We start from the raw sequence: 72,089 nt of genomic DNA, 5'->3' as shown, positions 1-72,089 counted from the left end.
TACCCGTCCTGGCTAATAGCCATTAATGGACTTAACCACCATGAATTTATCCAGTTCTCTTTTAAACTCTGTTATAGTCCTAGCCTTCACAACCTCCTCAGGTAAGGAGTTCCACAAGTTGACTGCGCTGCGTGAAGAAGAACTTCCTTTTATTTGTTTTAAACCTGCTGCCTATTAATTTCATTTGATGGCCCCTAGTTCTTGTATTATGGGAATAAGTAAATAACTTTTCCTTATCCACTTTCTCCACATCACTCATGATTTTATATACCTCTATCATATCCCCCCTTAGTCTCCTCTTTTCCAAGCTGAAGAGTCCTAGCCTCTTTAATCTCTCCTCATATGGGACCCATTCCAAACCCTTAATCATTTTAGTTGCCCTTTTCTGAACCTTTTCTAGTGCCAGTATATCTTTTTTGAGATGAGGAGACCACATCTGTACGCAGTATTCGAGATGAGGGCGTACCATCGATTTATATAAGGGCAATAATATATTCTGTCTTATTCTCTATCCCCTTTTTAATGATTCCTAACATCCTGTTTGCTTTTTTGACCGCCTCTGCACACTGGATGGACATTTTCAGAGAACTATCCACGATGATTCCAAGATCTTTTTCCTGACTTGTTGTAGCTAAATTAGCCCCCATCATATTGTATGTATAGTTGGGGTTATTTTTTCCAATGTGCATTACTTTACATTTCTCCACATTAAATTTCATTTGCCATTTTGTTGCCCAATCACTTAGTTTTGTGAGATCTTTTTGAAGTTCTTCACAATCTGCTTTGGACTTAACTATCTTGAGCAGTTTAGTATCATCTGCAAACTTTGCCACCTCATCTGAAGCACATGCCCAATCCAGTTAATTATGGAAATAGCACATGACCCTTAACTAGAGTGGCACTGAATAGCACTCTACTAAGGAAGGAGCTGGAAGGCAAAAGGGAAGAATATCCTGCTGTGTTTCCACTATGTGTTGGAGAGATAATGAATGAATTTTACATTTTCTTTTTGGAAGGAAGCTCTTTGGTTAATTTTATACCCTGGGAAGCTTATGGGATATGCTGGTTGATAAATGATAAGAACAGCTGTGAAATAAGGCCTGATCCTGCCGACACTTGTACACATGAATAACTCTATACACAAGAGTAATTCCATTGAAATCAGTGGGACTACTCACACAAGCAAAGTTATTTACTAGCGTTAAGTGCTTGCAGGATCAGGGCCTACACATTTGCACACCAAACAAGAACACATGTTTGGGCTGTATACTCTCATGGTGATGCATTCGGAGTTACAATCTTCATGCAGTGGGATGAGAGAATCACAACCCTTTATTAACTTTGTCATCCTAAGAAATGCTGGATTTCTTTTTTGTCTTCAAGAAGAAAGTAAAGAACAGCTGTCCAAATATTGGTTATAACTCAACATACAATTGGCACTTCCATTGGTGGATATATTGAGTCTCTGAAAAGTAAAGAGAGAAGTTAGCAGGGCCGATGTCAGATCTTTTGGTTCCTCGGCCAAGACTACATTACAATGCTCAAGCATGAGGTCAGAGAGGGGGGGAGTTTTGAATGGGGATTTTCACTCTGAATAGAAGCTTCAGGATTTCATTTCAAAGTTAAGGTGCTCACAGAAACACATTCTCTCCTTGTTGCATTGGCAGGTAAAAACACAGGCCAGATCCTGGGCCATACATGCTGACCCATTTATGTGTGCTGATAGCATGTTGGGAGGAGGGACACGAGACTAGAGCATGCTGCATTCCAACAATCCTGCTTGGTGCTACTGCAGTTGGGTGTAATTTAGAACAGTGCTAAAGGCTGCTCTATGTGACATTGGGTCCACACTGGTCCCCAGAAGAACCAGGGGATCAGGGGAATGCAAAGGTGGCTTTGTGCAGTAAAGGTCCGGGCCATAACAGGAAAGCTGAAGATTCAGAATACCGTAGTGTTGATTGGTATAAGCATTTACAACGGTGGCACTTAAAATCCTTTCAGTTGACTGAATAACTACCTCAATGTTATGTTACTTCGATATTTGCAGTATTCCCTCATAATGAAAACTGCAAATAGTGAGGTAATAATATTAAGTTACCTAAAGTAAAAATAGAAATTTTTTAAATAGAATCTGCTCAGTGTGTCTCCCAAGATCCTAGCATGGAGAGAGAAGTTCTTGCCAGTAGGAATTTTAAAGGGGCCACCCAGCCTGAGCTACATGACTGAGCTGACTCAGGGAGAAGAGATGGGCCACAAATGGCTGCTGAGGAAAGAAAGGGAACACCTCACCAACAATGATTGAGGGCAAGAGCCCAATGTGAATCCCCACCAATGACCATCTCCAATGGTCAGTGATGGCTCTGGACCCCACAGCACATGAAGGTTGGTGTTTATATAATGTTATTTTAAAAAGAGGTTACCAGGACCCATCTCCTTCCTCATTCCTCTAGTGGGGAATGATCCAGCTCTCAAATTAATTCCCACATGCTGTGTGACCCCACCTCGGGGGAGACTGATGGAGCTAGGATATCAGGCTGTGGTGAGCGGAGTGGGCCTGAGAATGACAAGTGACCACTTTCGAGGTTTCAACATTTGTTTTTGGTCTGCATTGGAGAGTCCACCCTAAACCAAAGAAACCTTCCAGTTGAAAACTTTGTCAGAAAGAATACCGTATATTTCCATGAAACGTTTTGGCTTTGACAAAATAGCATATTCTGTCATAAATTCTCTGATCAGTTCTAGGGAGCTCACTTACATGAATTCTTATTCCCCACAGGGGATGTCTGCACAGCAATTGGGAGGTGTAACTGAAGTGCATGTAGACATACCTGAGCTAGTTTGATCTAGCTAGACCAAAGCTAGCTCGAGGAACAATAACAGTGAAGCTGCAGCAGCACAAGTACCTGCATGGGCTAGCCCTGTCCACCCAAGACGCTAGGTACATATTCAAGTGGCCGTGGATTCACTGGTATCGTTACTTGAGCTAGGTTTGATCTAGCTACACATGTTGCAATCACACCTCTGAAATGTAGATTAGACATACCCCCAGTGTCTTACTGTTGCGCTTATGTGAACTTTTCTCTCATAGCTCACTGCTATGTGTGGTTTCTTCCCACATGGCCTTGTGTAGTGGTACAATATTTCTCTTGAATGGTTTATCCCCCTGAGCAGCTACCATATCATCATCATCATCATCATGATGTCATCATGTTCCCATTACACCTCTGGCATTTAGGGCAGTGACGGAGCTCCTCCACTCCTGTCTGTTTCTGGCAAGTCTTTCAGTGGTTCCCCAGCTCTGCCCCAGGTTTTTCAGCTCAGCTTCCACAGCTCTTCACCATGTTGTTTTCAGGTGGCCTCATTTTCACTTGCCTTCAGGTGTCCACCTTAATGATATTCTGGTGATGGACTCAGTTTCCATCTGAAGCACATGCCCAATCCATCTCCAGCACCTCCTGGTAATGATGGTGCTCATATCTTCTTGGCTGCACTGTGTGACTAGGTCTTGATTTAAGATTGTTCTGAGCCAAAAGATACAGAGGATTTTTCTGAGGCAGGTTGTATGGAATGAAGACAGTTTGGACATGTCATACTTTCTCATTCCCTAGCATTCTGCACTATAAAGTAATGTTGAAAGTATGTAGTTCTGATAAATCTTGAGTTTGGTTTTGGTGTTGTATTTTGATGATTTCCAGACTGTATTTAAGCTCCTGAAGGTGTTCCTGGCTTTACTGATTTTGTTCTGGATGTCCTGGCTTGTTCCACCGTCCTGGCTGATAGTACTGCCCAAGTATGTGAATGTTTCTACATTGGTGAGAACATGATCATCTATCTGTACTGGTGCTGGTGAAGCAATATTACAGGTCATGATATCTGTCTTACTGCTGTTGATTTTCAGTCCAATTTGCTGGCTGAATGTGTTGAGTCGAATTGTTTTTTCCTGCATATGGTGTTGGGTATGTAGATAGGAGAGTGAGATTATCTGCGAAGTCCAGGTCTTCAAAGGATGAGAAGAGTGTCCATTTAATGCCTCTTGGCATGTCTTCTGTTGTTCAACACATTACCCAGTCGATGGCAATGTTGAAGGGGATTGCAGACATGACACACCCCTGACGTACTCCTATTCTGACTTCAAATCTGAGCTCACTGTGATCAACACTGCATGTAAAGTTGGAATAGAAGCTTTCGATGTTGTTAATTATACAGAGAGGTATTCCATATGCCCGCAAGATGTGCCATAGGCTGGTCCTGTGAATGCTATCAAAAGCCTTCTCAAAGTCTATGAAGTTTATGTAGAGATGCCATTGCCTTTCTAAGCATTGTTCTATTATGTTTCATAGAGTGAAGATCTGGTCTGTGCATCCACGCCCTTTCTGAAAACTGGCTTGCTCTTTTCTGAGAATGCTACCAACTGCCTCTGATATACGCTGGACTATGATCTTACACAATACCTTGCTTGGCACAGATAAAAGTGTCATACCACACCAGTTATTAGAATCACTGAGAGTTTCTTTCTTTGGTATCTTCACTATAGCCCTGTTAGTCCACTCATCTGGCACTTTTTCCCTTTCCCAGACTGATGTAAATAGAGGGGCCAGGATAGATGCTGCTAACTCAGGATTTATCTTGAACAATTCCGCATTCAAATTATTCTTGCCAGGAGCTTTCCTGTTTTTTAAGGATTTGATGGCTTGGATGATCTCTTCCTTAGTTGGGGTGTCTCTGTTGATATCAAGATCTTCTTCTGCCTCCTGGATGTTTGCTTCCTCTTTAGGTGGCACCCTGTTCAGCAATTCTTTGAAATGCCCTGCCCAGCACATTTCTTGTTCTTTTTCTGTTGTCAGTAGGTGGCCTGGTTTGTCCCTGATGAGAGTGTTTGTTGGTGTCTGCCGTTTACCATAGATATGCCGCATCGTTTTGTAGATGGTTCCTTGTTCATCACGAGCAGTTGCATCCTCTGTCTGTGTTGCCAGATTATCAATATAATGTCATTTGTCTGCTCTCAAAAGGCATTTGACCTCCCAGTGTGCCTTAATATACTGCTCATGGTATTTGTCCTTTAGCTTCTGGGATTTGTGTCTAAAACTTTTTTCTTCAGGGCTTGTCTGGTTTCTATGGCTTTCCATGTGCTGGGTGTAATCCACTCCTTGCTTCTCTTCTGCCTGTGGCCTATACAGGCTTCACTGCTCTGCTTATACATTGTTGTTATTTTGTCCCACTTATCTCATCTGCATTCCCCTCCTCTTCATCAAAGTTTGCAAGTGCCTGAAACATGTTCTTTAACTGCAGAACGAAGGCTTTCTGTATTTCAGGGGACTTTAGCTTGTCAACGTCATAACGTCTATTTCCATTGTTTGGTGGACCCACAATTCTCAGTTTTAGCTTGATGGAGGCTGTCACGAGGTGGTGGTCACTGCCAACATCTGCTCCCCTTCTCACTTTCACATCTGTCAGTGAGCATCACCATTTGCCATTGATCATCATATGGTCAATCTGGTTCTTATCTCTGCCATTTGGAGAACACCATGTCAGCTTATGAATTTCACAATGTTGAAATAGGGTTCCGCCGATGACTAGATCATTCATATTGCAGAAATCAACAGGCCTATCTCCATTTTCATTCATGGTGTCACACCCAAGTCTACCCATTGCTCTGTCGTTGTGTCTGTGCCTTGTCGTGGCAGGACAGCTTGTGTGCTCTAAGCTATCATATGGCCCATCTGGTATTTCCCCTTCCTAGAGGCAAGGCCATCCCTAGGGAGGTGCGGGGCCTGGGACAACCCCCCCCCCCCACTCCGGTCCAGGCCCTGCCCCCACTCCACCCCTTCCTCCAAGCTCCCGCCCCATCTCTTTCTGGCTTCTGCCCCCTCCCACGAGTGACACCAGGAGCTGGTGGGGTGGGCTGGGGCCGGGTCGCTCGCTGCTGCCAGTGCCAGGCCCCCTGCCAACCTGCCCAGGTCACCCTGGAGCCCGCGTCCCAAAGCTCTAGTTAGAATCTGTGGGTAGTGCTAGTGGGCAGCGGCTTTTTTAAATTTTAAGAAGACTGAAATAAGCACATATGAACCTTGATCTTACAAAAGTCTTGGGGACTTTTGATGAGGTTCAACAAAGACAAGTGCAGAGTCCTGCACTTAGGACAGAAGAATCCCATGCACAGCTACAGACTAGGGACCGAATGGCTAGGCAGCAGTTCTGCAGAAAAGGACCTAGGGGTTACAGTGGACGAGAAGCTGGATATAAGTCAACAGTGTGCTCTTGTTGCCAAGAAGGCTAACGGCATTTTGGGCTATATAAGTAGGGGCATTGCCAGCAGCTCGAGGGATGTGATCATTCCCCTATATTTGACATTGGCAAGGCCTCATCTGGAGTACTGTGTCCAGTTTTGGGCCCCACACTACAAGAAGGATGTGGAAAAATTGGAAAGAGTGCAGCGGAGGGCAACACAAATGATTAGGGGGTTGGAGCACATGACTTATGAGGAGAGGCTGAGGGAACTGGGATTGTTTAGTCTGCAGAAAAGAAGAGTGAGGGGGGATTTGATAGCTGTTTTCAACTACCTGAAAGAGGGTTCCAAAGAGGATGGATCTAGACTGTTCTCAGTGGTAGCAGATGACAGAACAAGGAGTAATGGCCTCAAGTTGCAGTGGGGGAGGTTTAGGTTGGATATTAGGAAAAACTTTTTCACTAGGAGGGTGGTGAAGCACTGGAATGGGTTACCTAGGAATCTCCTTCCTTATTGGTTTTTAAGGTCAGGCTTGACAAAGCCTTGGCTGGGATGATTTAGTTGGGGATTGGTCCTGCTTTGAGCAAGGGGTTGGACTAGATGGCGTCCTGAGGTCCCGTCCAACCCTGATATTCTATGATTCTGTGACACCAAAATCTACATAAAAATTAGGGGTTCATAAAACAGCCCACTTTTAGATGCGAGACACAAGTGTTAATCAGATTAAAGAGAATTTTGTAAAATCAGAGGTCATAAAATTGGGCTTTAGCTGTAGTAACATCCTCATGAGGGAAACCCCCCAAAGATCTTGTCTTTTCCATCTCAAACATCTAGGATTCTATTGGCAAGTCCAGTGCATACTGTTTTTTTCATTTCAGTGTCCCATGTGGTTTCTTGTTTCAAGTGGCCCTAATGGAAGCCTCGGATGTTAAAAGGAAATAAAATGACAATCATATACTATTGTACTTTGAATTTCATTCCTGAATGAAGATGATGAAATGACCTTTCTAATTTTTTGAATTCAGTATTTCTGTTTAGATTAAGGAGACTGATTTATGCTCTCCTCTGTCATTTGTACCTTTCATGTGAGGCTGCAATGCTATGGACTCCAGTTGTTGGTACCATAAGAAGTCATTTCAGTGCGGTTCACAGAGTTGCTTCAGAAGTTCATTTTACAAGATGCTGGACTAATTGTTCACAACATCAGTAAATGAAGGCCTAGGGAAAAAGCAACTTCGAGAAAGAAATATATTTTGTAGGGCAGTAAAAAGTGAAAAGTAATTTGTTAACATTATCATGCTAGATATAGTCCCTCTGATACTTAGAATTCAGTTACAATATAAAATGAAACAAATACTCCCCATGAAAAAATTAATACTGTTTTCTATTACCAAGTAGGTCATATTTCCAGCAACTTTTTCTCAATATGTAAATATGAGCAGTGATTGCTTTAGAATAATTATAATTGCATATTCAAGGGAATGCATAATTTTTCCCAATGAACCATAGTTAATTTTATCTGAAAATTAGTGATTACCATTTCTGAGTTAATTACAGAGTGCTAAATACATATTCACTATTCAATGGCATGCTCTTATCACTCCAGCGTGTACTCCAAATCATCTGTCATGTAACCAAAACAGTGTTTTTGTGATTTAAAAATGCTTTAAAATACCGTAAAAAACAAATGAAGAACCAATGGTTGGATTATGACCTTGACAATTAAAGAGTAACTTTCCCCTCAGCTTTGCATGCTGGTTCTTGCTGTAGATATTTTGCTGTCACTGTGTGTCTGGCTCTTCCCCTGATGTCACTGAATGCGGTCTGGGCCCATGGGGAGTGTGGAGCTGAGATTCACCATGAAGACCTGAGAGAACTTCACTCTTGGAACAGTAGTAATAGCAACCTTCTTGTCCATTGTGGATCCTCAAATTTGTCTCAGTTTCTGTGATCATCTGCCTGTAATGCACCACATCCATGAGGCAATAATATGTCTGACAGAGGATTGCTATCTGAGCCGCAGGAAAGGACTGTATGAATGGTGAAACGTTTGGTACTACTTCTCCTTTACCTCTGTTTTTCAGTTGGAATCAATGCTGGCAAAGACCAGACAGACATCTCTGGAGATTGAAGCTGCAGACCAGGTACAGCTGTACAAGCTTATCCCACTGATGTGTCTCCACACCTGTCTGGATTGATCTGTCAGCTGTGGAGGAGGACACCACAACCTTTCCTGTGGATGTGACAGAGGCAAATCTTGCCTCCTGGCAGGATGATGAGAAGTGATCCCCAGGGAGATTTTCTTCCACAGAGCCTCCTCTGTGACATTCCAGCCCTAAGTCAGCAAAACACTTAAGTCTCATTGAAGCCAATGGGGATAAGTCCAACAGGGAAAGACTTAAGCAGTTGCTTAACTGCTTTATTGAATTGGGACCAGGAAGTTGGAGGGGATGATCTGGGCTGTCGAGTCCAATCTGCTTCTTGTAGCGGGGTGAGCACCCACTCCAGCCCTGAAGGAGTTGGAAAAGCCCTGCAGAGGGCTGGGGAAGGGAGCAAAACCCCGGCTGATTGGGGGAAGTGGCTGCAGCTGGGGCCACGCCCCAAAGAGACTGACTGGGCCTTATAAGAAGGCCAGGGCAGCCAGATGCAGCAGCAGTCTCTCTCTAGTGGTAGAGAGAGAAGGGCCTGGCTGCCTGGAAGCTGAGAGGGTACCTAAAGTAGAGTAGGGCTCGGGGAAGGTTAGAGGAGCTGGGGAGCTCCGGCCTGGAAACCCCCGAAGCTGCAGGCCTTGTTAAAGGCCAGAAAAAGGTACTGTGGAGCAGGTCTGAGGAAAGGCCAAGGGAGCCGGGGAGCTCCGGCCTAGGAAAGCCCCAGGCTGCAGGCCTGGTAAGGCCTATTAGGTACTGGGTTGCAGGGGGCAGCCCATGGGTAGGCAGAGGCAGCAGGTCCGAACCTCTTCGCCTATAATGAGTGGCTGATACTGCAGTCTGCCCCAGTGAACGGGAGCTAGATAGAGACTAGGCAGTAGCCAAGACTGAGGCGACGTGGGGATAGTGGGTGGGGGTTCCCCTGGGAGGGGGAGATCCAGAACTGTGGGAGTACTGCCAAGTGGCAGCACCCAGAGAAAGGGGCACTGGGGTCCTGGGAGGGACACGGGGCCAGGGGCAAGGTGGATCACCATCATCATCATGTTGAGTTGCAAATTAAGAGAATAATCTTTATTTATGCCCAAATAAATCTGTTAGTCTTTAAGGTGCCACCGGACTCCTTGTTGTTTTTGTGGATTCAGACTAACACGGCTACCCCCTGAATCTTTATTTTGGGAATGTTGAACATGTGGCTGCCATCCAGTAACTCCAACATGGTACGCACCCAAATAATGGCAGCCAACTCAGGAGACATTTTGGCAAGATATAAGACTTGAGACAAGGCTCTCATGCCTCCTTTTTTTAATACAGAAAATTCCTTTGATGACAACTGCAGACAGCATTTGAATATATTTCAGAGTGTGCTTTTCACAGCACCTTTAACCAAACTGAAACGGCTGGGGAGGAAAGTATAAGCCTAGTCGTTTTAACAGTTTTCCCTGTTCCAGCTGGAAACTGGAGGCTGAGTTACAGCCAGCTGATTTCATTTTCCTTCTCATTTTTTCACCTCTGTCAGACGACAAAAGCACTTAGACATATAGAAGTTTTTAATTTTACTCTTTAAATGTGAATGGTGCTCAAGATTTAAAGTGAAGCATAATTTACAATGTTGAATTAAACTCCCTCATAGTATGCTGTCTTGCTTTGGTTCTTTACTAATGTACTTTTTAAAATGTTTAGCTTTTCATTATGTTTCTCCCTGTTATCTGTCATTGCTTCTCTAGCACTCTGGACACTGCATGCATGCACCACTACAGCTCTAGCAAGTGGTTATATGCACCTCAGAGTTGTACTGTTAAGGAGAAATGTAATGTGTTGAAAAATAGATAGGAATGACCAGGTGGCTCAGCAGTAATATAAACCACTCAGTACGCACAAGAGTATGGTGATGTAGTGCAGACAAACTGTAGAGTCAGAGATGATACGTCTCCTGAGCTCTAACCTGAATGGACAGATAAAGCAATGGCTATTACACTTTAACAGGCCCTTTACTTGGACAGATACTTGGAGCAGAAACAACATTTGTCTCCAGCACTGGAGGTAGTTTAGGAAGCATGGGCCTGGAAAGGTGGCTGGATGAGAAAAAGGAGAGAAGGTATAGATTAAGACATTTTTAGTAGTCCCAAATGTAAAAAAGCCAGTTTCTTCCCCCCCCACTGACTTCACAGGGATCCAAGAATCAGATCCAAAATGTGGAATTCAAAGGAATGCATGAGGTTTTCTGGGCAGCTGAGGAAGAGCATGTGGAAAGTCAGAGAGCAAAATCAGGATAAAACTGCATTAGAAGAACTTAGAATCTTAGCCCAGGTCTACACTAGCGGGGGGGGGAGGGGTCGACCTAAGATACGCAACTTCAGCTACGCAAATAGCGTAGCTGAAGTCGGCGTATCTTAGGTTGACTTACCTGGCTGTGAGGACGGCGGCGAGTCAACCGCTGCCGCTCCCCCGTCGACTCCGCTTCCGCCTCTCGTGAGCTGGAGTTCCAGAGTCGATGGGGAGCGTGTTCGGGGATCGATTTTATCGCGTCTACACTGATCTGACAGGTAATGAAGACCTGCCCTTAGAGAGACAAGGTGCGTGAGGTAATATCTTTTATTGGACCAACTTCTGTTGGTGAAAGAGACAAGCTTTTGAGCTTACACAGAGCTTTTCTTCAGAATCTGTCAGATAAAATTTGGCTCCAAATTTTGTTTGGTAAAAATCAGTTTTTAAAAAACCTAAAACCAATAAAAACGTTTCCATGATTTTTTAAAAATGATCATACAAATATTGTTTTAAAACATATAATTATTTTATACTGTTTCCAACCCAAACGTGGCATGATTTTGCTAGTGCATGGTTGAAACTGACTATTAACAAAAGTGGAACAGACAAGTCACTAGTGTATTTTCATTCTCCATGGAATGAAAGATATGAAAATATATGAAGAAAGTAAACAAACAGTGCAGTTAAAAGTAAATTAGATTTTTTTTTAAATCTTACATTTGTAATAATTTAGTGTCTTGTCTGCAACATTGGTAAGGATATACTTTAAAAAAAAAAATTGGACCTTTAATCTGTCTCTCCTTTAAGATAATAAGAAATAACTATTTACTGAATATAATGACAAAAATAGTACTATCCAAAAGTGAAACTGTAATGAGACTTTTTATGTAAGATATATTAATTGTAATCAATTATAATTGGTCTTTAGTGAAGATGGACTATTTCTGGCATGTCTTTTAAAAATTAATTTCGTTGTTTTAAAAAAACGTATCTGCAGAAAGTTCAGCCAAAACAGAACATATCCCAGCTATTAGATGGCCTAAAGTGCTTGTTACAATCAAATGATTCCTCCCATATACAAAGGAAAGACGTGACTCTATTTGTGGAAGATGATAAGAACATAAGAACGGCCGTACCGGGTCAGACAAAAGGTCCATCTAGCCCAGTATCCTGTCTACCGACAGTGGTCAATGCCAGGTGCCCCAGAGGGAGTGGACCAACAGGCAATGATCAAGTGATCTCTCTCCTGCCATCCATCTCCATCCTCTGACAAACAGAGACTAGGGACACCATTCCTTACCCATCCTGGCTAATAGCCATTAATGGACTTAACCACCATGAATTTATCCAGTTCTCTTTTAAATGCTGTTATAGTCCTAGTCTTCACAACCTCCTCAGGTAAGGAGTTCCACAAGTTGACTGTGCGCTGCGTGAAGAACTTCCTTGTATTTGTTTTAAACCTGCTGCCTATTAATTTCATTTGGTGACCCCTAGTTCTTGTATTATGGGAATAAGTAAATAACTTTTCCTTATCCACTTTCTCCACATCACTCATGATTTTATATATCTCTATCATATCTTCCCTTAGTCTCCTCTTTTCCAAGCTGAAGAGTCCTAGCCTCTTTAATCTCTCCTCATATGGGACCCGTTCCAAACCCCTAATCATTTTAGTTGCCCTTTTCTGAACCTTTTCTAGTGACAGTATATCTTTTTTTAGATGAGGAGACCACATCTGTACGCAGTATTCGAGATGTGGGCGTACCATCGATTTATATAAGGGCAATAATATATTCTCAATCTTATTCTCTATCCCCTTTTTAATGATCCCTAACATCCTGTTTGCTTTTTTGACCGCCTCTGCACACTGCGTGGACATCTTCAGAGAACTATCCACGATGACTCCAAGATCTTTTTCCTGACTTGTTGTAGCTAAATTAGTCCCCATCATATTGTATGTATGGTTGGGGTTATTTTTTCCAATGTGCATTACTTTACATTTATCCACATTAAATTTCATTTGCCATTTTGTTGCCCAATCACTTAGTTTTGTGAGATCTTTTTGAAGTTCATCACAGTCTGCTTTGGTCTTAACTATCTTGAGCAGTTTAGTATCATCTGCAAACTTTGCCACCTCACTGTTTACCCCTTTCTCCAGATCGTTTATAAATAAGTTGAATAGGATTGGTCCGAGCACTGACCCTTGGGGAACACCACTAGTTACCCCTCTCCATTCTGAGAATTTACCATTAATTCCTACCCTTTATTCCCGGTCTTTTAACCAGTTCTCAATCCATGAAAGGACCTTCCCTTTTATCCCATGACAACTTAATTTACCTAAGAGCCTTTGGTGAGGGACCTTGTCAAAGGCTTTCTGGAAATCTAAGTACACTATGTCCACCGGATCCCCCTTGTCCACATGTTTGTTGACCCCTTCAAAGAACTCTAATAGTTTAGTAAGACACGATTTCCCTTTACAGAAACCATGTTGACTGTTGCTCAACAGTTTGTTTTTCTATGTGTCTGACAATTTTATTCTTAACTATTGTTTCGACTAATTTGCCCGGTACCGACGTTAGACTTACTGGTCTGTAATTGCCGGGATCACCTCTAGAGCCCTTTTTAAATATTGGCGTTACATTAGCTAACTTCCAGTCATTGGGTACAGAAGTAGATTTAAAGGACAGGTTACAAACCTTAGTTAATAGTTCCGCAACTTCACATTTGAGTTCTTTCAGAACTCTTGGGTGAATGCCATCTGGTCCCGGTGACTTGTTAATGTTAAGTTTATCAATTAATTCCAAAACCTCCTCTAGTGACACTTCAATCTGTGACACATGATAAGCCCACAGACAAAAAATCCAACACAGAAATCTGGCAAATACAATTAGCTGGAACTGCTAAGCGGGCTATTGAAACTACAACTTTGGAAAACCATTCAGCAAAAGAGACTGCACTTTAAAAGGACCTCAGTACTAAGGACAAGATGGTGTCCTAGACTATCACATATGCATTTCTTCCACTGAATCCAATTGGTATGAGCAAGAGATGCATCACTGGATTTCAGGCCATGTCTACACTACAGTAGCTACAGTGGCACAACTATGGCACTGCAGCTTTGCCACTATAGTGTAGATACTTCCTACATCAAAGGAAGGTTGTTTATTTTTGTCGAAGTAGATAATCCATTTCTCTGAGAGGCAGTAGCTAGGTCAATGGAAACATCTACACTGGGGGTTAGGTCAACCTAACTACATCACACAGGATACAACATTTTTCACAGCCCTGAGCGGTGTAGTTAGGGTGATCTAATTTTTAAGTGTAGATCAGGCCTCAGCCTTTGTTAGTTGGCACTGACTTTGAAAAGGGTTGGCAGATGTGTGGCCTGCATCTGAATGCATAAGTATAAAGTTACTAGTATGTGAGTAACTAGGCAAATGATGTAATGTCAGGAAGGGTGTGACTCTCTGTTAAGCCTCTTAGCATGACCAGCATGAATTGATCAGCAATTCCCTAACAGTGAACCTTGGACCACTGGTGGTCTGCAATGTACTTCCTGAAGGTTCTTGGGAGCTGGATGGTCACATGGTGCTGGATTCTCTTAATTTCCAGCTCACTCTACAATTGTCCAAGCTCTTCCTTGCAAAGAAGTATCTAGATGCCTGTAAAAAGCAGCTAGAAACAAGGAAGAACCACCATCCTAGCTGCTTCCATTAGGAACCACTACTATACAGGAGGAGGAGACAAAACAGAAATTACCCTCGGGACAGCAAGGCACCGACTGGCACTGGAGCTGTTAGCCACCGCAGGAGAGGAATGTCCACAGCAAAAGGGAATGAGACAGCCAGGCAGGGAAGCAGACCGAGAAAGGAGCCAAGAGGCAGGGAAGCATGTGGAAGTGGAGATGAGGACCAGGAAGCATGTGCTTGGGAAGAGGAGGGAGAGTGAGGAGCAGAATAAGAAAGAAGACGAAATGATGCACAAAACAAGAAAGAGTGAATAACTATTTTTCAACGTTTTTCAAGGAGCCGTAGCAGCATGTCTGCAGTGGGTGGGTAGTACTGGGTCTTGGATTGTGAAGCTTTCCCCACCCCCACTCCTTTTTTCCAGTGGTTCCCTCTGAGCCCCACGGCCTTATAAGATTTTCAATCTTAAAAATTCCAATAGTAAAGTTAGCAACTTGTAGCCATCAGAATAATGCAAGATCTCCAGGGAGAACAAACACACAGCTATGTATCGACAGCAACAATGGAAACTTTTCTTTCAGATATGTCAGTGAGTTTGTTAATGATGAAGTTTCAGTACTGCTGACTGAATTAACTTTGTAAGACAAAAATGCAGCAGCAAACTGAACTGCATATGTGACAAAAGAGAAATGACTAGGCAGTCCTGATCACCTATAGTTACCATATATAGACAGTATAATTTACCCCTCATTAATATTTTGGTGCTTTTATATGCAGATAAAATTATTTTCTACTCCTCTGTGTAATCACTTAGTAGACTTTATTTCTTTCAGATTGTGTATGCAAGAGATTTTTTTTCTCAGTATTTCAACCATGGCTTAATGCTAAATCCTAATCTCACTTAAGTCAGTGGGAGTTTGCCATTGTCTCCAATAGAAACAGGATAGATATGACCCGGTTAAAAGTACATTGGACTTTGGTGGGCAATATTAGAGTATCCTGTGTCTATGAGAGAATTGTTTTGTGATGTCGGCCCTTATAGTATCATACAGATGTCATGCATAATTATTTTTTTTAAAAACTATTTTTTCAGTACTAGTCTAGTGTTACTTCCAACTCACAACATTCTGCACTGTACAGGAACTCCTCACTTAAAGTTGTCCCGTTTAACGTTGTTTCGATGTTAAGTTGCTGAGCAATTAGGGAACATGCTCGTTTAAAGTTGTGCAATGCTCCCTTCTAAGGTCGTTTGGCAGCCGCCTGTTTTGTCCACTGCTTGCAGGAAGAGCAGCCCGTTGCAGCTAGCTGGTGGGTGATGGAACCAGGGTGGACCAGCAGCCCCCTTATCAGCTCCCCGCTCCCCTATGTTCCCTGTGCAGCAGCTGTCCCTCCCCCCCTGCCATGTGCTGCTCCTTCCCTCTGCCTTGGAGCTACTGCCAGAGACTCCTGCTTGCTGTACGGGGGGAGGGAAGAAGTGAGGGGCTAATGTCAGGGTGTCTCCCCCTCCCCCCTGCTCCTGCACCCCACTTACCCCATCTTCCATAGAGCAGGGGGGACACACGACAGAGGGAGCTTCTAGGCAGTAGCTGCGGTCTCAGGTCTCAGTAAGCTGATTTAATTAACAAGGCAGTGTAATTAAGCCTGGGGTCAGCTACTTAAAGGGGAAATGCGCATTTTTTCTCTCACACACAGGGTGTGTGTCTCTGTCTCTGTCTGCCCTCCCTCCTTTCCTGCTGCCTTGTAGAGTGTGAGAGTTAACCCTTGAGGGCTCAGTCAATTGCTAGTTCATTTAGCAGTAAGGCATTCCCTGGAAAATATCCCACCCTCTGACTCCTCCATCTCAACCAAGCTTCACAATCATCATCACTGTGTACCAGTATTAAATTGTTTGTTTAAAACTTATAGAGTGTGTGTGTGTGTGTGTGTGTAAATTGGATTCGCTTAACATTGTTTTGCTTAAAGTCGCATTTGTCAGGCACATAACTACAATGTTAAGTGAGGAGTTCCTGTACTCATTTATTTTGGTTCCCTGTCAGTTATGGCAGGAAACTGAACAGACTGACTGGATGGAGTTTGGTAATAAAATGGTTAAAAGATTGGTTTTTGTTTATAAACTTGCATTAGTTGTGGTCCCACCACATTCAGATCTCTGGTCCAGGAGCGCAGCATGCAGGAGTACATCCCCTGCCCTCTGCTCTCATAAAAGCTTGTGGGGATTCCCCCCTCCATTTATTTGCCCCATTTCATTCCTTGGAAGTTTATACATTTTTATAGGAACCTTGATATTCCACCCTCTTTTCCCCATTTTGCTTCTAGCTTTCCAGCTAAGAGGCTGGGTGGGTCTTCCTCTGAAGTCAGTCTGTGTAACTGCATAAGCATTTAGCTGATTATTATGGGGGAGAAAGTATCATGCATTGATAGAGTATGCATATTGCCTCCACAGTGCTTCAGTACAGCCCAAGGAATGAGACACAGAGTTGAAACAAGGGCTTATAATTCAGAGCAGAGCACTACAGCATCAAACATCCACTTGCCCAGGCTGAGTAAGAAAAAATGTAAACCAATGCAAGGATGCCTGCCTGGGTCTGCAGTCAGACAGCTCCAGTGCCACAACTGTTAGTTCAGAGCGTTGGCAAGATGCATTATTGCAAAAACTGATCATAAACTTGTCAGATTTTACTGCAGCTGTTCAGAACACTGCATGCAGCAGCAAAACTGACACGAAGTCGATCAGTTTCACTCTGCTGTTGCTTGGGCAGTTTTGACCAGCAGCTGAAGTATAGGGTGACCAGATGTCCTGATTTTACTTTGGGAGGAGCAGGACTGGATTAACCAATGTGCACTTGCATAGGGCCTGCATCTCAGTCCCTCCCCCCACTTGAAAAATGAGTGGTGCTGCAACATCGCAATGCCAGTCACTGAAGTTTGGCCTGTCACCCCTCCTTCCTGAGTGGTGCAGGGCCATGGTGGGAGCAAGCAGAGCTTGGCATCCAGGATCAGGAAGAACCACCCAAGCCTGGGACAGGAGCGGAGTGCTGAGCTGAGCTGGTGGGGGTGCTGGTGAATGGACAGGAAGGTTCGAGGGGCTGCGGGGTCATTTGTTGGTGAGTTATGGGATGAATGGGGAGTGTTGTGGGGAAGGAATTCGGGGCAAGTGAGGGATGTTGGCAGGGTGGTGGGTTGAGTTGCGGGAGTCTATGGGGAGAATGGGGGGAAATGGGGAACGGTGGGGTAAGAGACTGGTGTGACAATATAGTCCTGTGTTCACACCCTACACACTATTGTAATAATTTTTGTACAAGGAATATCTTGTGAGGTATCATATAAAACACATAACTTGCTGATCGATAACATCATGGCAAAATGCACGTAGCTGCCTTATATGTGCAGCTATAAACATAAGCTGAGATCATGACTCTACATATGTTTTCCATAGAAGTCTGGGGAGTGGCCAAACCAGTTCCTCAGAGACACAGGGTAAACTGATGCTCCAGCCAGGTGTAAACAAGGCTGACGGAGCATTATCTGTTAAGTGACCATTCTTTGGCAGGAAAGGGGGCAGGGACAAAAAAATGACATCTTAGCAAAGAAACAGCATGGAGTTTCCATCCACACAGTCTACTTGTCGCCTTGCTCCCAGCTGGAAATGTTTCACTAAGGTTGACAGGACTATAAAAAGAAGGGACATATACCCCAAGAGACTCCTCTCTTTTCCCTTCCCCATCACATTCACTGCACCTGAAGCAACAACAGAAGCCTTCACTGGACTCTGGGAGAAGAGGTCCTGACCTAAGAAGTTTGGTCAGTAAGACTACTGAAAGAATGCGGTGAGAATTTAACATAGTTTGTGAAGTTAGGCACCATTAGTATTTTATCTTTATTTTTCTTGTAACCACTTCTGACTTTTATGCCTCATTACTTGTACTCACTTAAAATCTCTCTCTGTAGTTAATAAACGTTATTGTTTTATCTAATCCAGTGTGTTTAAATTGAAGTGTCTAGAAAACTTCATTGGGGGTGCCTAGTTGTGTGCATATTATTTTGATTAAAGAAATAACAGACCTAATATAACTTGTATTGTCCAATACAGGGCTGGGCAGTACAGGACATACATTTCTGGGGGGAAATCTGGGACTGAGGTTGTGTTGGGGTCTCCTTGCAGTATAACCAAGGCTGGTGAGGGCCAGGGTGTGACCATCAAGCTGCAGTTATACAGAGACACTCAGGGTGTGGCTTGCATGCTGGATGACTGTGAGTGGCCCAAGTGGAGCTACTTTCGCAAGGCATTGTAAGGCACCCAAGGTGCAGGGCAGGGGTGACACAGTGTCTGGACTGTACACTGGTATGTCACACCAGGATGCTGGGGATGGGTGTTGGGGGCTGTGGTGAGTGGAATGTACGTCAGGCTGCTGGGATGTGTGTGTGGGTTCTCAGAATAAGTGTGGGACTGGTGGAGGGTTGTCGGGGCATATGTGGAGTGGGAGGGGCATTTGGGGATCTGTGTGGGGGTGGGGAGAGAGGGCCATATGGGAGTCTGTATGGGGTAGGAGCACTTTGCTACCTAGTTTACAGAAGGTAGAGGGCTCCAATTTCCATAGGGCACAGGGCCCCACCATTATTTTATCCAGGCCTAGAGAGGAGGAGGTATAGAAGACAATACATGAGGATGGAGGGGGAGAGAAAGGACGAAACGGATACTGAAAATAACAGAAAAAAGATACACTGAGAATTTTTTTTTTAAAAGTAGGGTGAAGTCAGGAAGGGAAAGAAGGAATATAACGAAAGCATTGGAGATCATTTCAAAAAAATATTAGACAGCTGATTAAAATATATTGCATAACTGTTTAATTCCTTTACATTGCAGGGCACGTAGCTTTGTGGTGGCAGAGGAGGCTGCATTGTTTTTTTCCTTCAGGCTAATAAACGTTCAGTAGTTTTTCAAGCTCTGCAACGAGCTATCACTAAGCCATCCAACATTTTATACATGTTGACAAAGAAACAGACATTTTCCAAAAATGATAGTTAGTGACAAAAAATCCTGCTACCTTTTCATCCATTGCTCTTCACTGATAACATGGACAGTTTTTCAATTAAACTACGTAAACCAAAAGTGAAAGTAATATTGGATCTGAAATGTTGAGAAATCAGGGCAAAATTGAGTTTTTTGCCATTTTGATTTTGAAAAGTGTTTGTTTTAGCATCTCACTCGAACATCCTAGAAAAGTTTTTCCAAGAATTTGATTGCATCTCTGACTCTTGAACTGATTCCCCAGGAGAATGCACTGTGTCATATTGTGTAATAGTACCATGGCATCTGTTCTGTGTCATCTTAAACTTTAAAAGCTTGGTAGGAAAACAGTTCATTATCGAAGGGAAAACTGTGTGCTCAATTACTGCTTTATTATTATTTTAAAGCTCTGTATTTCAACAATACTAAATTACCACGTACTCCTGTGGGATGGGATACCGTCTAGGATCAAATCCAGCTTGCTCTTCTACTTTCATGAGTGGTTTCATTAAGTAAGTGTAAGTAAAGCAAGCCAGATTAGACCCAGAATGCCAATTTGCACAACACAATGCAATATTCTAGCTTTACGAACTGCTATCAATGCGGGATTGTGAAAAAGTTTTAACAATGGTTATTCTGGGGAAACAGATCTCATTTTGCGAGATTTGAATAATACAAACTACACAGGCAGCCTAAAAAAGCAATAGGAGGGCACAGAGTATAGTAACGCAGTTCTAGCACTCTCTTTCTAAACAGAATTTAACTGGTTTTGACAAGGAAACTAGAGAACATTTTTTAGAGCAGGTCCTTTGTAGTGAAACACATTAGCAAAAGGCAAACCATTAATCCTTCCAAGTGCTCTGCAATGACACTTCTGTAGTCAAGAGATGCCTGTTTATGCTGCAGTAACAGAAGTGCAAGCATCACAATAGAGAACAAATGAAGAGAGTATTTATGCCATTTATTTTGTCAGTAATTATCTGCATTTGCTTCGCCGTTGTGGGAGATCAGTATTGGACTAAGAGTTCTCCGTTACAATGCAGCTGTTCCCCTGTCTTGTTCCTGCAATGAATTCATAATCCAGTGTTTATGATATCACATTCTGTTGCCATGGAACTTAATGTCACAAATTCAGCACCATTCTTTTCAGTGCAAGATCAAATCTGAAGAGGAGCTGTGCAAGAGAGCATGCTTCAAAAGTCTAAAGTCTGACAGCAAGCAAAAGGGATAAGGGCTAATGTGAAAAACACAGGGAAGTTCCCAGGAGACAGATATATATATATAATTGGTTGTTGTAGACGAATGATAATGGGACATTGTAGAAAAGCTGGCAATGCTATTGTCCATAGTGATCCTATTCTGTGGATCGACAACAGAAGCACACGATAGGGAACAATATTGTATTGGTCCCAGAGACTGAATAAGATGAATTAGTAGGACTTTCTGGTCTCCATTGTATACGGTTCCATGACCTTCTGCCTCCAGAGCTGCTGTTAACAAAAGCTACATTCATTAATACATACACAGAAAATAAACAGATTTTTAAAGATTTAATTGTAATGTTTTCCCTAATGTGATAATCGTTTAAATCCCCTATTATTCTCCTAGTTCACTTTGGCCCCTGATTCTGCAGTCGTGTAGTGTTGCCTCATTTGTGAGTAGGTCCAGTGGGATCAGCTCCATTGTCACATTGTCAGGGTGTTTATGACCCAGTGTTGTGATGTCATTTCTGCTTGTTGCAACATAACATGATAACACCTTGGCTCAGCGTCATCACTTTGATATGAAAATATCATCACAACATCAGACTACCAGGATGGGAGGCTACATTCAATAACTCCTCAGTCCTAGTTAACCACATTGCAATGAATGTACATTCAACAGAATGCAACGTTATCGGTGATGCATACTGTACAAGAATAGTTATAGAACAAACATAGTCAAGAACAAACATACATATATTTCCTACTGGGTATAGTGCTACCATTTTCTTGGTTACTGCAATGATCTTCTACTATTCACAGGTACTGACACAAATTTACTTTATTTCAAAAGCTTTTCATTTCCAGTAAGTACCTGATGCAAATCAGACTTCTTTTGTTCACCTTTAGAAAAATACATTACCATTTATATTTTCACTATCATAGTCACATTCGCCGAACAGTGGAACCCTGTTTAGGAAAGAAGCAGATTTGGTCCAGGGAACTGCTAACTGGAACAACGAACTAAGAAAATATGGCTTTAAAATGAATAAAGAAAATACTGAAGTCATGTGGGTGACATGTATAGAACCAAGACACATGAATATCAGCATCAAGAGCCAGTACCTACATCAGGTTTCTGAATTTAAGAACCTTGGAGGCTGCTTAGCCGCAAATGGAAAAATTGACAGAACTGCAAGCAAGGCTGCTGAGTGTGAGGGAAGCCTGGTGCACGATGAGTGATTTGTGATAAATGGATGCTGAACTACTTCAGGGACAACTATACAAAACCATGGTAAGACCAGCTCCTCTGTATGGATCAGAGACGTGGGTAACCAAAGAGAGGTGCTTGAGAAGACTTGAAGCCATTGAAATGAGATGTTTAATGGCAGTGAGAAGGATGGCTTTACTGGATCTCAGGCGGAATGATGTCATCAGGAGTGAGACCAAGGTCTGTGGCATCAGAGAGAGGCTGCAGGAGAGAAGGCTGAGATGAGTATGGGCATATACGAATGATGGATGAAGGGAATCGCATTAGGGAGACATTTGAGACTAGAGTTAGCGGACAAAGAACAAGAGGACGGCCAAGAAAACAATGGATAACCTGTATATGGGAGGATGGAATGAAAATGGAGTGGCAAGCCTGGAAAAGACTGATCTGGCAACCTGAACCCAGCTAGCTGGGAAAAGGAGAAGATGATGATTATTTATATTTCCACCACAAGAGTATTTCCATCCTCTGCCACACATGGAAGGGACAGTACATCATAATCAATACATCATAACTAAGACAAGAAATACCAAGGTGTGTCTGCTATAGAATAAAAATTGCACTAGGACTTTAGTAATTCTATCAACCCTTGTAAGTAAAAGGAGGGAGAGTACAGTAGAACCTCAGAGTTACAAACTAACCAGTCTACCACACACCTCATTTAGAACTGGAAGTACGCAATCAGGCAGCAGCAGAAACAACCACCAAAATAAATAAATAAATACATAGAGTACAGTACTGTGTTAAATGTAAACTACTAAAAAAAATAAAGGGAAAGTTAAAAAAAAAGATTTGACAAAGTAAGGAAACTGTTTCAGTGCTTGTTTAATTTCAATTAAGATAGTTAAAAGCAGCATTTTTCTTCCGCATAGTAAAGTTTCAAAGCTGTATTAAGTCAGTGTTCAGTTGTAAACTTTTGAAAGAAAACCCATAATGTTTTGTTCAGAGTTACGAACAAGCTCCATTCCCGAGGCATTTGTAACTCTGAGGTTCTACTGCATTCACAATACTGCTGACAAGTATATGCAAAACAACTAACCCAATGTATTAATATTTAAAAATATATAATCATGCAGAATTTATTCAATTATACAGTATAAATATAGACTATATATGACATTTCTGTGAAGGGAATTTTGGGCATGGACTGCTTTTCACTGTATGTTTGTACAATGGTGCTCTGATCGCAGCTGGGGCTTCTAAGGATTACTACAGTACAAATAAAACACAATATAAACATTTACAATATTCTTATCACCCCAGTGTTTATGTGCCCATCAACATTACTCCTCAGAGCTCAACAAATTTTTTTAAAAGTAATTAAAATTGTTACCAGAAATCCTCTGACTTCAACAGAAGTGCACCTGGTTATATCAAGAACAAATCTGGCCCATTATGGTCAGAGTGATATGCTTCTCAACTGCAAAAAAAGAAAGCTCCTGAGAGTGCTGTTAAAAAATTGAGGATCGTGTAAAATGTCCGTGGAAAGGAATGTGAGTGGTTTACTTTTCTCACATGAAGCAGCAAAAATCAGGTAAACAATGAGTATCAAGTAAGAAGGAACTTTGTAAGAAGAGTGTGCCCTCAAGATAAGACTATGAATCAGGGACCATGTTGCTCTCCAAAGTGCAGTCTAATGGAAACCTCAGGTGAAATCTTGGCCTCACTGAAGTCAATGGCAAACTACATTGACCTTACTGGTTCATTCCTGATTCAAGATTTCATTCCTGATCTTTAGTGTAACAGAAATAAAAGATACAAGATTAAAATAAAAATTAAAAACCCAGAACCAACATTCTCACTTCTGCTTGGAAAAGGGGAGATATGGTTGCTAAACTATTTCTCCTGAGAAGAGCTTATTTCTTTGGGGAAGATACAAACCAGGAGGATGGGGGTAGCATTTTTTAAAAATTATTTTGGATCTGCAGAAGATTTTTAGGCAACAAGTCTCAATGTAGTTCAGGAAATCAGATGCGACACCAGATAGGAAATGACTAATAGGGGAAAATTAGCCATTATTGGGCTGAATAGTATTTTCCATCAAACATGTGGGGTGCTTAACATTTCACCTAGTGTTCAGTTACTTTCTTTAAACAAATGGATTCAGGAGTGTTGTAAGAATACTCAGCTGCAATGCAATATGATCCTTTCATATCGGTCACTAAGATGGACTCTAGAGAATTGTGGCTGTTACATCACTATGTTGGGTAACATTTTCCCAAACAGCCTTGGACTTTCAGAGGAACAGAAAGAAAAATAAGTTTCTGATCTCAGAGATCATATTTCACACAATGGGCAGTAACCACTTGCCAATTTATTCAGGGCAAAATTTTTAATCTAGGTGCCTAAAGTTATGCCTCTAAGTCCATGTTTAAGAACCTAAATAAAAGCAGTTCCGTTTTCAGAGAATGCTGAGCAGTGAGTTACGACTTTGATGGAACGTGGGAGTGCTCAGCACTTCTGAAAATCAGGCCACTAATTTAGGTGTCTACCTATAGGCACCCACATTTGACCAATGTAGCTTTAGTTTTTAAGACTGAACTGAATCTTTTAGCAAAGGGAACAAAACAAGATACAAACACCAGAAACTGATGCCTTATAGGCCATATCTGTGCATGTCTTTCACAGAGGTTATGATAGGATTTTGTTGCAACTTGCTCAGGAATGGTATATACTAAAAATGCCTTCTGAGTGAGTCATCTGAATACGGTCTATAGAATCTGTAGCCAATCACCATGCAAGAGGTTTCTGGACCTTCACCACATGGAGAGAAAAAACACAAAAGAGGGAGCGCATCGGTACAAATGAGCAAGCTATAAAGGTAAAAATGTATCATGCCAATTAGAATAGCCACTAATAAGCCCACACACATACAGGCCGCAGCAACCGTGAGAAGATGAAACATAATCAGCTGCTTTATGGAGAAATACTTTCACAAGGACAAACAGATCTTTGACAATGTTTCCACTGTGCGAGCACAAACCGGTTATTTTTGGGTATCAGATGTGGAGGTCATCACTTTGTATGTTAAACTTATATTGTGTCCAGTCATGATCATTTTTAATGCATTTATAAATAAAAAGTCTTTTACCATTTCCCCCCCCCAATCTTCAAAGCATTTTTCAAACATTAACAAATCAATCTTTAGAACATCTTTATGTTGTTTTGCATTGTTCCCATTTTACTGACGGGAAAGCTGAATTACTGAGATTAAGACCAAAATTTTCCATGAGGTCCATTTTCCTTACAACCCAGGGCATGAGGTTGCCACCTGTTCGGTTTCCACCCAGACAGTCTGGGTTTCAGCTTATGTGTTCCAGCTTATGTGTTCAGGTGCCATTTGACAAGCTCTGATGTGCGGTGTTTTCGATCTGTGGAAAGTTTGCAATCCTAAGTGGAAGGAAGGAGGCAGTGCAGCAACAGCAGCTGCCGCCTCCAGAGCCAGACTGCTTGTGCGGCTCGTGGCTCTGAGCAGCCCGCAAGTGGCGGGCAAAGCGGCCTCAGCTATGCTGGTGCAGACCCTGCAAGTGATGGAGGGGAGGGGGCTTGGGAACAGGCAGAGCAGGGGCGGGGCTTCGGGGGAACAGGCAGGGCAAGGAGTGGGGCGTCAGGGGTCCGGTTACCAGCCATTAGAACGGTGGCACCCTAGGCGTGATTCTTCCTTGTAGAGTCAAATTTACACTTGTGAAAAGTGAATGCAAATAGGGTGTCAAATGCTACCACCAGTGAAAGAAGAATTCTGACTTGGTGGTATTTTACTTCCACTTTGCACAGGTGTAAATGACTGCACAAGGTGTAAGGCAGGGGAGAATCAGGTCTACAAGGTTCCATTTGTGCTCCTCAACTCAAGAGGCTGCAGTGACAGAACATGGTATTATTTGAGAAATATTACGAAGGCATGTAATTAAGGACTGCAGCGTAATACATAAGTGCAAGGGGTCAGAATTAGTGTTGCCCATGTAATCTCAACATTGGTATTTTCTCACATCTAAGTCCTTAACTGTGAAGCTTCCACAATCTGGTTTTTGGAATGTCCCAGATTCTTTTACAAACAAAAAAGATGGAACAACAAGAATTATTGTAATAAAAGACTTCAAAACTCCACTGAATTGCCTGCGTGTGGAGTTAGTTGGCTAAACGTGATGCAACAGCCTGTCCCATGAAAGCTGGGAGACCTGTAGGAGGGAGCCTCTTTCCTGCACACCTCGTAAGTCTGCAAATGAGAGCTCCCCTCCTCCAAACTCGAGATGCATCACTCCTGCGGGACATCACGTGTGGAGCTCCCTCCTGCAAAACCCATGAGGAGTCAGATCAACCCCTCCCATAAAAACCTGAGAGAGAAATTAAGGGAGATGAAATCTTCTCCCCGATTTCCCCACATTATTTCATCTGGAGATGGGGGGGAACAGAGAAGAAGGTAGGGTTGGTCCCCCTTGGAACAGGTCATGAAACCTGCCTTTAAACTCCACAGATCCACTGTAACTTCACTTTAACTGTCCCCGGGCAGCCTACCCTCTCACTCCCAGGCATTTCAGATCTATTTCCCCTGGGACTACTTCTCCTGTATAGAAGATCCCCTTAACAGAGGGGGCTCCACAAAAATATATACATCCCAAGAGTGTATTCCCTGGCAAGCTCTTCAGGAGCAGAGAAGTGTGAGGGGGTGTACCTTCCACCCCAGCCCCAAAATAGCCGCTGATGTTGCCAGGGCAGCAGAGTCCCCCATTCATATGGGAAGAGAGAGATCTGTACATGGATCTGGAAGGGAAGATGCCCTTCCCTCAAAAAGCACAGCAGCCTTCCTCACCCACTTTGCACCTTACCAGATAGGCCGTGAGTGGGCCAAGGGTTCCGGTGAAACCCTCATCTGCACCCATATGCGCTTTTCACAACATAACTAAGTTAAAGCTGCACCAGGGCAAGGTGCAGCCTTCCCTAACAAACAGAGAGAGCAAGAGAAGGTTTACCACCCCTGGGCATTGAATAAAGCGTTATATAGCTGGGGCAGGATGTAAAAACAAATAATTTTTATCACAGAGTTTTTATGAGAAGATAAAAGTTTATTCTGTCAACCAAGAGAGATCCTAACAAAAACACTATTTCCTGACATTTCATAGTCGATCGCTAACATACATACCATGACAAAATTAAAGTACACCAAATGCAGGATTACATTTCACAACCCCAACTTATTTTTTTCCCTGTGCACAAGCTTGTTAGTTCAATTACATCAGTAATGAGTCTTGGAGTCTGGAAGCTTTTAATTTTAAGGAGTTCAATCTTACCACTTCATGTTATGCATGTTATGTTCAGTTAGAATAAAAAAAGAAGTACTTTTGAAGCTGTAACACCAAGTGATAAGAACAAGGACATTCAAAGTTAAATCTGAAATTTGCTCTAGTCTACCAGTATATAGCAAAGGGCAGAGAGATTAATGTGGTTTATTATATGCCACACATGCTACAACAGCTAGACCGTATAGGCAAGTACAGGACATAGCTAGAGCAAATTAAACGGTTGGAACTTCAGCCTCAGCCTTCTCTACCGCAAAAACGGGTCACCCATGTTTATGACAGTTAAGTCACTAATACGTTTCTTTGGAACCACTTATAATGTAGCATGGAAATACTGCATATTACACAGAGAGGCCATTTAATCATCATTTTCTTTACACAACTCTTTCTACAGAAAAATGTCTGAAGTCTGTGTTACTTTGACTGGGTGAAAACTTGTTTTGGTGAAAACTAAGTATACAATAGTGACACATAGCTGCTTTTCAGAAGGATTTTCATGATTACATATCCAGAGTACTCACTTTTCAACATTAAGGGCTCAATTCTGCCTCCTTTATTCATATTGAGTATTGCTTACTCAGTGAGTTCACAAATCAATGGAATTATTAGTTGAGTAAGACACTACTCAATGTGAGTCAAGGGTGACAGAACTGGAACCTAATCCTCTCCGTTGGTTTAATTTTTCTTTTTTTTATGTATCAAATCAATTAGACATTTTTGCTACCATGCCAAACAGTTGTATAATAAAAATGGCCAAAATTTCTTTTTTAACGTTTTCATATAAGTTTGCTTCTGGATTGAAATTCTGCCTGCCAAGTTTCAGACTGGAATAAAAAATTCCTGCCTTATTATAAAGCTTTCAAAGAGCATTCAAATGGCTGTGCTACAGTAATTTAGTATTTTGTACCTTGGCCAATTGACTGCAGGATCCCCAAATCAAGGATGAGGGTTCAGAATTCACAACACTTCAAGCTGTACTGTGTTAAAATGGATCTCAAGGCTACTACATTAAAAATAATAAATAAGTGGATCATTTGTAGAGATTTTTGTGTTGCTAAACAGTCTTCCCAGCTCACTAAGTGCAAACAAATGCTACTGCATTTCCTGCAAGCATGGTCCAGGCAGACCAACATTAAATTAGTGAAATATATATTTTAAAAGAAGTAAAATTTCACTATCCCTACAGTACAAATCAATAATTTAGGACTTCCCTGTGGAGATGCTATAGGTTCTGAAAACTCTGGTAGACAGATTAAAAAGAAGAGGGGGAGTGTGTTTGGCAGGAGGGGAAAGGAGAACAAGTGATGACCCCTGATTCATTCATTGAGCTATGTAGCCTGATTGGGCACCCACAGCTGCAGCGCTGGACTGCTAGTACAGAAGATGATACAGCTCACAGTTTCAGGGGGATAACAGGCCAGTACTTGGGCTGCTTTTTATCACAGTTCCTATCAAAGGCAAGTTGCATGGCAGTCTCCATGGCTTGGATTTTGGCCGCACCCACACCATAGAGTTTCTTCATTTCAGCCATACGTCTCTCCCCGGGTCTTTCTGCAGGGGGTTGTACCGAACGTCGTGTTGTCAGGTGCAGGTCATGATCAGCTTCGACATACATGTCCTGGTGCTCGGCTTCAAGCTGCTGCTGCTTCCCTAGGCAAAAAAGAACCTCAGGAGACTTAATATTTGATTAGGATACCACCCAGTCATGCTTTAGCTCTGCTGAAATCTCATCAGTTTGTTATTTTGTAAGCGAATACAGAGTCAAATGCACGCGGGGCCCACGGTTAGACCTGAAGCACACAGTCACTCAAAGTGTGGCTTATTGTTATATTCACAAAGCAAATTTCACATTACAATACATGCTGCGTGATATAAGAACACCACCGAATCGCATAACTAAAAATTAAAAAGAGAACAAAGTAGTCTGACTTGAATCTTGAAGTTGTTGAGAATCTTGCATTTATAAAAAACAAAACTGAATCAGCTTTGTCTCATCTCTCCCTTACACACTCACCGTCCCGTCAAGGTGGAAGACCCAACTCTGGAAGTCATTACTTTGCAGCTGTGATGAGATGATACACAAAATAGCGTAACTTTAGTTGAACCATAGCCAATTGTATCCAGTTACATTTTCTACATGAAAAGAAGGAACAAGCCAATATGTCATGCAAGTGCCAGCCATCAAACGTATTGTAGGAAATACAGCTGTCAGTGCCATGTTTACACTCTTGCACCAAGTTCATTCCTTACTTGAGTTTTACAAAGCACACATTATTTTCTGTTTTAAAAACCCAGCAGCATATCAAAGTATTAAAGTGAAGTTACAGTAATTCAGACAGGTAAAACCGTTCTATTTGTCCTTGGAAATAAATTAAAACTCATCTGGAAGTAATATCTGGATGATTCCCCGTCCCCAGCTCAGCTCCATGCAGTCAACTATAGGCTAATTGAAAAACCATCACTCTGGCAAGAAGATTAATTAAGTTGTTAAAACAACAGGTCCAACATTGTGGGACAACTCCTAGAAGATATACTCTGCTAGGTGCTGAATATTTCCAACAACCATTGCAAACAACAACAGACAGGGGTGCTGGAACAATTTTTATAGTGGGAGTACCGACAGCCATTGAACCAAACTGTAAACCCTGTATATAATGGAAACCACTTCAAGCCAGAGGGTGCTGCAGCACCCCCAGCAAAACTAGTTCCAACACCTATGATGAGAGATGAGTACTCAACATCTTCCACAACAGGGGTCCTAGTTAATAACTTATTTTGGTTTACTTATTATGGGAAGAAAAGACAAGAAATGTGTTTTTGTTCTGGTACACCTCTACCCCGATATAACGCAGTCGTGGGGAGCCAAAAATCCCTACCGCCTTATAGGTGAAACGCCGTTATATTGGGGTAGGGGCGGCAGGGCTGCTGCGGGGAGCCCCAGGCCCTTTAAAGCGCCGGCGAGCCCCGCTGCCACAGCCCTGGGGTAGCAGCAGCAGGGCTCCGGTGGTGATTTAAAGGGCCCAGGGCTCCCTGCAGCAGCCGGAGCCCTGGACCCTTTAAAGCGCTGCCGGAGCCCCGCTGCTACCGCGCTATATGCGAACCCGTGTTATATCTGGTCGCGTTATAGCGGGGTAGAGGTGTATTTAAAACAACAAAAGTGCTTACAGGTCAAAATGTATTAAACACACACACAAGACTCAGTCTGTGGAGTTATGGAGAATGCATTTTTATCAACACTAACCCTGAGATTTATTTCTAGTGAAACACAGAACATCTGCAAACCCGAAACCAAAGTTAAGTATCTTGATATATCTGTCTTGGAACATCTGCAGTTTATTTTTATGCTGGAAAGTAGTTTGTAGAGCAGCCAACTGACAGTCTGTCAGCCTCACTAAACACATCATTCCTCATACACAGAAAATAGATATTTTAAACAGTATAATATGAAACTTCAACTCTGGCGTCTGTTTCTTTGCTGGAGAGACAGAAAGCTTTGCCTTGCCATTTTAAAGGTTACTGTATTTGTCCATATTTCTGTGGCAGAAGTAGAGGGGGAGTTTGCGGGACTATGAGCACACCCGTTCTATCTAGATGCTCCCCTTACTATTATTTTGTTTTAAAAGGCATGTCTCCAAAGGGAAGAACATTCTTCTGTCAATACCCCTGAGGAAACACATAGATGAGGGTCCATATGGAAACGTATAAGGCAGGGGTCAGCAACCTTCGGCACGCAGCCCATCAGGATAATTCGCTGGCGGGCCGCGAGACATTTTGTTTATGTTGTGTCAAGTATCAGGAGGTAGCCGTGTTAGTCTGTATCCACAAAAACAACAAGGAGTCCGGTGGCAGATTTATTTGGGCAAAAGCTTTCGTGGGTAAAAAACCTCACTTCTTCAGAAAGCTTCTGCCCAAATAAATCTGTTAGTCTTTAAGGTGCCACCGGACTCCTGGTTGTTTTTGTTTACATTGACTGTCCACAGGCTGCAGCCCACGCCGCTTCCCGCAACTTCCATTGGCCGGGAATGGCGAACAGCGGTCACTGGGAGCTGCGGGGGGTCATGCCTCCGGACGGTCAACATAAACAAAATGTCTTGCAGCCACCAGCAGATTACCCTGATGGGCTGCGTGCCGAAGGTTGCCGACCCCTGCTATAAGGAATAATCTTTGATCCTAATCCCAAAATAAATCAAGGTACTGCTACAGTATATGTTTTATTTTGTATTTATAAATGTATTTCCCTTGATTTTTGAACCTAGGTTTACCAACCTATTTATCATCCCATAGCTCTGGTGAAGAGATTCCCAAAATCACTACATCATATAGTCTCAGATATTTAAAGCCCAGAGCTAATGCTGTTTAATACTTGGCAGAAGGAAGTCGGACTCAGAGGACATGCAAAGGGGGACACAGCTTTTCACTTCTACGACACTTGTTCAACTTCAGCCCAAGACACTAGTGCTAAAAGGTATTACTAGCAGAGGTGTTTTGGGGCCTATGTGAAGTGTGTTTGTGGTCTGAAACCAGTTATTTGTGGTCACAAAAGCTACCATCATAATGGGCACTAATTACTACAGTTGTTGGAAATCTTGGGAAAAAGGCCAAGGAAGGAATGGATATATAAACTGAAGCATCTATAGCAGTAGTCTCTCCAGCACAGTGGGGAAGTTTGACTTGCATTGCTCAGACTGCACTTGCTCTGTGGAAAAATGGCAGACTTTGGTCTCAATGAGTATCAATCTGGCTCTTTTCACAGGCACAAAAATAAAAAGAACCTGTGCAAGAAATGTGCAATTATCCTTGGATCAAAAGATTTGAAAATAAATAACTAGCAATGTACTGAATTTAAGAAAATGTTATAATGTATACAGGGCAAAGCAAAGAATCCAGCGCTCATCTGAAGCAAACACCAAAGTTAATCTATACATAAACTAGCAGGACTCACTAGGAAAGTTATCCTCAACCTAGAGTACTAGAATCCCCTCGCACTCCCAAATGAGAGCCTCATGGCAAAGGAACTGGAGCAAGGAATACCTTTGAAAAAACTATTTACATAATTCTGAGTGGACCCTCTTTCCACTCCCCATAGACTAAAATAAATATATCAAAGCTTCCTTTTAAAGCATTCAATTACTGGAAAGATTTTACTTTCTAATACAATTGTGGAACAATATTTTGCAAATGTTATAAGCCAGGCAACCACCTGTGGTGTCATCTGGTTATGCTACAAAGAATAAACACTGCTGACATTTTTATAATTGCAGTTTCCTGGAATTCCCCCTCCCCCACCCCTAAAGTTACTTTTGTCTTAAAACCCATCTCTAGAATCAATATATCACTACTGAATACATTTCTGCTGTGAGATGATCCTCATTTGGAAAAAAAACAAACAAACCTGTCAGACCATTTTCCAGACATAGTGAAGAGGAGATTCCTTTCCAACTTCCAGGGTCCCAAATACACTTATTTAACTCACTTTCATCTGTACTGGGACACTACCAAGGTTTTCAGGCCTTCATTAATGTTCCACTAAAGCTTGATTTTGATTAGGAACACAGAGTGCAAAAATAATAATAAAAAACCCCCTATAATGATAAGTCACCCTGGTAATCAGGCGCCAAAGCAATCCCTTTTTGCCTACACTGCCCGCTATAAATAATCATCTTTAATTTGGTAATGCATTAGATGAGACAAAATCTGCACAAATAAAGACAACTGCAATTCTACTGACTGTCACTGACAGGATCAGAATAAGCTGCTGTTAGTTCAATAAGGATTAAGCCCTCCCCCTCCCCCCGGCCTGCAATTGTGGCTCCATGTGGACACAACAACCCTGCATGTGCTGGCCCTCCTCAAGACTTAAGCAATTTTCCCCAGAGGCCCTTAGTAGCCCAGATGACTCTATTTATCCTCATTTTAAAAGAACAAATACTTTCTGTAATTTTGATCCATTTTGCCCCTCATTATTTGTAATATCTTCTAAGAAGCCTGAAGAGTAATCACAGAAGTTTACACTTTTCCCTCTTTTTAAAAAATATACATTTTTATTAGGAGAAAGATCTGTAAGGAGAGACTTGTATCTACTGAGCCTATGCAAAATGACAACTCTTCTTATAAAGACTTCTCCATAACTCTTTGGGTGGAAACATTTTGCACTCTGCCATGTTTCTGGGTTGTGGCCCATTCAAATGATATTCTGGCAACAGACCACGGTCCTGCTCTTCAGAAGTGGCAAACGGCTCTTCCTTTACTGTCTTCCAGATAACAGACTATTCTTTACAAAAACATTTCACTTTCCTCAGTGTTTTTCTTTTGTGATGTCTGACCAGTATTCTTGTTCAGTGTATATGTCTGTTTATTACAAAGATAAATAATAGTCTCATTTCTGAGCTTCCCGATCCACTTCTAAATATAACCTGGACATGAGCAGCATGTCACAAATCTATCTGAAGAATTTAGGCATTCACCTTTTCCACTGAGGTTTTTAGTTCCTAGTTCTGTCTCTGAAGGCCGTGTTAGAAGCAGTCCTCTGGTGTGCTAATCTTCTACCCATATGCTGATCCTCAGTTTGAGAGGCTGATTCTTCCACAGGTTTTGCTAGGGAGCTGTAAAAAAACTACAGCAATGTTCCATGTGATCTTTCCTGAGCTGGCAGAAACAGGCTATTTTATCATAAAAAATATTAATCACTAACACCAGCTAAACCTTTGGGTACAATTAATAAATACATTTGTATAAAAACCACAAAACAAACTTTAAAAACTGAGGGTTCTGTAACTGGGATCTCCAAGGTATTTAGCTTTAGCTCTTTAGAAATCCCAAGGAGCTTAGGAGTTCCACACAAGGCTGAAGCCTCAAGCTCTGCTCCTGCAGCAATGCAGAGCTTTGCAAGAATGGCACATCAGTCAGTGGGAGCCTGGGTGATGCAACCAATTTTTGGGTAAACCCAAATTCAAACAAATTGGGATTATGCAAAAATACAGTCTTATTTACGGGATATGGTTTCTTTGACACAGGTGAGCACAAAACAACGAAAAGTCCTGCACACATGTACTAAATCAGAAAATATGATGCAGCGTGAGCAAGCCAGTTCTAGCTGTGAATTACCTTAGGTAGGCTGCATCCATGCTTAAAATTGCCATTAAATTTAGGGTTACCATATTTCCACAATCAAAAAAGAGGACACTGGGGGGGAGGAGCCCTGCTCTAGCCCCGCCCCGCCCCCATCCACTCCCTCCCACTTCCCACCCCCTGACTGCCCCCCTCAGAACCCCCAACCCCCCCCCCGCTCCTTGTCCCCTGACTGCCCCCTCCTGGGACCCTGCCACTAACTGCCCCCTAGGATCCCACCCCCTATCTAAGCCTCCCTGCTTCTTGTCCTCTGACTGCCCCCTCCTGAGAACCCCCCACCCTAACTGCCCCCCTAGGACCCTACCTGTCCCCTGACTGCCCCGACCCTTATCCACACCCCCACCCCATATTCATACCCCCAGGACTTCCATGCCCTATCCAACTGCTCCCCGCCCCCTGACAGGACCCCCAGAACTCCCGCCCCATCCAACCCCCTCTGCTCCCTGCCTGCCTCGACCCCTCTCCACACCCCCGCCCCATATCCACACTCCCTCCCTCAGACAGACCCCCGGGACTCCCACGCCCTATCCAACCACTCCCCGCCCCCTGACAGGACCCCCAGAACACCTGACCCATCCAATCCCCTCTGCTCCCTGCCTGCCTCGACCCCTCTCCACACTCCTGCCCCACTGACAGCCCCCCCAGAACTCCCGACCCATCCAACCCCCCCTCCCTGTCCCCTGACCAGGGCCGGCTTTAGCAAGAGCCCAGGAATCGGGCTGCGCTCCGGCCGGGGTCGCGGGGCTTGAGGCCGGGCCGGAGGTGCTCGGGCGGGGCCGGGCCGGTGCGCTCGGCCGGAACCGGGGCCGCCGCCCTGGGACCCGAGCCGGGCCGGAGCCACTGGGGCCAGGGTCGGCGCACTCGGCCGGAACCGGGGCCAGCGCCCGAGCTGAGCCGGGCCGGAGCCGCTGGGGCCGGAGCCAGGGGTGCTCGGCCGGCGCCGCTCGGCCTGAACCGGGGCCGGAGCCGCTGGGGTCAGGGCTGGAGCCGCTGGGGTCAGGGCCGGGCAGCACTTGGCCGGAACCGGGGCTAGTGCCCGAGCCGAGCCAGGCCAGAGACGCTGGGGCCGGCCGGGGCCGGATCCGCTTGGCCGGGGCCGGACTGGGCTGCGCCGCGCCTCCCCGGAGCCCTCCTCCTCGCGTCCCCCCCGTCCCAGCTTACCTGCTGCTGCCCGCCTGCCCCTGCTTGTTTTCAGACTTCCCGCAAACATCTGATTCGCGGGAAGCAGGGGAGGGGGAGGAGCAGGGGGGCGGAGCGTTCAGGGGAGGGGAGGAGGGGGAAGTGAGCTGGGGGAGGGGTGGACAGCTGCGGTGCCGGGCAGCGTGCTAAGGCTGCAGGGGATGGGGGTAGCTGGGAAAGGGCTTTGGCTGCCGAGCGGCGCTTGGCCGCCGCTTTTCGGTCTATAAATAGCCGACCGGGGGGAAATCCCGGACATTTTTAGATTTTTAGAAATCCCCCCTGGATGGCTATTTAAAGAACGAAAAGGTGGACATGTCCGGGGAAATCCGGACGTATGGTAGCCCTAATTAAATTCAAACTGGCTTCTGCTTGCAGAATGACAATATTAGGGCTACAACTGAAAACTTAATGAACCCTTCCCCCACTGAAACATGATCTCCGAGGGAGATCACATGACTCCTCAAACAGAAGGATTAGGACTTGTCTACACAGGGAAATTGACTGGCATAGCTATAGCAGAGTAACTATTCTGCTACAGCTCTGCTGGTATAACTCCCATGTGTGGACACTATTCTGGAATAAAAATTACTTTATTCTGGAATAATTCCCCATGTAGGCAAGCGCTCAGTCACTGCCATGGCAGCCAACCACAAACTGGAACTAACAAAAAGATTATAAATCCAGGCACCTTCATGCAGAATAGTTCTAACTCACCTTCATCCCTACTAATCATCAGAATAAATATCCAACATTTTACCATGAGCTCGTCTTAAATCTATGAACAACACAACTCTTAAGAAAAAACAGTTTCACTGTGGATTTCAACATAAGAAATAGGAGCAGATGTATTTCATTGTCAGTCTTGCTGTCATCTGAAATCTCACTGGACAAACAAGTAGGAAAGAGTCCAAAGAGTGCACTCCTCAGAATGGACATGGTTGTAATAGGCAATCTGTTCCAGCAGACACAAAACAGATTTCCCAAATCAAATGTATTCAATTCAGCTCATTTCCTTTTGTTATAACAGACACTTTCTCAGCTTTTCTAGAGCTTTAGGAGAGGGAAGCTGACAATTGTAGAAATAAGATGAAATCGCTACCAAGACACTGAGTGAATGTAAATTTAAAAATTTAAATATATAATAGCTAGAAACAAGGAACTGAAGTCAGAACTCTTGGGTTCTGTCAAGGCTGTATCCCCACTTTGAACTTTAGGGTACAACTGTGGGGGCCTGCATGAAGACTTCTAAGCTTAACTACCAGCTTAGATCTGGTCCGCTGCCACCATTCCCAAAGACTATTTCCCTTCCCTGGGAAGCCTTGAGAAACCCTGCACCAATTCCCTGGTGAATACAGATCCAAACCCCTTGGATTTTAAGACAAGGAGAAATTAACCATCCCCCTCCTTTCTCCCACCAACTCCTGGTGAATACAGATCCAAACCCCTTGGATCTTAAAACAAGGAGAAATTGACCATCCCCCTCCTTTCTCCCACCAACTCCTGGTGAATACAGATCCAACCCCCTTGGATCTAAAACAAGGAAAGATCAATCAGGTTCTTAAAAAGAAGGCTTTTAATTAAAGAAAAAGGTAAAAATCATCTCTGTAAAATCAGTATGGAAAATAACTTTACAGGGTAATCAAACTTAAAGAACTCAGAGGACTCCCCTCTAGTCTTAGGTTCAAAGTACAGCAAACAAAGATAAACACTCTAGTAAAAGGTACATTTACAAGTTGAGAAAACAAAGTAAAACTAAGACGCCTTGCCTGGCTATTTACTTACAAGTTTGAAATAGGAGAGATTTGTTTAGAAAGCTGTGGAGAACCTGGATTGATGTCTGGTCCCTCTCAGTCCCAAGAGCGAACAACCCCCTAAACAAAGAGCACAAACAAAAGCCTTCCCCCCCCCAAGATTTGAAAGTATCTTGTCCCCTTATTGGTCCTTTGGGTCAGGTGTCAGCCAGGTTACCCGAGCTTCTTAACCCTTTACAGGTAAAAGGATTGTGGAGTCTCTGGCCAGGAGTGATTTTATAGTACTGTACACAGGAGAGCTCTTACCCTTCCCTTTATAGTTATGACAGGTTCCATTTCCAGATTTGCTTTAGAGTAGTTATAATGTTGGCAAGTTACTTATCCACTCTGTGCCTCAGTCTATTGATCTATAAAATTAGTAGAATGTTTTCCTACTTCACAGGGAATTTTGGAATGATTAATGGTTACAAATTATTTGGAAATCTTTGGATTAAATGACTTGTTGAAGTGCAGAGTAACAGGAGATTAAAAAAATGATTTTCTCTTTTTACAAATACCATTAGCAAGTAAGGACTCAGTTCTGATTTCACATACCTGCCCAAGGATCCAAGATCAGAAATGACTCAAGATTTATTGTTTAGATTGTTATCAAACGTTCACACTAGCAACACTTTACATTTCTGCTGTCCAGGATCCGCAACTAAACTGCCAGTCAGCTGGTTTATGTTTCCCCCTATTACCTTCCAGCGTTAACCCTTCTTAAAGAATCTCATTACTCCCAACTATCACATGAACTCAAACAAGCATTACTACATATAGAAATCATCTTGGCTGGCAGTACTTTGAGTGAAAGTCTGTTCTAGAAATTACAGACAGCTCTAACAGAATCCATGATCATATCTCTCTGCCACACATGGACCAGTCCACACTGCATACATAATGGACTAAAGCATCCAGACTCACTGAGGCATAGCACATTTTACAATGTTAAAGTGACCAGAACCAGGTCACATTATGCTGTACTATTCACCCAGTAAGACACACACGCTATTGGAAGGGATAGCCAGAGTCTGTACGCTTACGTCACATGACAGAATTACAAAGTCAATGGGCTACTGGCCATTACTTTGAAATTAGCGCAGGATCAGGCTTTGGCAGCTGCTTCTAGTAAGGATCAAGTCTACAGCAATAAGATTAGATTCAGACCAGCTGATTGTGCACTGCTTCCCCTCCCCCAAAAACAATTCCAATCTGTCGCTGATGGCAACAATGCTGACAACAGACAAAGACACCAGTGCTACGGTAAACAGAGAGATTACTTAAATCTATATATAAACTATACCTACATACATGCCCACATAACTTTACACACAACAGGAGAGAGAATGTACTTTATTATATGCTCCATTACAAAAACAACTTGTATCAGCCTCCTAAAGAAATTCAGAATGCCCAAATCCAAAGGTGTTTTATTTTTAAATCTGTTTTGCCATTGTCAAAGATCACCATCTATGTTCTGAGTAGAGTTGTGAATAGAGATTAAATAGGTATGCTATGAAATAAATGTTTCATACCTGTACAGAACACCACAGACAACTGAATAGTACTGAAATGTGAATTGTGAGTATAATCCAAAACAGTATTTTGCCTGCATTACTTTCTAAAAATTTAATTCTCACAATAGCATATTAAATTGTTGAGCTATATTTCCCAACTGCAGCTAGTTTTATTGTATGTTATATGAATGCAAATAAAATAATAAACAACGGGGAAATGGTTACTCTTTGCTTCAGCAAAAACTCTCTTTTTCAAGTGTTTTCGGATAACATTTTGTAGCGGTCATGTTAACTTTTTTTTTTTTTTTTTAAAAGAAACATTGAGGAACTATGCACTGACCTTTCAGTTAACTAGCAGTGATCCAAGAAACTGTTACTGTAGACACACAGAATAAAATAAATTACACTGATCAGGATTAAGCTGGCCTCAGCAAGTTAAAAAAACAAACAAACAAAAAAACCCCAAAAGTCCAAGCCTCTAGGCAACCAGGGCAAGTTTCCTAACCTGGCTTGTCCATCATTTCATAAGGAGCCTCTTGAGAGAGGGGTCATCACACTTTCCAGAGTGGCTCAGTTGATCAGAACTTTGGTAGCAAGGGATTTGGGATTTTTCCTCAGACTTTCTTCTGAATGTTCTTCCTATTTCCCTCTGCTGTTATATTATGCTAGCTGACCACCCAGCAACTTCACTTGTAATTGGTCAACAAGTTTGGCACTCTAAGCTACTATAAAACTGCAGGAGAAACCTCCTGCATGCCAGGAAGCAAAAGTCCAGACCAGAGCATAAACTAAAACATGGTCTCCTAGTTCTGATACTGTCTTTCACCTACCAGGGCATCTTAGTAAATGAAACTAAGATTTACAATGTCTACTAAACGAAGGCCACTTCCCTCCCTTGTAATTCTGTACTGAAAGCAAAATTATCAGCTCACTCAATCCATGTGTACCTCAACTGAGCAATGAGAGGGCAGAGAAGCAGCATATTCTTTGATGAAGAGGCAGGGTGACAAGATTGAGCACCATGCAGTCGAGAGCCCTTGGGGAGGAGGAAAAATTATTGAAGACACCTTATGGAATCTTTCATTAAAAAAAAAGGAAAAGCTGAACTATTCCAGTCTCCACCCCCATGTTCCCATATCAAATTCCAGCAATGTTCCTCTGGTACAGACTGTGGCTGACAGATGTATAAAATCAACATGGATACCTTTCTGGCATACTTACTATAAATAGATCATGAATCAAAGGTATCAATACTGAGAAAAAAACCAACTGATAAGAATCGAGAAAATTTATGGACTCCAGATGTGACTGGAGCTGCCTCCGTCATCATCTGCTCTGATACCAGGCAATCATTCAGAACCTGCTTCTGGACCAAGAGCCTAACTACTGCCTGTTTAAAAAGGGCAGCTGGCATCCTGCCCAGTGTTAAATTATTAACAATTCCTGCCAAGTGTGAGCTCAGTACCGAGCTCAGTACCACCCTGAACTGACTTCAAAGGGGCTACTCACATGATCACATTTAGGCATGTTCTGAAGTGCCTTGGTGAATTGGGGCTTTTACCAACCAAGAAGCACAACAGTCCACCCCATAAGTGGGCAGACTCGGCTCTCTTAGAAATCCATCTTAGCGAGAAAGGCCACAAAGGATGAGAAGGCACTTAACACCTACTGCCCTGACACTGTCTCCCCCACGTGCTCTGGTTATAACAAATTTTCCTTCTTTGCAGTTAAAAAAAAAAAAAAAAAAAAAGTCCTTCACAATGAAACCCCCCACTGAACAGTTCCACAGGTGTAGACTTCACCGATGCGGTGGTAAGAGAAGAAAATGATTTCTTAACTCTACTGCACCACAGCTCTGGCACAGGAATATGAAAACAATCACAACTGATGAGGCTTCGAGCAAATCTTCTACTACCACTGGTGCTCTAATCTCCTCCACATCTCTGTCTCCAGCTGCTGAAAAGAAAGGCAATCTGCAAGGACTATGCAGTGGGAAAGAATATCAGAAAGTTGGTACTTTCTGATACTTGGGGACAACAGTGTTAAAAATCAGGGTCCCAAACACACTTTGAGGACCTAAATTCCGTAGTTGACTCTCCTGATTTCACTGTCAAAGTAGTGCTGAATTTTCTGGTGCTGTGACATTTCTGCAGTAGCTCCAAGTGAAATCAAAACAAGAAGGTTTTTACTGAATTAAATATGAGCAATCACAGAATCAGAAGAGTGCTCCCTGTGTTATTTACTCTAATATTAATTTCAATACAAATCTCAGTTTAAAATTTATTTTTCATTTTACACTTCTGCCATATTTTCAACATGTTGCAGAATTTTATATTGACAACAAATACTTTCAAAAATCAGGGGAGACTTTGGCAGCGGCGCAAGGGATTTTTGGCACTCAGGAGGCAAATGAGAATTGTGGAACTGGGGAGGGGATGCACCAATCTATTTTCGGTACTTTATATAGCTCCCATCTCTGTAGTATTTGAATACCTCACAATCACTAATGTACGTATATCTTCAGAACAACCCTATGAAGCAGGGGAGCGCTATTGTCTCCATTTTGCAGGCACAGAAAGACTAAGGCTGTGGCTACATGAGAGAGCATGCAGTTTCGCAGCTGCACTGATGCACACGCACCACCGTAAGCTCTCCAGTGTAGCTGCTCTAAGCCAATGGGGGAGAGCTCTCCTGGCAGCTTACTTACGCCAGTCCCCGTGAGCGGCAGTAGCTATGTCGGTAGGAGAACTCACTAGGTCGGCAGGAGAGCACAGTCCACACTGACACTTAAGTTGGCATAAGTTATGCCACTCAGGGGGGTGGCCGTAGTGTAGCCATCGCTTAAGTGACTTTCCCAAAGTCACCTTGGATGTGTGTAGCAGAGCACAGAATTGAACCCAGTCTTTCAAATCTGAGGCGAGCAGCACCCTAACCATCAGTCCATCCTTACTCTCTGCCCTTCTCTTTCACTCTCTCTTTCGAACAGATTAGTAGGTGACAATTTTGGAAGGGGGTGGGGGCAGAAGCCCTTGACCTCTCAGCTCCATTTCCCTGGACTGCCTCTAACAACAATGCATAAGAGCGTTGTTATCTGGATTGGGATGCGTTGCTAACATGTTCAGAGAAATAGTGAAAGATGCTGACATTTAAATGGCCATTATTAAGTTTGGGCATTAACACACATTAAAGTGAATGGGAGCAGTTCACACCTCTCAGAGCTAGGCATCTGGAAGGGTTTCTTTGAACCATAAGGACTAGAAAATTAATCTTTTAAAAATGAAACTTTAGATATTGTGCAGCCATATTCTAGGGCAGGTGGCCAAGGAATTGCAGAAACTATGGACTCTGCTTTATTTATCCCAATATTTTATACTACAACAACACTTAAAAATTCTTATAGAAATAGCTACTGTAATAGTTCCCTCCCCCATCTCCCATGCACATGGGGTTATAGTAAAAAATTCTTATTTTAATAGCTTATTAGAATGTGTTCATTGTTTCCAGGTCCCTGCTTCCACTTCCCAGTAGGAGACAGTGGCTGGGACTCTGCCGAGGTACATTCCTGCAGGACTCATCGGGGCAAGAACAAGGAACTGACCATCAGAATTCCAGCCAAAGTGCACTGATTTTGGAGACCAGAAATGCCAGACATTTCTCCTGCAAAAGGAGCCTAGTAAGGGTATCCAACCACCGCAGGTTACGGGGCAGGCAGCAAACACACAGTCTGGAGAGAGGAGCACAAAGAGAGCTGAATAGGCATTCAAGGCAATGTGGAGGCTACTTCTGAAGAGCCACCAGAGGAGCAGGAGACTCTGCTTTCCTCTAGAGCTGCTCTCGTCAGCAGGGTCTCACCAGTTCTTTCCCCAGCAGCTGCAGCTGCTCTCCCAGGCTCCCCTGGAGGGGAAAAGCATGTAAAGGAGAGTACAGGAGCCAGTAAGAGCAGCTGCAGATGCCAGCAGAATAAGCAAATAAGCAGGACTAACTTCAGAAAATTGCTAGTGTAGCAGAGTCCAGCACCAGGAGTAGCTCTAGAGGAAAACAGAATCCTAGGCTCCCCACTGGGCTATTCAGATACAATCCCCTAGTACTCCACAGCCCCACACAGAGCACTCCCTCCCTCCTCCAGCTGGAAGTACCCACGGTTTGTCACTCTCCCCATTCCCGGGAAGTGTTTTTCACATCCCCAGGCTCTTGGGGTTTGGCAAGACTATGAGGGATTTCTCGTCCCATAGGCAGTCTCTAGACATGGGACTGTATCCCTCAGTTTTCTGGCACTGGTCTGATGAGCCCAAATATAGAGCAATGCCCTCAACCCCCTAACTCCTAGAAGGAAGCAGAGGCAGGAGCCGGCACGCAATTCTATCTAAAACTGAATTATTAAAATAAACAATTCAAAAAAGAGTAAGGAGTAGCTAAAATTGTAAGAGTGGGTTTGTATGTTAGAGCAACTTGCTAAGCCCTCACCAGAGTGGTATGATAGCTGAGTACCACAGTTCCTCATAGCATTCTGGTTGTGCATCCATCGACAATTGAGAGGAGGCCAGGGAGACAGGCCTATATTGTAGAGTGAAGTGAGACTGACCCTGGCAGCGAGCTGAAAGAGGCAATGAGCTGTAGATGGAAAACTGAGACACAGAAAGATTAAGGCCAACATTTTCAAACGCTGGTTCCTAAAGTTAGACACCTATCTCCCTAGTAAAGCACCGACAGATTTTCAGATGTGCTGAGCATCCTCAATTTCTACTGGACTCAGTAGGAGCTGCAGATGCTCAGCACCTCAGCATTAGATTAAGTGTCTCAGCCAAGGCTGCACAGCAACCCTAAGGCAGAGAAAGAAATAGAGATCACATCTCCTAACTCTGTGTTTTAACCACCAAACCGCTCTTCCTAGATGTTAGCCACTGAAGAGCCAACAAGTGATGTGAAGCTCAGGTTGTATTTGAAACCCAGGGATGAAAGCCCAGTTCCATTATTAATATCCTAAGCCTTCCAGTGCCTCCTTTAAATTAGCTATTATTCTTATAGCAGCAACAGCTAAACAGTGCAGTCTTCAGGGTTTGCAGGCTGTGTTGCATCATTATGAAATCCACATCCCCATGTACAAAAGCAATATATTTTTATATGCTTAAACTGTCTCTGAAGAATACAAGACCGAAGGGCTTTTCCAAAGGATAATTGCATGTGCTTTTTTTTTTTTTAATTTACCATCTAGTCTTCAAGGATCATCTGTGTTCCCAGATACTCTTAGAACTAAAGACGAACTGTCCTTTGTGAAATTACAGATACGAGGGCATGTCCACCCATCTGCCTCTACCACCCCTCAAATGAACCTAAGTCTAGATTCTGGAAGTGCACAATTATAGCTATATTTCAAGAAAAAAGTACATGTTGGGGAGGTGAAAATTCTGCCACTGCCTCCCTGCACCGGGAAGGGAATTCTTCTGTTGTCTGCCTCCCCATGCAGGGTCCTGAACGCTGTACCAAAGAATTTCATCTGCAAAGGAGAGGCGGGTGAAGATTCTGCTGCTACAGGAAACATCATCATAGTCGAATTCCTAGAGCCTATGGAGAGGCTCCATTACTACAGGGCTGCTGCTGGGAAATGTAGTGCCTCAAGACCTGGGATATAGCAATGAAGGACAGCTGCTTCCCCACCTCTCCATGCAGCTCATGAAGGGCTGTGAATACTAGAATCATTTCCTTGGCCTTCAGGAGACAGTCCAACCTCAGAGGTGCTATCTCCAACAGAAGAATCTGCAGTGATTCAAGTACTGGGAAGAGGATGCTGACAGATTCAAGTGGCAGCAGTGCTGGCAGAGCCACTGAAGTCAAGAGGACATGTATGAAGGGAGTGCATGTGGGGTGATGATTCTGCCACCAGTCACCCTGTTTTGGTACTGTGGGCAGAGGGGGAGAACAGGAAAAGATACTGGCAACCAAACCCAAGAAACTGCTAGGACCTCTGGTGGGAAAGAGTGCAGCTGAAGAATGGGGAGGGAAAATTACTGTACTTTGGGGGAAAATAATGGTGGCAAACAAACCTATCTTAGTGATCTGTTTGATACTTAGTCCTGCCATGAGTGCAGGGGACTGGACTAGAAGACCTCTTGGGGTCCCTTCCAGTCTTACGATTCAATTTGGAAGATTATATGGTTCCAAGGAAACACACACTTACCTGTTTAAATTAGAAAAAAAAAATTATAAACTTAGTTATATTTCCATAAATTAAAAATAGCATACTGAAAAATTCCCAATTTAATCCACCAATCTGCAAAATAGCCAAAGGCAGCAATCTTTACTGAGATCAAAGAAACAAACTGATTTTTTCAAGATGAAGGGGAGGGGGAAGAGAGTATGAATTTGCAAACCACTGAAGTTTCAAACTCTCATATGTAACAAACATCTAATTTGATCACTGCAAAACTTTTTCTTTAAAGGCTTCCTCTGGCTGGAAACCATGTCTGAAACATTGTATTTGGACTAGTTTTGGTAAATTGGAGGGAGGGTGTGTATATGTAGCCATTTAAAACTGGGGCTCTAATGGAAAAAGCTAAGAATAGCATTAACAATGCACAGACTGTGATGCCTCAATAACTAACTGGCATGACTGTAATTTCCTCTGCTTTTCTTTGTTTTTAAATACAGGAAACTACCCCACTGCCATTTTATTATTGTGGTACAGTAGTCTGTGCATTGTTAATTCTATAATTAGCCTTGCATTATAGCACTATACCATTTTCCCTTTTATTAAAAATAAAAAAAATAAAAACGCAAAGAGAAAAATGGCATGTAAGAAAAATCCAAAAGGTGAGTAATGTGTTAAAGACTAGGTTAAAAAGTGTGAAATGGAAAATATGTGCAACTAGAAAATTTGCTGAATTGCAAGTCCTGACAAACTGCTTTTATGTTATTTTATGCTTTTATGTTATTTTAATTCTTAAAACATGTTCTTTGAAAACCTAAAAAGGCCAGTGTAATGTATTTTGTCCTTTACATCCAGTATTCTTGAAAAATTTGGTATTAGTACACTACACATCTGACATGTGCAATAACCCGGAAAAATGACTTCATGTTTTTCTCTCAGTGGCCTGAGGGAAGACATGCAACCACAAAACGTCACTTGCAGGTTAGATTAATGCAGTGGTCTCCAATCTTTTTACCCCCAAGATCACTTTTTGAATTTAAGAGCAACCCAGGATCTACCCCACCCCTTCCCCAAGGCCCCACCCCTTGCCCAAAGCCCCACCCTGCTCACTCCATTCCTCCCCCCCCGTCACTCTCTCTCCCCCACCTTCACTCACTTTCACCCGGCTGGGGTAGGGGTTGGGATTCGGGAGGGGGTGCGGGCTCTGGGCTGGGGCCGAGGGGTTCGCAGTGTGGGAGGGGGCTCTAGGCTGAGCCTGGGGCAGAGTGTTGGGGTGCAGGAGGGGGTGAGGGGTGCAAGCTCTGGGAGGGAGTTTGGATGCAGGAGGGGGCTCCGGGCTGGGGCAGAGTGTTCGGGTGCAGGAGGGGGTACAGGGTGCTGGCTCTGGGAGGGAGGTCAGGGCTGGGGCAGGGGTGTAGGAGGGGATATGGGGTGCTGGCTCTGGGAGGGAGGTCAGGGCTGGGGCTTGGGGTGCAGGAGGGGGTATGGGGTGCTGGCTCTGGGAGGGAGGTCAGGGCTGGGGTGCAGGAGGGGGTATGGGGTGCTGGCTCCGGGAGGGAGCTCAGGGCTGGGGGTTGGGGTGCAGGTGTTTTGGGGTGCAGGAGGGGATTCGGGGTGCTGGCTCCGGGAGGGGGATCAGGACTGGGGGTTGGGGTGCGGCCTCCCGCCAGGCAGCACTTACCTCTGATGGCTCCCGGTGGGTGGCACAGCATGGCTGCCGCTAAGGCAGGCTCCCTGCCTACCCCGGCCCCATGCTGCTCCCAGAAGGAGCCAGCGCGCCCCTGCAGCCCCTGGGAGGGGGCGGGGGCCATGTAGCTCTGCGCGCTGCCCATCTCTGCAAGCGTGCTGCTCATTGCTTGCAGGCAGGAGCAGCATGCAGAGGGAGACCCCCTTGCCCCGGGGCTGCTTTGGCTGCTTCCAGGAGCGGCGTGGGGCCGGGGCAGGCAGGGAGCCTGCCTTAGCAGCAGCCACGCTGCACCACCGGAGATCGCGATCGACTGGTTGGTGACCCCTGGATTAATGGAATCACCAGTTCCGCAGGGAACCAAACACAATAGCCAGTGTAGTCCAACAAAATAATAAAATCATAATAATAATAATAATTTAAAAAGTAAAATAATTAAATCACTACAAAAATTCTGACTGTATTGAAAGGAAGTTTTCTTATAACTCATTGCTGGATAGAGATGAGTGGGCAAGTGATGGGTATAGGGAAGGACAGCGTGAAGTAGGTTAACAGCACTGCTGTGTTCATACTGTAACTACAGTATGTGATTAGTGTGATAATGTAACTGATTTGTGAGATTATGTCAGTTAAATTTTGCTCACAGAATTAGTTTGGGGTAGTCTAGGAACAAACACCTCAGCTGTAATATACATATCGATTACGTGATCACAAAGAGAATACAAAGAGCTGGAGAGCACTCGAGCAGAACTCAAGTAAAGAAAAGGAGGTGTTTTAAAAGAGAGGCCTTTGCAAAGAAAAAACTCTGTCCCTACTGAAGTGTTCAATCAGGCAGCGAGATTCAGTTTGCCAGTTTCAAAGGCTTTAGTGTCAAAGTAAAAAGTCACTGCAATGAACACTGCCAGAACACAAAAATACTTTAGTAGCCTATATGTTCTTGAAGTCGGTAGTGGTTCCTGGGAGGAGAAAAAAAGCATAACATCTTAAAAACAAGCTCTGTTATTTTCTTTTTTTTCCTTTCATGGATATATGGCTATAAAGAATAGTATTGTGGCTAACTAGTCTTGGCACATATGAGTGTACTGGGATACACGTAGATTTAGGAGACTTCATTGACCAAACATATCCTGTCTACTTTAATTGCCACTTTTTCTTCTCCCACCTCCTTATTATTCACTTTCCCTGTCTTTCCAAAATACTGCATCTCCAGTCATCATCCTCTCCCATCATTCTGACATTTCATCCCCTACCCCCTGAATTTGTATCCCTCTTTTCATATAATATTCAAACTCCCTGTCCTCACCTTCAAGGCACTGCACATCTCCATCCTTGACTACATCTCAGCTCTTCCTACATTCCTCCCACACCCTACGGTCTGCAAGATGCTCTCTATTGAAGTCAGTGAGAACCTTTCTGTTAACTTCAATGGTCTGTAGATCAGCCATTAAAGGAGGACGCTTTTAAAATAAAATGAGTTTAAGTTTGGGGGGAGGGATAGCTCAGTGGTTTGAGCATTGGCCTGCTAAACCCAGGGTTGTGAGTTCAATCCTTGAGGGGGCCACTTGGGGATCTGGGGCAAAATCAGTACTTGGTCCTGCTAGTGAAGGCAGGGGGCTGGACTCGATGACCTTTCAAGGTTCCTTCCAGTTCTAGGAGATGGGATATCTCCATTAATTTCTTAATTTCTTAAAAAGTTTAGTTCACCCTTTGCACTTAATGAGGCAGGATCCTGTGGAAAAACAGTATGTTATCACAGAATAAAGATTGCCATAATGCATACACACAAGGGGGTGGAGTTATGGTTGTACAGTAGTTAGTAACTTTTGAGTGCTTGAAAATGTAATAAATAACATTATTTTAATATGTTTTTGTATGTAACTATAGTAACAATCAATGAGATAGCAGCAGCTGGGTAGGATGGAGATAAATTTGTCTATTTACCCTTCTTACCAGCATTATCCCATGTTCCTTAATCTCCACCCAGTGTCCTCTCCTCATTGCCCCATTTGTCTTCTTTGCCCACTCCTGACTCCATGACTTTCTGCGTCCCACCCAATACAGTAACTCCTCACTTAACATTGTAGTTATGTTCCTGAAAAATGCGACTTTAAGCAAAACGCTGTTAAGTGAATCCAATTTCCCCATAAGAATTAATGTAAATGAGGGGGTTAGGTTCCAGGGAATTTTTTTCACCAGACAAAAGACTATATTTGGAGGGAGGGGAGAGAGCATCGCAGACAGAGACAGAGACACACACTGTGTGTGTGTGAGAGAGAGATGTGCATTTCTCCTTTAAGTACACTGTCTTGTTAATTAGATCAGCTTGCTGAGACAGCAGCTGCTGCTGCCGGCAGCAAGCTCCCTCTGTCCTGAGCCCTGTCGTGTGTCCCCCCTGTTCTATGGAAAATGGGGTAAGCAGGGTGCAGGAGCAGGGGGGAGAGAGACACCCTGACATTAGCCCCCTACTTCCCCCTCCCCCCGTACAGCAAGCAGGAGTCTCTGGGAGCAGCTCCAAGGCACAGGGAAGGAGCAGCACATGGCAGTGGGGGGAGGGACAGCTGCTGCACAGGGAACTTAGGGGAGCGGGGAGCTGATAGGGGGCTGCTGGTCCACCCTGGTTCCAACCACCCACCAGCTAGCTGCAACGGGCTGCTCTTCCTGAAAGCAGTGGACAAAGCAGGCGGCTGCCAAAGGATGTTAGAAGGGAGCATTGCACAACTTTAAACTAGCATGTTCCCTAATTGATCAGCAACGCAACAACGAAACAACGTTAACCAGGACGACTTTAAGTGAGGAGTTACTGTACCATTCTGGAATAAAATCCCAATTAACATACGTCAAGTTCTTGCACTATAATCATTCAAAAGAAAACAAGTCTAAATCCCCAACTTCTCTGTAAAGCATGCTTCCCTCAACACCCATAAAACACCATGTCTGTTTATTCTGATTTATATGATATCAGTTTATTTTCACTTGTATTATTGCATTGTTAATTGCTTGGGGTGTAGATTCGTTAATTGTTCAGCACACATTGTGGTGTGTAGCACTATGTACTCTTATGGCAGATACAAATAATTAACGACAAGATATTGAACTTGAGCCCCCTCCATGGTCACTAGGCTACCAGGACAGAACCAAGTCTGGCTGTGATGGATTACAAAGAGAAAAATACCTGAAAGAGAACATATACAAGGCAGATAATGTGATCACTTTTATCTGCCTCGTCTACTTTTCCTTGAGGATCAATACAGCTTCAAGGATGAAAGATAGAACACGATAGTGTCATGACAGAGTTCAACTTCATGAACCCTCTATAAATTTCATTTGGCTTAAAAACAGTACTCAGGAAAATCAATAGCTCTATCTAATTAAACATAGCAGCACCGTATCTTTCACTGTCCACAGGGTCTCAACAGAGCTCACTACTACTCGTTTACAGCACACAGTAGAGAACATAATATTTCCCCCTCCCTCTGCTTAGCTACTTTCCTTTTTTAAGCAACTCCAACAGAATGTATAAAAACCTATTTTATTTATTTATTTATTTATTGGTCAGAAGCAGAGTTATTCCTGAACGTGCAGACAGTGTATTTTGTGAATTAATAATAAAAGTTTGCACTTAAAAAGCATCTTTCATCTGAGGCTGTGGGGGCAATTTATAAATATATAGTACTTTATTAATTTAGCTGCAATATTTCTATGAAGCAGGTAATCATTATCTGCACTTTACAGATGAGGAAACTGAAACAAACAGAAGAGCCTGATTCTGCTTTCACTTTCCCCATGGTAAATCAAGAATAACTTCACTGAACTGAATGGAATTACACCTGCCAAAACTAGTGTGAGAGCACAATCAGGACCTCAGTGTCTCACTAAGGTGTCCCAATAAGTCTGTGCTACAGCCAGGAATAGAAGGCCTGGCGTCCCAACTCAGAGCTCTGAGCCTTTTAAGAGACCTCCCTCTTATAACTGAGGCACAGAGATATTAAATAACTTGCCCAAGGTCACACAGTAAAGTCTGTGGCAGAGCCAATAACTGAACCCAGATCTCCTGAGTATCAGGTCTTTGCCTTAATCATGACAATCCTCAAATACCCACCATGCATGAAAAAAATTAACAGGAAAACATTCTGCATTTCTAAATTGTCTTAGTTGTAGTTCTCGAAGTGTTTTCTCTCTCTTCAGATTAAAATTTTCAACAGTGGACAGAGGCCTGTCTCTGACACAGCAGAACTCCTCACATGAGTACAGGTTGCATATCGGGTGCTAAGCTGAGCTTCTTTATGTTGCTTATATGTTATTTTCCTTGAGCAGTGTATTACACAGAATCACAGAAACATAGGGCTGGAAGTTAAGTTTTTCCTAATGTCCAACCTAAACTGCCCTTGTTGCTATTTAAGCCCATTGCTTCTTGTTCTATCCTCAGACATTAAGGAGAACAATTTTTCTCTCTCCGCTTGTAACAACCTTTTATGTACTTGAAATCTGTTATGTCCCCTCTCAGTCTTTTCTTCTCCAGACTAAACAAACACATTTTTTTCAATCTTCCCTCATAGGTCATGTTTTCTAGACCTTTAATCATTTTTGTTGCTCTTCTCTGGATTTTCTCAATTTGTCCACATCTTTTCTGAAATGTTGCGCCCAGAACCGGACACAATACTGCAGCTGAATAAAGCGGAAGAATTACTTCTCGTGTCTTGCTTACAACAGTCCTGCTAATACATCTGGGAATGATGTTTGCTTTATTTTGCAACAGTGTAACACCGCTGACTCATATTTAGCTTGTGATCCCCACTATGACCCCCATATCACTTTCTGCAGTACTCCTTCCAATTTTGTATGTGTGCAACTGATTGTTCTTTCCTAAGTGGAGTAGTTTGCATTTGTCCCCATTGAATTTCATCCTATTTACTTCAGACCATTTCTCCAGTTTGTCCAGATCATTTCAATTTTAATCCTATCATCCAAAGCACTTGCAACCCCTCACAGCTTGGTATCATCCGCAAACTTTGTAAGTGTACTCTCTGTGCCATTATCTAAATCATTGACGAAGATATTGAACAGAACTGGATCCAGAACTGATCCCAGAGGTACCCCACTTGTTATGCCCTTCCAGCTTGACTGTGAACCACTGATAACTACTCTCTGGAACGGTTTTCCAACTAGTTATGCACCCACTTTATAGTAGCTCCATCTCTGTATTTCCCTAGTTTGTTTATGAGAAGGTCATGTGAGACAGTATCAGAAGTCTTACTAAAATCAAGATATACCACATCTACTGCTTCCCACCTTAGCCACCAGGTTTGTTACCCTGGAGAACAATTGATCACTGTCCTCTTTATAACAATCCTTAACATATTTGAAGACTATTATCAGGTACCCTCCTCAGTCTTGTTTTCTCAAAACTAATCATGCCCAGTTTTTTGAAACTTTTCCTCATAGGTTGTATTTCTCATTTTTCTGGCTCTCTTCCAGACTCTATCCAATTTGTCCAGGTTTCCTAAAGTGGGGTGCCCAGAACTGGACACAGTACTCTGCTGAGGCCTCACCAGTGCCAAGCAGAGCGGCACATTTACCTCCTGTGCCTCATATACGACACTCCTGTTAATAAACCCCAGAATAATAGTAGCCTTTTTCGCAACTGCATCACACTATTGACTCATATTCAATTTGTGATACAATATAATCCCCAAATTCTTTTCAGCAGTTCTACTAGCCAGTTATTCCCCATTTTGTAGTTGTCCATTTGATTTTGCTTTCCTAAATGTAGTACACTTTGCATTTGTCTTTATTGAATTTCATCTTGTTGATTTCAGACCAATTCTCTAATTTGTCAAAGTTCTTTTGAATTCTAATTCTGTCCTTCAAAGTGCTTTCAGCCCCTCCCAGTTTGGCATCATCCACAAATTTTATAAGCATACTCACTCCATTATCCAAGTCATTAATGAAAATATGTAATAGTACTGAACCCAGGTCTGACCCCTACAGAACCCCACTAGATACACCCTCCCAGTTTGACAGTGTACCACTGATATCTCCTCTTTGAGTACAGTCTTTCAGCCAGTTGTGCACCCACCTCAGTCATTTCATTTAGATTTACATTTTCCTAATTTGCTTATGAGAATGTCATGATTGTGTCAAAAGCCTTACTAAAATCAAGATTAAGCCCTTTACTTACTTACACATCTACTGCTTCCTCCCTACCCCCATCCACTAGGCCAGTAACCCTGTCAAAGAAGGAAATTAGATTGGCTTGGCACGCTTTGTTCTTCACAAATCCATGCTGGCTATTGATTGTTTAATAATTTGTTCCTGAATCTTTCCAGGTACTGAAGTTAGACTGACTGGTATATAACTCCCCAGGTCCTCTTTGTTTCACTTTTTAAAAATAGGTACTATGTTTCCCCTCCTCCAGTCCTCTAGGAGCTTACCCGTCCTTAATAGTTTTGAGACTGCTTCAGCTAGTTCCTTAAGTATCCTAGGATAAATTTTATCAGGCCCTGCCAACTTGAAAACATCTAACTTACATAAACATTCTTTAACCTCCTCTTTGCCTAATGTAGCTTGCGTTCCTTCCCCCTTGTTGTTAATGTGAATTGTGTTGAGTATTTTGTCACTAATAACCTTTTTAGTGAAGATTGAAGTAAAATAGGCATTAAACACCTCAGTCTTCTTGATGTCATCAGTTATTAGCTCGCTTTCCCTGGCTAAGTAGAGGACCTACACTTTCCTTTGTCTTTCTCTTGCTCCAAATATCTTTAAAGAACCGCTTCTTATTGCCATTTATATTCCTTGCTAGGTATAACTCATTGATTTTGCTATTGATTGAATGTGTACATTTAAGCCTGTGTTTCAGCATTCCAGATATTCTTAACTTTAAGGATTTAAACAGCAGAATGTAATTTACAAAAAATTCCTACTTGCTTGATTAGATTTTTTTTAAATTATTTCCTTCCTCTCTCCCTCCTTAATGCCCAGAGAAAGGATAGCATAATTACAATGAAACCTCATTCTATTAAGCATTTATGCTGAATATTTCCCATGCAAATAACATGGGGAAATTTTTTTTTTCACATTGTTTCCTCAAAACAGATTGTAAACTTGCCTGTAAAGTTTATTTGTCTATGCAATAAATTATAAATCAGGACAACAAGACACTTTGTTTTCTTTAAAGGATTTCACAGAGATAAAGATGACTTGGATATCTCCAAGGACTGAGACTTGCAAAAAGTCCCCTACTGATTTTTTTGGCTAATATCCCCCCTTCTATTTTCCCAGAGCTGGGCTTGAGGCTTTGAATGTGAAAGAAAAAAATATTTCCTGCACAACACTGAAGGGTACCGAGGGGGAAGAGAGGTCTTGGAATTTTTACTGTTGGGTGAGCCAAAGAAAAATAAAGCAAATGGCTACTCCATCTTAAAAGAGTACATTGCAGCTTCCTACAGCATTAAACAACATAGCTAGGAATTTCCTTTGGGCTGGACCTCTCAGGAATCTAGGATTTTACTAAATTTTTAACCTTAAGAAGCCCAGATTTTTGAGAATATTGATATCTTCTTTTTTTTAAACTCAACTGACTTAAGCTTTAGTTTAAAATGTGAGCATCAATTGATTCAGGATTTTGAAATGTTAAAAAAATATTTTTGTTTTTAAAGGAAGTATTGGTTGTCAATGCAAAAATTTTTCAGCACTTGGGTATTTTTAGGATAAACCAGAGCATAGTAGGGACAGAGTAATGGAAAGTTGGAAACAACTCAAAGGATCATTTTTATAGAAAAAAGTTTATAATTAAAATATGAGTATTACCTGTTCTGCTGAGGAAAAAGATGGAGATTTTCACTATCTACCTTAATGCTACAGATTCCTTAATTTCCCCCAGAATTGCTCTAAACAAATCATATTCTCCTGAACAAATACATGCTCCTTCTACTCTCCAAAGCATTCATACTCATTCTCTCTATGGAGAAAAACCACAAGTATTTTCACTGGTTCATTTACTTCTAGTGCCGATTACTCCTGTGTATTATATTGCAACACCCTAATGTTGAATTAAGGACATATTCATTACAGCCTGAAATTGAAAGTATATAATATAAACAATGCTTGAACTTACGTAACTCCTGCCTGTGCGCCTCTGTCTGTGCAAAATACTGGCGGAGCTCCTCTGTGATCTCCATGTTGCTCAGGTCACATTCTATCTCCTCTTCAGACTCAGAATCCTTCTCCATTTCAGAATCCCTGCCCATATCCTTGCTCACTCCGGAACTGCAATGGGCACCTGGGTATTGCTGGGGCCAGGAAGGGTATCGCGCTCTGCTGTTTGGAGCGTAAGTAGAATAGTTGTCAGCATCCGACGGGTTGCCTCCATCCCAATCTGAGTAACGACTTGAAGGAAAGGTTTCGGATGGATACCATGACAGATGATAAAAGGACTCCATGGCTTTCCTGTAGGCATTTTTGTGCTTGTACATCCAATGCATGGCTTGATTGTAATGCTTCCAGTATCTTGCATATACTTGTTGATTATACCATGGCTGAGAGTCTTCATGCAGTGAGTCCTCCTGAAAAAAGTGGGAGCAGAGGGGAGAGACAGTGTTGAGGTAACTCCTAGAATTGAAAAGCTTTTTCATTCCAAATGCTTTACTTCCTATGATAACAAAAACCATGTATTTTGGAGGAAAAATGACAAGTGCTTGAAGCATGAACATACTATACATACAAAAATAGATCATGTTGCTCACGCTACTAGTCACCAAGGAAGAAAGTAATGAGAATGACTGCACTAAAGCTTCCCCCAAAGCTCTGTTATTACAGTGGAAGCCACTCCTGTGGGGCAAAATGTTGAAATGTATTAATGCAAACCGAGCTGTGTGGATATAAATACTCAGCACTTACAAATACAAATGAATTCAAGTGAATTGATATACTACATAGGTGAAAGATGAGCTGAATGAGAGTTGATTACTTCAAAGTGTGTGTGGGGTAAGCCAAATACTACAAATACACAAGCTTCATGTTAACAGGAAGAGGGTAACGCGTCTGAAATTCCTCTATATTAAATAAAGGCACCTATTTCATTTAGTAATGCATTCACCCCATCTCCTTGCCATAATGATTTCAGTGGTAGAGGTCAGATGGCAACTTAGTTACGTCTCAATCAAACCTTAGTCAAGATCTCAATTAAACCCCACCCATGCTTAGCAAAGTGCTGTGCTGCTAGTAAATCTCACTTCTGTATTCATCAGCAGCTATAATCTGAAAAAGGGTAATAAAGTTCATTGACTGAAGTAAACTAAAATATTTCTTTCCAGTTATAAAACGTAACAAGTTGTAAAACAGCAACAACGGTTTTTAAAAATGTTTGTTTGCTTGACAGAACAGTTTACCCCTGACTCTATTCTAGCCATATAACTCTATGAGAGTGCAGCAGACCCTATATAGTACAGTAAATTCTGTATAGAAAAAGACTGCAATAGGTTCCCCTCCCCTACTAATTGGGCTACACATGGGTAGTGTTGGAGAAAGGTCAGGGATAATGGAAAGCTAAATCACTCTTGGGGTGGTGTTTGCCCACTGTCTGCCCTTGGGGTAGAGCTTCTGAGCAAGGGCTCTGGATGCATGGAAAGTGATGTTGGATTTAAAAACAAGTTGGTCTCACTTCATTCATTTGAATACCCATGATGCAACAACACGTGTCTGTCTTAAAACGGACAAAAGCCAAGAAATTTAGTGTAAAGTCTGATGTTGGTCCCATAATGCATCTCCTTGGTCTAGATATTGTGTGTGTCTCAGGGGAGGGAGAGTTTTACTTGATCTATTTTTTTTGCCACACATTTGGACTATTTTAGACTTAAATGTGGAAGGTCATCTTTTCTTTTTCAGGGATACTGTCAAGATGAAACATTATACTTTAAAGGTGCTTTCCTTACCTGTATTATTAATACCCTAAATCACCAAGAATGATTTTTTTAAAAAATAAATGAATTTGATTTAGTGACATTTCATAGCTATAGTTTTACCACCCCTGCCCAGAAACCAACCTCCCTTCCTGACCCCCCGTCCCCTCCCCCAAAAGGGGCTTAAAAACACTGATAACATAATTTTAAGGTTATGTTTAAGTAGTTGCAAGAACAAAAAGTCTCAAGCTAATAAACTTTATTTTTCTTATTTCACTTAAACACTGGGTCAGGGATTGTGTCTCACCTGTTTATGCAAATCTATGGTGTCATACAAGTGATTTTAAAAAACAGCCACCACATTAATTTTTATGGAAATGCATAACAAAATGTGTGTCTTTTTGGCTAAGACTTTATGGGACAGTTGTGCCTCATGCACTTCTATTGTGCTGGTGAAACGCCACTGACTTCAGGGGATTTATTTCCAATTTATGCTGGTGTAAGAGGAGAATCTGGCCCTGTTGCTCGGATGTATTTATTTATTTATAACTGTTATGAACTCCTAAAAACCAGGATATTTAATGTTTTTACTTTGCTTTCGTTAAATGAGAATGTCACCCAGACTCTAGTTCTTCAATGTATAGTCAAGACCAGAAAATTCTGTGGTCAAGTCTGAGAAGTTGCAACTCCCATTTCACAGAGTTAGTTCTGAAGCACTTTGTTTAATTTTTCCCACTGAAATAATTAAAAATCAAGTTTGGGAACATCAGTAGAGCAGTTAATACAGCTTAACAAAAAAGGAAAGTTTCATATATTCTATGTATTCCCCAAGATGACAACATATCTTTTTAAAATACGAAAAATATCTTCAGTTCTTTTTAACTAAAATGTTTCTAAAATGGGCCTTGGTGATGACCTCACTGAAAACTTTGGAATACAACTGGCTGATTTGCCTATCTGACTAGCCCCAGTTGTTAATTTAGGGGGAAAGGAATACAAAGGGCCACTTCATGTAGACAGAATTGTGATTTTGGTGCTTATCCAAATACATCTGTGTTTAGGAGGGGGAAAAAAGTGACCCTAGAAAACCTCACTCTTTCACAGAATTTTAAAAATCCATCTGTTGAAAAAAAAAATTAAGGGGATGTTTTAGATTGGGATGAAGAAGGAAAAGGAACACATTAAAGTCTAACTATGGAATATAGCTGTATGTCTGTGTTTTTTCAGCTGCTGTGTAAATGGAAATACAGAGGAATTTTCTCAACTATAGAAAAGCTATAAATCTAAGAGTGATCAGCAGATTTCTCTGTTATTTTCCTGTCATATGTCTCTAGACTCTTCTCTGAAGAGACCAATCAAACAATACTTTTAATAAATGAATTTTACTTTGAATGCAATTTAACTAATTTAAAATACAATTCTTTTAAATATGTGCTGACGGTTCAATACAATTTGCTTGTATATGCAGTTAACATACAAAGTGTGCATTGCCCATACTCTCAGATACACAGTGTAAGTAAAGAATGCTTACCATCACCTGTGGAGTTTTCTCCAATGATCAACGTGAACTAGAAAAGAAAATAATGTTTTTTAATTTATTAAAAGACAGTTAAAAACACAGAAAGCATCTCTAGTGAACCCTAGTAGCTACAGACAAGAGTCAAGTCAACAGATGAGGGATTTTGAGTAATCAGAGAATACTTGAAACCTCTTATTCATTTATTCTAATTAGTTTTAGTAAGGAACTTTTAAATATTGGAGATTATTAATATTGAAGGCTCAAGAAGATCAAAGGGCACCCCACTCCCCGCAGCCTAGAATGCAGGAAGATATAAATAAACTTGGTCTCATTACCCTTTTTTTTTTTTAATCCTCCACACAATAGCGGCTTCCTCTACTTCTAGGTATCTTCAAAATTAATGACATTAAGGAATGACCTTAAATGAGAAACACTTGACTTTATCCCTCAGCAGTGTTTGCAGAAGGAATCCTATACAATTTTTTATTTTAAGCATTTTTAAAACCATTTTGATTTCACTCAGGTAGTAAGGTTTTTGTTTATTTTTAATCCTATGTTGTAATTGTTTGTATAACCATCTCCTCTTCTCCCACTTTATGCTTCCCTGATTGCAACACTGCTTCACCTAAAGGAAGCACAGACAAATTCAGGTGATGATCAAGTACTTGAATGGAGAGAGGAGGGGAGGTTAAGTACAGAAGTGGAAACTGGAAAGGACCAGATCATAAAAAGATCTGCAATTACAACCTGCAGTTTAAAATTACTATCGCCTAGCACATACATTGCACTTTTAATCTTCAAAGTTATTTACCAACACGAACCACTTAAGGGAATTTTGAAAAATACCCTGACTATTTTATTATACCAAGATTTTAAAAGAGCAAACCACCCATTCCACATAGTGTCATCACCCAGAAACTCTCATTTGAAGGGACACCAGGGGCAGCAGAGGGGAATGATACAAAGATTAACCCCCCACCACCATTTTAAAAAAATGACTGTGGGCCAAAGAATCCACTCTCAAGCTACTCCAAGTAGTGGGTCAAATTATACTTTCAGTTACACTGATGTAAAACAGGAGTAACTCCACTGATTTCCTTGGGGTTATCCCAGATTACACCAGCACAACTGAGTAGAATTCTTCCCACTGGGGCTGCCCAGGGTGTCAGTTGGAGCAGCATTTGGCCTCCTATTTATGACTTTATTGATCAAGCAGCAACTTTTTGTCTCTTTAAGACAGCAATGCTGAGCGAAGAGATTTGAATGCAGTCCATCCTGACATCACCAAAGAAATGCAAATCATGAAGCTACCACAAGTCAGCACAAAGGCTGAACTGTCACCCTTTGTATAGTGGAGACAGAGCCCAAATATGCAAACTCTCACTCACCAACCCTTCTGCAAACAGTCCTTACATACATGAGTAGTCCCAATGCAGTCAATGGGCCTACTCGTGTGAGTAAAGGTTAGCAGAATCAGATTCAAAAATGTCAAAGAGACTGAACTGATTGTCTTTCTTTCCACCTGCCAAGAGAGGCAGTAGAAAAAAAAAAAAGAGCTGAGGTCACGAATGAAACATTTCAGTGACTTGCAGCATAACTAGCCTACAGATATATAAAAGACCTGGGTGCTGCCCCTTTCTGTTAATCTCAAACATACAGTTTTCCATGCTATCATCTTTTTAAAAGTTGTGTTTCGTGTGTGTGTGTGTGTAGTTTTCATTTCTTTCATGTGCACATCTGGGTACTGTCAAGGTCACTGGAATAAATATAAAGGGCTCTTTCTCACATCTAAAATATAAACTCTATTGTAGCTGCCTCTCTCATTTTCTGCCTGTAGTTTAGAAAAATTACATACATTAGAATTCTGTGTCTGCTTATGACTTTTTCATACCAAAACATTCTCTGAACTGCCTTAAGGATAAACAAAAATCAGGTTCACAGCCTAACATAAAGAGACTTTGTTTTTAATACCATAAGTGACTAAAAATACACACCATATTCAGAAGGACATACAGAGAACTTTTTGAGGGGTGAAAACGCCCTAGCAAATCCATTAAAATGTAATAGTTTACTGAACATGAAATAAACATACACTTTAGCAAACAGAAAAAAATTAATTTTCATAAATTATTTATGAACTCTTATAGAAATATAACACCTAACACACAGGAAAGTCCTGATACTGGGTACCACCACAATACAAACAACAAAGAAATAATTAATAAGAAATCAAAAAGCAAAATTGCTCTTCAAAAGTAAATTCAATAGGTTATCAAAATCACACAAGAAGCAAAAAATAAATAAAATCATTCTGGCTCTACTTTTTTCAATTCCTAAAAATTAAAATACGGAGGTTGCTACACAATCCGAAAGTAGTCTAATGTCACTGGGAACACCACTTAACTTTTGAATGAAGAAAATTACTAAAAGGTATGAATCACCATTGTAAAATTACCAAGGAAATATATTAGCCCAGGCAAAAAAATCTACTTGTCCGCACTTACCATAATGGTGATGAAGAAATTTACTTCCTCATACAAAAATTACTATCCCCAGGCAATTGGATGGAGAGAATTTTGCAATACTGGCATTAAAGGTAAGGCCCGATCTTGCAAACACTTACACATGTGCTTAACTTTACTACAGTGCTAAATTTGTTAGTCTCTAAGGTGCCACAAGTACTCCTGTTATTTTTGCGGATACAGACTAACACGGCTGCTACTCTGAAACCTTTACTACAGTGAATAGTCCAATCAATGGGACTACTCATGGTAGTAAAATTAAGGCCCCAATCTTGCCAAATGATCTGTGCTGGCAAACCCTGGTGCCCATGTGGAGTGTCACTGAATATGGCTCATTGCAGGGATGGGGGGGGGGGGGGGTTGCTGGCAGAGACCATCTGGCAGGATTGGAGCCTAAAGTAAAAGATTTTAAGGCTGCAGGCAGCAACAATAAAATGCATGGACAAAGAATACTTTGGTCCCTTTTTGTGTATTAAAATGTTCTGTTGCTTGGAGGGCTTTGGCACAGAAAGTTCCCACCCCACCCCTTTTGTTATCACAGCCACATAATTATCGGTTTGTATTACCACAGCGTCTAGGAGTCCCAGTCATGGATAAGGACCCCATTGTGCTAGGCACTGTACACAGGACAAACAGTCCATTTCTGATACATTGTATTATCTCCTTTCCTAACCTTTCAAATCATAAAATAATTCCCCATTTATATTAAATACTGATGTATTGCAATTCATCAAAACATGCCCATCTACTTATAAACTTGAAGTGAGCAAGCAGTAGTGAGAAGAAAGCTATAACTGAGTACGGGTCTGATCCCACAAAGCGTTGTACATCACTCAGTCCCACTGAAGTTAAGTTGAGAAGGATCACCATCCTGTAGGATTGGATCCTGGAATGCTGTATTTTGAAAATGTGATACATTGTACATCATGAGAGTACAGCCCCCTGGTGGAGTATTGTACACAGTTTTGGTAGCCACACTTGAAATATATTGCACAGCTTGAAAAGACCTACAAACAGTCGACAAAAGTATTAGTGTTCAGTCTGGCAAGACCTGAAGAAACCGGTCTGTTTAGCCTAAATAAATAAATAAATAAATAAATAATAATAAAAAAAAAAAAAAGGGATTGAGGGGATTTTCAGTTATTCAAAATTATGAAGAGCATAGCAAGAGCTAGTCAGTCACTTCTTTTCACACTGTTGCATAGTAACAGAACATAGAACATGATATAATTAAGAGGGGGAGGAATTAGAACAAATTAAAATACTTCTTCACAAATCCCACAGTCAATCTGTGGAATTTACTAACAAAGAAAGTCACTGAAGTCAATAAAATTAGAGAGGACTGGAGAATCTTATCAACATTAACTTTTGTAGCTCTGCAAAATAAGACAACTACTGAATAAGTCATCACAACTTTTATTTCAGGGAATACATCAATCACTTATGTGGGTCAGGAATGATTTCCCCCTAACTTTTTTCACAGCCAGATAAAGGAACAGATGGACCAATGACTTGAACCAATACTGAAATTGCTGTAAGCGTTTTGTACATATTCCAAGAACTCGGTGAAAACAAAATGCCATGTTGAAGCACCAACAGCTTATATTTTTCAAATTATCATTTTACCTTTCTAGTGCTAGAAAATCTGGGGGCAGGAAGATGTTTAAATAAAATCCATTCAGCCTTTTCTGTCACTCAGCTACCGATTAATTACCACTGTGCATCGCTACCTATGTTAATTTTAATATCAACATGGCCCAGTTATAACTCTTGTAGAAATGTAGATGTGCAACACAGAGCCAATTGATTGCACCAATATATAACAAAAACTCCTGCAGACTACATTCCTGTTTGTGACTATCGACAAATATTAAAGATGTTCTCTGGTTGACTTTTGAGACTCAGTTAGGACCTGGCTGTTATCCAGCCAGCACAGTTAGAGCGATACAGATCCATCTAATATGCATGCAGTTATACTGGTATAAAGGTGCTTATGCAGGTACAGCTTACTGCTGTAAGGAAAGGGGAATAAGTTATAATGGTATAGCTGTGCCCAGGCTAGAGACTGTACTCATTTAACTGTTTTGGTAGAAAATCAACCCCTTGCCTCACAAACACACACTGAAATAGTTAAATCAGTACAAAAACTTCATGCAGACCATGCAGTAGCATGTATAAAGTCACAGTTCACCAGGTCCCAAGAGCCTAAGGCCCTACTCCTATAACAGTGGTCCCCAAACTCCCTCCCCCCCCCAACGAGGTATGGTCAGGGGGCCAGATGCAGGGCCAGTGCTGCAGCTGGGGCCTCAGCTGAGAACGGGGCAGTGTTGGGAGCAGGGGGCCATGGCTGGGAGTGGAGCTATGGCCAGGAATGGGCTGCAGGTGGGGCTGGGACTGCAGGGAGCGGGTCTGGGTAGCACTCTCCACCCGCCCTCCATTGGGGCTGGCGCAGGCCCCACGTGCCCTCCCTGAATGTTTCTCCGTGCCCCCTGGAGGGGTGCCCCCACAGTTTGGGGACTTCTGTCCTATATGCATCTGAGAATACAGGGTGTTGCTTTGAAATCCAGGATACCTGGTGCATTTGAGTGGCTTATAGGGCAAATGTTTGGATTTGGAAAAACCGAAAGGTCAATTTGTACTACATTTAAAAAAACCCATCTGTAATAGTGAACAATAAATTATCACTGGTATGCCTTATTTTGGGTCTTGTCCTACCTTGGGGCATTGGCAGGTCAGTGGTAGGAAGCAGTGTGCATGTGAGAAGGAAATGAGTAGTCTTTTAGAGTTTAAGCTCTTTGGAGCAAGGCCTGTCTTCTATTGTGTGTTTGTGTACAGTGCCTAGCACCAGAGGGCATGGATCAGCGTTCATGTCATGTTGCCCCTCAGTACCACCTTCCCCTGGCCAGGGAAGCTAATGATCCAACCAGCGGACCAAATTCAATAATGAATCCTGGTTGCGTGCCACCAACTACTAGCAGTTTTAAGCTTATTAAGTATGGCTGTTTGATGCATCAAACGATCTTTTTTGCTCTATGTTTGCACAGCACCTAACACAGCAAGGCCCTGGTATATGACTAGTGCTCCTAAGTGCTACGGTAATAAAAATAATTGCAGAACAATGGTGGGGCAGCCACCTTACGACTGGGAGCCCAGCATGGGGGCCGCTGTTATCATTTGGGGGTGAGAATGGGTTCTCTTTCTTCCTCACCCAAACACCCCTTGCTTAGGGAGAGGGGCTTGCGGGGGGGTCCTTTCCCCCCCTCACTTCACACAGGGGTGGGTGGTCTCCCCACGCCATCGCTTCACCCCAGTTCACAGGATGGTTTTGGGGAGGGGGTGTCCCCCCATTCACCAGCTGAGTTCCCAGGGGGGAAGGGAGGGACTTCTCTGTTTTCTTCCCACGGCCTCACCACCCCGGGGCGGGTCCGGGGGATCCCCTCTTCCTGGCGGCTCAGGTACATGGGCTGCCACGGCTGGGAACTCTCCCCGCCTCAGGTGTCTGGATCCTCGCCCTGGGGCCAGCCCCCCTTTCCCCACGGGGGCTTTCACCCGGGCCCCTGGGGGCTCCCCCAGCCCGCACCCCACGTGGAGCGGAGCCCGCGGCACGTACTGTGGGTCCGCGCCGGCAGCACCAGCGCCGAGGCCCGCTCGTCCTTCCTTCCTGCCGCGGCGGGAAGCGGGGTCCGGGGGCGGGGTTCGCCGGCTCCCGATCCCCTGGGCTGGGGCGCCCCCTGGCGGAGCAGAGCGGGCGCCGCAACCAGCGTCCTCCGTCCCCCGCGCCTGCCCGGGGGCGAGCGCCGCTCTGCCGGCGTAACACCGGCCCGCCCGGCCGCCTGTGCGGGGCTCGCCCTGAGAGAGGCCGTCAGGGGAAAGCGGGCGCCGAGGGCTTTTCTGCGTGGGGCGAAAGACACCAGGCGGCTTCCCCAAGTGACTGCACCAGCCCCTCTTTGTAGCAGCCAGGAGATCGGGGCACCCCCAGCGGGAGAGGAGCCCGCCAGCCTGACCCCCTTTGCAGGAGGCAGATTTCGAGTGGGCGGTGCTGGTGCCTTCCAGCTCCCCCGTCTGGTGTGGGACGGAACAAGCCCCAGAGAGGCGCTGGGACCCTTGCTCTCCCAGTCAGGGAGAGGAGCTGGAAGGCCCCACCCCATCACCAAGGGTTGTAACTCACCCATACCCAGTTTGTGCTGGGTGCTTGAAATGTATTCAGATTGGGGCCTCTCGGTTTCGCCTGGCTGGTGCTGCTGAATACTCTTCCTAGCAACTTTACAAAAGATGAAGGCTGGGATTTTTGAAGGAACCTAAAAGTATTAGACAACCAAATCTCATTGGCATTCAGAGGGATTTGGGCACAAGGCTCCTGTAGGCTCCTTTGAAAGCTGCAACTAACATCTGTACTCAGAGTTTGTGGTGTCAGTATGTTTGTAACAAACATTTGTTTTCTTCCCATAACATCTGAAACTGCTTCAAGTGAAAATCTACACACAGGGTTAACTACAGAGCTGCTGATAATGTCTCCATACTACAACCAATGTGCATTGGAAATATTTGACTAATCCTGGATGGCTTTATATAGTTTAACAGCAAGCTATTTGATTATTATTCTTTAAGAGAGGCAGAATATTTTCATGGATGTCTTTTGCTTACATACAAACATTTCATGCTTTGATCAGAAAACATTCCCTTAGTCTGAATTAGACATTAAGGCCCAGATCCTCAAAAGTAAGGCTCCTAACTTCCACTGATTTCAAAGGAAGTTAGGAGTCTAAATACCTTTTTTGGATCCAGGCCTAACTCAGTTTAGCTTGTTGCTAGTAATGCATCCTCTGTAGGACTTATCTCTGTTCCCTGCTTGCATCTATATATATGTTTGTGGTTAGCTCATGAAAGGAACATTGAATAACCTCATTTAATTTAACATTGTGTATTTAGGAATGTGCTGATGTCAAGACATATTTACAGTTAAAAAACAAAAATAATCAAGATAGTTTCTTTATTTCACTGTTAATGTTTTAATAGATTTATTATTAGTAGTATTATATTTAGTACTGTTTTATATCAGAACCCTGGTAATGTCCCTGACTGAGGGAAATTGTTTCAGTTTTAATATAGGAGTTGTAATTGTCAGCTACTCACATCTAGCACAAACCATAGGTAGTATATAATTTATAGTCTTCTTAGCAGTGTAAATTACTTTTGAAGTTACCTGCATATAGATTATAGCATCCAGATTTGGAAATTTCACTCCCAGCTATAGCAGAAGCTTTACAAACATCTCTTAATCGGTTGTCACCAGAATAAAGCTCTTCATTTGATTAAATTTAAGCACCTGCTTAAATACTTTCTGAAATAGAGATGTGCTTTTAAAGTTAAGCCCGCACTAAGTGCCTTGCTGAATTATTGTCTAAGCGATCACAATGCTTACTGGACATCATAGCGAATGGTATGTGATTAATTTCTCCTGCTTTATCAGCATCAGCAATTTCCTTGGGTAAGAAGATTTTTACATGAAATGTAGAGCAGATGCTGGGGAGAATAAGAAGGGTTTCTTTTCAATATAAATTGTGATCACAGAAAGTGGTAAGAAATATGGTTGATCTCCAAAATAAAATGAATATCTGTTCAGGTAATAGTGGAACAGGTGTGTGGGAGGGGACACATGCTTCCATAATTGTTGTTTTATTACCACCAGGAAGCTTTGGATCTGAAATGTTGACTTAAGGAGCTGATTTTATTACCCACAAAGTGAAGCAACGGATACTTTAAACAAGAGAATTTTGATTTCTGTAGTGATTTCATAGAATATCAGGGTTGGAAGGGACCTCAGGGGGTCATTTAGTCCAACCTCCTGCTCAAAGCAGGACCAATCCCCAGACAGATTTTTACCCCAGTTCCCTAAATGGCCCTCTCAAGGATTGAGCTCACAACCCTGGGTTTAGCAGGCCAATGCTCAAACCACTGAGCTATCCCTGTTTGGGCCTCTCTCATTTTAAGTAAATGAGTGGCCTGCTCCTTTAAGGGCTAGAAGGTCTTGGGCCAGTCAGCCCTGTTGAGTTAGTCTACTTCAGTGGTTCTCAAACTATTGTACTGGTGACCCCTTTCACATAGCAAGCCTCTGAGTGTGACCCCTCCTTATAAATTAAAAACACTTGTTTATACATTAAACACCATTATAAATGATGGAGGCAAAGTGTGGTTTGGGGTGGAGGCTGACAGCTCATGACCCCCCATGTAATAACCTTGTGACCCCCTGAAGGGTCCTGACCCCAGTTTGAGAACCCCTAGTCTACTCAATTCCACTGGTGCAGGGTGTGGGACTTAAAAGGAGGAAGAGGAGTTTCCTGGGCAAGACTGCTAGAATCCTCTACAGGTAAGCCAGCCTGCCTCTCTCTCTCCAGGGAATTCTGGCTTGGTTGGAGGGCCAAGTCACCTCTAGGGTGGCAGTGGGTCAAAGATTGTTGCAGGGAAACTGAGGTAAAAATGCTGCAATGCCAGGTCTTGCTGCGAGGGGGCGCACTGAGATGGTGAGCCTCACAACACTCATATGTTTCTTTTTCTATACACACACACTCTGGTGGAATTAAAAAAACAAAAAATAAATCTCTTGGTTTAGACTCAGCAGAATGACTCTATGATGCTAGGACTGTGATATCAGTTCTTAAGCCTCTTTCCCTTTCCCCCGCACCCTGGCCGTCACTCACGGGGATGGGGCACTCTCTGTTGCTGCTCAATACAGATTCCTCTTTTCCTTTCCTGAATAATGACTCCCCTCTCTCTCTCTCTCTCTCTCCCCCTCCTTTTAATAATAAAATGTGAAAACATAAAGCTGTAACAAAAGGGGAGGAAGCTTTAAAGGAAATTACTATCTGAAGCAAGAACAGAACCAATGTTCCTAGTACTATCTGCACTCTATCAGTATGTACCAGAGAACTTTTTGGAAAGCTTTTCTATTCAAACAGCTCTCTGATACTGTGGAGTCCATCCAAGTGAAAAGCTGTAGTGCCGCTCTCATGGTAGCTAGTGCAAACAGCTCTGCCTACTGGCAGCATGGAACTACTGTGGCTATAGTCACTTCCTAATAGAATAATTGCATGTTAAATAAACACCTTTGTTTTGTTAAAATATTAAGTCTAGCAACTATCATGCATATCATTATATACAATGGATTATGTATTACACCTCAATAAATAGTTGGTATTTATAATTCAAGAATTGTCGCAACAAGCTGTATCTGTTTAAATACAGAGAAATGCTTATTATGTAGTAAAAGCCAACCAAATATTAAAAATATGTATTGAGTGTAACAATACTCACTGGAGACAGAGGACATTCTAACAAAGTCATTTAGAGCAGTAAGTACTCAGGAGCAATTAGGTCAGCCTTACTTAGGTAAGGATTTAGGAGCCTGACTTTAAATATCTAAGTTTGAAAATTTTGGCCTGAACATCCTAAGGATTATACTTGTTAAATATGAATTTAAGTTACATATATAAATATATACTGTATGCTAAAGTGCAGCACAGGAAGTTTGAAGCTTTTAGGTAAGATGTGAGCACCAACAACTTTAATCTGCTGAAACTATATTCTATTGTGAAATGTCCGTCTATGTTTTGTCTTTTTTTTTTAATTTCCAGTTTTATTATAAAAGTGACTCTATTTCCTTTGCTTAAACTACAAAAGCTGCCACACCAGACTACAGTCAACATAAATATTTCCTCAACTATATAATGAAGGGATGAATCACACTGCAGCAAGTTTTTACAGCACAACCTCACTGCTTTGACATAAATGTTAAAAGATTGTTATGGAAGGGCATTGGCAATGATGGTGGTGCAGTAAAAGTATCAAGAGCTCTTTAATTATTGGAGATAAATTTATTAAATAGGATCTGTGCATTGGAAAGTTGTAACTCACCCCCTCTAAAATTGCATCTTTCTTCAAAATCTAAATGTACAGTAAGTGTAATGGCTTTCTATCCAGCTAGCCTCTTAACGCAGGGCCTGTTGTCATTAAAAGTGAACATAAATAGAGCCTTGTATCTCTTTCCCCCCATTCTGTAGGGAGTATGGTTGTGGTGTGATTTTGGTGGGGTTACTGAGGGAAGGTGTGGTGGGAAGAAGATTACTGCATGCTGGTGCCTGGTGCTTCATGCATCACTTTCCCCTCCTGGCATGCCAATTAACATCTTCCCAGGGGTGCTCTATTAAGTCTTCCTGGTTCCATTACATAAGCGATTGCTTGGGTCTCACATAATCTAGCAATGCTTCATAAATAATCCCTTCTACCCTTTTGGGTTTAGGCCTTTTCAACTCCTTGGGTCACATGTTAATGCTAATGTTCCTGTTCTTTCTCCCCTCTCCCCCTGGCTTTGGCTAAGAAGTACATAGACAGACAGACAATTTCCTCCCAGAGAAGATAGGTTACAGGTTCCTTACCTCCTTCCTGCACCAACCTGGATATTCCCAAGACCAGATCCCACATTTGGAGAGCCTCCCAGCACTTCCTGCTCCCTGCAAGTCTCTGTCTGGCTCCCTCTTCACTGGGAATTGCCTGAATCCCATATCTATCCTGGACCCTCTGGGTTACATCTGGACAACATGCTCCATTGCATAGGTCAGTGCTAACACCCCCATGGGGGGAGCCTGTGGCTGAGAGGTGCAGACAGACTTCTATATTAAAACAAAGGCACTCAGAGTTACAGACTACAGCTGAAATACCACTACTGTGTCTTTGTACTGGTGAAAAAGCAAATCTTAGGACAAACTTCACAAAAGTATGGCACACTTGGTGGTTTTGTTAAAGACATCACCATCAATCACAGACAAAATAAAAGCGATCACCAAATCTGATGTGTAGACCTTTTTAATGGATTTTTTACAGAAAATGGGTTTTCTATCTGGGTTTTCATTCTTCCCCCTTTCCTTCCTTCGTCTCTCTGAGCCCAAGAACTAGGAGGCAGTGCAAGTACAAACAATCTGGCATTTCTCTTCAACAGGCTTCAGTTGACCCTGCCAATGCAGTTCTGTGGAAATCACCCTCTCTAGCTTGGTGTTAGGTTGATGTTAGGAGACAGTGTCTTGGAACCCTCCAATACCACTTTTTCCCTGACTTTTCCAGAAATGGAACTGTGAAATTTTTTTGTTAGTCTATTTAAGAGGCACACAGGGCAATGGGCAGTGAATAGGGGTGTGTCTGTTTATACCACTCCTAAAAATGAGTATTTCAGATATCAACGTTCACAGATTTTAAAGTAAAAAAGGACTATTATGACTAACTAGTCTGGCCTCCTGCATAACCCAGGTGTAGTGAGGTGGACTGGCCCTTCCCAGACACAGAGGAAGAGGGTGGCTCCACCCCCTTGTAGGTGGAGCCCTACCCCCTAGCTCTGCCCCTGGAAGCCAAGGGGTGGGGCTGAAAATATAAAGGTGGGACCTGGAAGCTCAGTAGGGCCCAGCCACTGGAGGGGACGGACGTGCCCCTGAGCACTCGTGCTGGGAGGTGGCAGCAGGCCCGCAGTGTGCAGACGACTGGCCCGGACCGCCTGGACCCTGGACTGACCTGAGCCCGAGGGAAGCAGACGACTGGCCCGAACCACCTGGATCCCTGGATGACCTGGCCCCACAGGAAGCAGATGACTGGCCTGGACCCCAGGATGACCCAACCCCACAGGAGACAGACGGCTGGCCCAGACTGCTGGCTGGCCCAACCCTGGCAGAGCTTCTGCTGACAACTGAAGCCCCCGCCGATCACCTTACCTCACCGGACCAGCAGGTACCCTTGGAATGGGGAGTGTGGAAGTGGCCCAGGGGTAGTAGACCCCTATCTGGCTGCAACGTTGGCAGAGGGTGAGTCAGTGTGTTGTGGCTTGGATCCCCACTGACGCGGTGGCAGACTCCCGCCACCCTTAGGGCCCTGGGCTGGGACGCAGTGGACTGGGAAGGCCTGTGTCCCCCCTGCCACCCAAGCGGTGGGTGACAGTCTCCCCTTCCCTCAGACTAGCTGAAGGAAAGCCTGAGTTAACCAACTTTGTTTGCAGCCCCACCTGAGTACAGGTTGGAACTGAGAGACTTTGTTTACTGTCCCGCTCTGAACCAGAGCCTAGGCTGACTGACTACAGCTCCCCTGACTCTCTACTGCCCCACCCTGATCAAGGGCCTGGGCTAATATACTGTTTGCAGCCCAGACGGAGTACAGGCCTGAGCCCGAGACTTTTTGCTGTCCTGCCCTGACCAGTGGCTGGGGCTCCGTAACCGTGTTTATTGTTTGGCCCCGATCGCAGGCCCGAGCTCACATCTCCCATCGCCCCGCTGATTCCCCAAGTCAGGCGACCCCCGGAGACGTAGTTGGGCGGATTGGTTGGCCACAGACCTGGAGGGGGAGGAGCCACTCCCCCCAACGGACTACACTTTCACCAAGAAATTTCTGCATCAATCTCATAACTTCTGATAGAGCTACAGCATATAATTTAGAAAGACATCAAATCTAAGGCCTTTCTGTGATAGAGAATCCACAACATCCCTAAGTAAGTTGGTTATTTACCCTCATTGTTTAAAAAAATTACACCTTATTTCTAGTCTATTTTTTTTCCTCCTCTAGCTTCAGCTTCCAGCCATTGGATCTTGTTATGCCTTTGTCAGCTAATTAAAGAGCCCTCTACCATCAGAAATCTTCCCCTATAGATTGTGATCATGTCACCTCTTAATCTTCTTTTGAATAAATTAAATAGACTGATCCTATTTAGTCTTTCATTATAAAGAAGGTTTCTCAGACCTCGAATCATTCTTGTAGCTCTTTTCTGAACCCTTTCCAAATTGTAAACATTCTTGTTAAAGTGTGAACATGAGAACCGGATGGAGTTCCAGCACTGGTGTCACTAATGCCATATACAGTGCCAATAATACCTTTCTACTTCTACTTAATATTCTCCTGCTTATGTATCCAAGGATTGCATTTGCTTAGCCATCACATCACATCACATCACACCACACTGGTCGCTTATGTTCAGTTGTTTATTCAGCATGACCCCCAATGTTTTCTGAGTCACTGCCTTACAAAATACAATCCCCCATCCTATATTCTTGGTTCCTAGGTGTATGCCATTGCATTTTGCTTGAGTGAAATACATGTTGTTCAAGAGAGTCCCAGGCTTACCATGCAACCCTGATCAATGTATGGAATTAACATGTCCTTATCATTATTTACCACTCCACCAATTTTTGTGTTATCTGCAAACTTTACTAGATCGATTTTATGTTTTCTTCCAGGTCATTGATAAAGATATTGAGTAGCGTTAGGCCAAAAACAGATCCCCGTGAGACCCAACTGGAAACACGGAGATAATGATTCTCCATTTAGAATTACTTTGAATTCCATAAGTTAGCCATTTAATATGTGCTGTATTGATTTTGTACAGTGCTAATTTTTTAATCAAAATGTCATGTGGTACTAAGCCTTATAGAAGTCTAAGTATATCATCATTAACCAAATTTCTAATCTCCTCAAAATATCAAGTTTATTTGACAAGACCTATTTTCCATAAAACCATATTGATTGGCATTAATTAAGCTGCCATCATTGAATTCTTTACTGTTTGCATCCTTCATCAGCCTTTCCAAGATTT

The 72,089-nt window shown here is 42.8% G+C and overlaps 1 protein-coding gene across 1 annotated transcript; it reads right to left on the bottom strand.

The window, feature by feature from the left end:
* Positions 1-26,852: 26,852 nt before the first annotated feature.
* On the bottom strand, positions 26,853-64,153 carry GEMIN8 (gem nuclear organelle associated protein 8). The gene is made up of 4 exons (XM_065414802.1): positions 64,083-64,153; positions 57,963-57,999; positions 54,649-55,096; positions 26,853-28,742 (listed from the first exon to the last, which is right to left on the bottom strand). The coding sequence occupies exons 2-4, from the start codon at positions 57,963-57,965 to the stop codon at positions 28,486-28,488; spliced, it is 708 nt and encodes a 235-aa protein (XP_065270874.1). The 5' UTR covers positions 57,966-57,999; positions 64,083-64,153; the 3' UTR covers positions 26,853-28,485.
* Positions 64,154-72,089: the final 7,936 nt, after the last annotated feature.

The sequence above is a fragment of the Emys orbicularis genome, chromosome 1 (genome assembly GCF_028017835.1).
Source record: "Emys orbicularis isolate rEmyOrb1 chromosome 1, rEmyOrb1.hap1, whole genome shotgun sequence".
In the NCBI taxonomy this organism is placed as follows: Eukaryota; Metazoa; Chordata; order Testudines; family Emydidae; genus Emys; species Emys orbicularis.
Note: the sequence above shows the minus strand (reverse complement) of the source record. Positions and strands in the feature narration are given on the sequence as shown.

Coding starts and splice junctions, on each gene's coding strand:
- GEMIN8 (XM_065414802.1), bottom strand. Junction 28,743..54,648: donor GGCGCACAGGCAGGAGTTAC/GTAAGTTCAAGC, acceptor TTTTTTGCCTAG/GGAAGCAGCAGCAGCTTGAA.